Source organism: Macaca nemestrina, chromosome 17 (genome assembly GCF_043159975.1).
Source record: "Macaca nemestrina isolate mMacNem1 chromosome 17, mMacNem.hap1, whole genome shotgun sequence".
Classification (NCBI taxonomy): Eukaryota; Metazoa; Chordata; class Mammalia; order Primates; family Cercopithecidae; genus Macaca; species Macaca nemestrina.
In genome coordinates this window covers 21027161-21097373 of record NC_092141.1, presented here as the reverse complement: position 1 = coordinate 21097373, position 70213 = coordinate 21027161, and the positions used below count along the sequence as shown (strand labels likewise).

The following is a 70213-nucleotide window of genomic DNA, read 5'->3' as shown; positions in this document are numbered from 1 at the left end:
GACCTCGTGATCCACCCGTCTAGGCCTCTCAAAGTGCTGGGATCACAGGCTTGAGCCACCGCGCCCGGCTGGAACACATCTCTTAACGGGATGAATATCCAAGGATTTGTGGCCATGTTTTACAAATGCCATGAAGGATAAACTGTATATTGTGTATAATGCTTACATATGGGGAAGAGTGGAGACAGGGTGGGACAGACAGGGATAGAAGTTAGGCTTCTCTGAATATAATTCATTCCGTAGATTTGATTTTAGAAACACGTAAGTATGTTATATAATTATAAAACTTTTACAAATTCCCTAAACATTGAAAGCAAAAGGAAACAAATGAACCTCTGTATACATGTTTTTTGTTCTGTTTCTTTGTTCGTTTGTTTTCAGATGGAGTCTTGCTCTTTCACCCAGGCTGGCGTGCAGCAGCACCATCTTGGCTCACTGCAACCTCCACCTCCTGGGTTCAAGCAATCCTTCTGCTTGTCTCCCGAGTAGCTGGGACTACAGGTGCGAGCCACCACACTGGGCTAATTTTTGTATTTTTGGGAGAGACGGGGTGTCACCATATTGGCCAAGCTGGTCTCGAACTCTTGACCTCGTGATCCATCTGCCTTGGTCTCCCAAAGTGCTGGGATTACAGGCATGAGCCACTGTGCCCAGCCTGTGTATACATGTTTTACTACCACATTGAGAAGAAGTATTCCAAGGAACTTCAAAATACCATAAATTGACTATACATTTCTAGTGCAATATGCCCTGAAAACAAAAAGAAAAAATCATTTTAAACTGTTTCAATCATTGCATTATGCTGATGATGGTGCTGGTATTATTCTGATATCATTGTGTGTGTACAGTGGCTTCATGCAAATGGTTTTCTTACTCTATTAATGTGTGTCATTGAGAACCAGATTCTTTCCTAGAGAAAATGAATATAAATAAATGATAGAAGTTAAGTGAAAGCCCTGAGGGCCTACATTTGAATTATGAATCATTATGAATTAATGGTGTGGAAATACTGACCACAGGCTGGGCACAGTGGCTTAAGCCTGTAATCCCAACACTTTGAGAGGCCGAGGTGGGCAGATCACATGAGGTCAGGAATTCAAGACCAGCCAGGCCAACATGGTAAAACTCCGTCTCTACTAACAAAACAAAAATTAGCCAGGTGTAGTAGCACACACCCGTAATCCCAGCTACTCAGGAGGTTGAGGCAAGAGAATCATTGGAACCCAGGAGGCGGAGGTCGCGGTAAGTGGAGATAGCGCCACTGCACTCCAGCCTGGACAACAGTGGGAGACTGTCTCAAAAAAAGAAGAGGAAGAGGAAGAAGAGGAAGAAGAGGAAGAGGAGGAGGAGGAGGAAGTATTGACCAGGGCAGCACTGTGCACTCCTGGTACCCAAGTTGTGGGGTTTTAAAATTTTATTTTCCTTTTTTTATGTTTTGTTTTACATGCTATTTTGACAAAGGTTGTGGTTTCTAAACACCATTTCTCACTAAAAGGAACTAGGGCTCCTAGGAGAAATGGCTGACTCCAGGTCTAGAGCAGTGAATGCACACAATAAACTTGCAGCTTCCTGCTAAACCAGAGAGCAAGTACATTCTCAAAGACCACTGGGGTCATGTCCAAAGTACTCAAGAGCCAGCTTGAAAGATGGGACAATTTGAACTTCAATAAGGGCAATTAATGCAATCAATTAAAACACATAAAATGTCTTTGAACTCACCAGTTTGTACTTATTTTTTTATCCCTACTTGATCACCACTGGAAGAACAATTTAATTTAGAAAACTGTTAGAGGAACCAGATCAAGCATATATCAGTTTGTAAACTGTACCACCAGGTAGCCAAATAGCAGAAGTTTGGTAGATGGGAAGTTTCTCTCTATAGAAACATTTCAGCAAATATATGAAGGAATGATAGACTATCACCATTACGCAACCACTAATTAGTTTTAAATGTATTTGCAACCACTAATAAATTAATGAGTCCAGGCACTGAGCATCAGCAGCTGCTAGTACCACAAAGAGAGGATAGAACACTGCCTCCCAACAGAAGAGCACAGAACTCTGCACCAAGTGCTCTTGCCAAAAAAAAAAAAAAAAAAAAAAGTCCAACCTGATCTGGTCAAGTCACTAGACCAGCTATGGATTTACCGGAAATGCAGACTATGGGAAACTCTACAATCTAACAACCCAGTTTCTTCAACAAATAAATTATAGGAAAACAGGGAGGGGCAGCCACTAAATGAAAGACACGGAGGCAAACCATCAGCCAGTCGAGAGGCGGGGTCTTATTCAGATACCAAATGAAACCATTCTTTTGCTAATTCTATTATTTATGAGACAATTGGAAATTTGAACCGAGACTGGATGGTGGCTGATATTAAGGGATGGTTGTTACTTGTGCAAATATGAAAGACTGTTATTGCCATTTTTTAGGATCCTAATCATCCAGAGCTATGCTCTGAAATACTTGTGAATTAAATTATACTGTGTCTGGGATGAATGGAACGAATGTTCAGATAATTTGGGAGGGGAAGTAGCTGAGGGTAGAGATGAGACAGGACTGTGTGCGGGCATCACTGCTGCAGCTGGTGGTGGTTTCCTGAAGGTTCCTTATGTGACTCTTTGTTTCTGTGTATGTTTGAACCTTTCATAATAAAAGGCTTGTGTATGTAAATTTTCACACAATAAAAAATTTATATTTAGGAAAAAGGCTAGAAGGATACAAATCAAAATGCTAGCAGACAGGATTATAGGTAAAATTACTTTTTAAATTGCTTAATATCTTCAACAGTACTTTAAAAATCTGGGAAAGAGATGAAACCAAACTATCCCACCCTTCTGCAAGCAAGGTTTTGCCTGTGCACTGCGGGTGGTCGGATACATTGGCATCACTGGACCAGGCAGACGTTTGGCTGTGCCAACCACGGCCCTTACAGGCAAATGCACTTCTCCTACCCGATTTCGCTTCTGGGAATCATGCCCGAGGAAATCATCTCAAATCTGAAATGCCAACAAAGCTGCCTGCGCAAGCTGTCCAGGTCGGGGCTATTTACTGGAGTGGATGCTGGAGTCAGAGGCCGCGTCCAGGGCAGGGAGTGTCTCGGGGAAGCCACGGAAAACGGTAACCACGGGGCAGAAGGCCGCAGACGACGCTGGGGCGCCAGGGATGCGCATCTGCACATATGACACATTGGTTTTGCAAACACGTGTGGAAAATGGACGGAAGCCAGTTATCAGCCTCCCGGGACACCTCGCTAGTATTTAAAATGGAAACGCCCCTAACCCCTCCTGAGGGAACCTGGCTTTCTCAAACGGCCCCGGAAGTTCCCAGGAGGCCTAGGGTCCCTCACCCCACTGCTGCCATGTTCCGTGTCGTTACACTCGCGACCTAGCTTTGTCGTTTGCAACTTGTCCCTGATCGCCTGGAGGGTTCCGTCTACACTCGCTCCTTTTCCCCACCTCTGACGCCCCTCCCAGGCTGCTGCCTGTGTCCACTTTCCCTGAAGATGGAAGAAGGTCGGGTTTCCCTGGGAGGGTCCTCATAGGACCTGCCTGGCCACTCCTTGCCCCAGGACGCCCTGGGCCGGCCACCTCCAGAAACATCTTCCTGCATCCTCAGCAAGAGCTGCCTTTCCACACCCACAGAATCCTCTGCATATTTTCTTACATGAAGACCATTCTTTCTAAAAGAATCTTGTCCCCGCTTTAAAGTTTGTGCTCCCTCCCTGCGGACGGAATGACAACCCGCACCTCTATTCCCCTCCCGCAGCGGTGGACCCAACTGTTCCGGGGAAGGCTGGCTCCCTTAAAAAAAAAAAAAAAAAAGAGAGAGAGAGAGAGAGAGAGAGAGAGAGAGAGAGAGAGAGAGAGAGAGAGAGAGAGAGAGAGAGAGAGAGACTACATTTCCCAGACTCCTTTGCGGCCACGGTTGGCATGTGACCCAATACTGCCAACGGGGTCAGAGCGGCGCGGGGCGCCTCTCCTGTAGGTGCGCTGGAGGAACTGGACGAACTCACACCCCGAAGGGCAGAAGAGCGATGGAACCCAGCCCGCAGTCCCTCCGTGAACCACTGACTGTTACAGGAGCGAATAATCGTCTTCGAGATGGAGTCTCGCTGTGTCGCCCAGGCTGGAGTGCAGTGGCGCGATCTTGGCTTACTGCAACCTCCCCCTCCGGGTTCAAGCAGTTCTTCCTGCCTCAGCCTCCCGAGTAGCTGGAATTACAGGCGCCTGCCACCACGCCTGGCTAATTTTTATAATTTTTAGTAGAGACGGGGTTTCGTAATGTTAGCCAGGCTGGTCTCGAACTCCTGACCTCAGGCGATCCGCGTGCCTCGGCCTCCCAAAGTGCTAGGATTACAGGCGTGAAACACTGCGCTCGGCTGGTTTCGTTTTTTAATAAGTAACCAAACCTGCATTCTAGCCAATAAACTCATTCTATTAAAACCTACCTATAGTGCCCAGGGGCAGCAGGTTGTCTCGTGTCAGGTTCTCCCAGAAGCTGAGTCTGAGTGGAGGATTCAGGTGCAAATGTTTCCCTAGGGAGTTTCTCCCAGCAGAAACCTGCGAGGGAGCCAGGGGAAAAGAAGGAGAAGACAAGCAAGGGTTTCTTCATTTTCCATCCTTGCCATGGCCGGAGCCCAAGGGAGCTCTGCGGCACAAATTATGCCTCTGAGTTTGTCCTGCCTTAAGGCAAGGGGCTGGGCTTCCCTGCTGCATACTTCTCTGAAGCAGGTTTGAGATGCAAGGGTTAGCAACACAGCACAGAGCAGGCAGGGAGCTGGCTTCTCCCAGTAAGGAGGTCTGCACGCTCCGGTCGAGGCACCAACATTACTCTATGCCCAGGAGTCCCAGACTCTTCGAAGCAGCCTTTCAGGCCCTCTGTGATTTCCACACCTGTCAACCTCCCCCACCCACCTCGGCCCACCTCCTCACACCTTGACCCAACAAAATGAATGACTGACAGCCCCACAAACACTTCCCCAGGACCTTCAACTGGGAGTGCAATACCCCCACCCCACCAGCCTTTGTCCCCAGGACCTCCAGCCAGCACACTAACACCCGGGCCTTCATCCTCTGCCTTCTGGAGATTTCTGGCAGACACCACAAGACCTGGGATAGGACTGCTTAGCAAAGTATGCTGGCATTTGCCCAGAGAGGGTGTCAGGTCCCAGCACACGGGGCTGAGAACGTGGAGAATCAGAGAGGTGCAGTGACTTGCCCAGGGCCACACAGCTAACAGGAGGGAGGAGCTGAGATGATGAGGAAAGGAGAAAGCAGTGCCACAGAGAAGTCTAAAGGTGCGAGAGAAGCTGGGGGAGGTAGACCTCAGACTCTGTGGGGAAGCACCAGCGGTGATGTGGAGGGCATGGTCCAGTGGGGCAGCAAGGGTCCCTGCAACATCAGGCGTCATTTGCTGAGCACTTTGTGGTCAGCTCCTGTACTCCCCACCATGATTCTCAGAGGCGCTGTCTCCTTGGCTTCGCCCAGTACACTCTCAGACACTGAGAAGCTTTGGATTCAAGTAAATCCTAGGAAATACCATAGGGAAGTGGAGAAGTGAGACAGGGAAGAGCCAACTAAGGCTGTTGTCATCTACAGAGCTATTGCTGGGTGCAACTGGAGCTCCATCCCCTGGAGATGGCGCAGGAGATACACTTCCAGGTCTCCTCTCTTGGCTGGACGGATGCTCGTGAGGAACACCAGCCTCAGCTGGCTGGCTTTGCACTCACTCAAGCAGCTTTGACCCCTCAGCTCCACTTCACAGCAACCAAACCGTGAGGGATGTGCTGACTCACTGAAAGTCATCCACAGACAGAAGGGACCAAGTGGGCCCCAAGAGGGGGTCTGGGCACCTGGCCAGGCTCTGCCCTAGCTCCAATCAGGGCTCCAGGACCCCAAGATGGCAGGTCTGTGCCTGCCTGCAAGCACAGCCTGTGAAATGTCACAGTCCCAGGACAGATGCCTCCAGCCTCCTAGCCCAAGGTCTAAGGGCAAGCCCAGCTCTGCCATGGATGTGTGTCCTGAGGGACCCCACGGGGACAGATCGTAGTTGAAGGCGACTGTAGGAAGCAGAATAAACTTGGGTTTGGCCCAAGAGGAGGCAGTGGAGGCAGGGACCAGAGGGACAGCACTATTCATGGAGTGCCTACTGTGCGCCAGCCTGTTCCATGCTGCAGGGTTCTGTTGAAACCACCCACAATCTGGCCGGGTGCCGTGGCTCAAGCCTGTAATCCCAGCACTTTGGGAGGCCGAGACGGGTGGATCACGAGGTCAGGAGATCGAGACCATCCTGGCTAACACAGTGAAACCCCGTCTCTACTAAAAAAAATACAAAAACTAGCCAGGCGAGGTGGCGGGCGCCTGTAGTCCCAGCTACTCGGGAGGCTGAGGAAGGAGAATGGCGTAAACCCAGGAGGCGGAGCTTGCAGTGAGCTGAGATCCGGCCACTGCACTCCAGCCTGGGCGACAGAGCGAGACTCCGTCTCAAGAAAAAAAAAAAAAAAAAAAAAAGAAACCACCCACAATCCTGCAAAGATCCTGCCCCAATCTGCAGATGAGGAAACTGAGTCTCTGAGAGGTGCAGTGACATCTTCAAGGTCATACAACCTGGGGTGAGAGTGTCAAATTCAAGGTTATCTGACCCAAGGGCTGGGGACAGTGGGGGCTGAAGAGGCACGGAGTAGGGCTTTGAGGGCTAACAGGCGTGATCTTGCTGCCGCTGTTGTTCTTAATACAATTAGATGACATCTCTCCCCGGCTCGCAGCCCTCCAGTGACTTTTACCCTCAATATGAAGTTCAGTCTCTCTGCCACGCCCTGCAGGGCCCATGCCATCTGTCCTTCAACCCCTTGGTCTCTTGGGTGGCACGAAATCCCTGGCTGCCCCAGGGACTTTTAAATTCAAATATAAAAACTTTAATTAATTAAGTGTAATCATTTAATGGTAATTAAGCTTAACTAGTTTAAATGACTTTCCTAATTAACTTAGAGTTCACTGCTTCTCCTTAGGGAGTGATCATGGGGTGATGCTGGAAGAATGGGGGGAGCACGGCTTTCCGCGAGGGTGAGTGCCTCCTCCCTGCCTGACGCCCTGGCTGAGCAGGCCCAGGTCTGTCTGAGCCCTGCTACAGCTACGGTTCTAGAACACAACGTGGCACATAGGAGGTGCTCAGATAATGCGTGCCATGGGCCAAGCCCTGTGGACAATAACCCAGAGAAGGCCCTGCTGTCAGGTTCATGCTGTGCCTCCTTTTCCTTGGATGTCGCGGGAATAGGGAGCCATGGAGGGTTTGGGAGGCAGACAAAGAAAGAATTTCCTAGGCTAGTGCCCAGAGCAACTCCCCCATCCCCGACCAGAGCTTGCAGCTGCCGCTGCCTCCCCAGGCCTCCCCAAGTCCCCAATAAGGCTGGCCCAGAACAGGAATAGAGCAGCCCACGGCTTCTGTGAGGACAGAGTGGGTGGCTGCAGCTAAACCTGACTTGGCAGGTGGCTCCCTGGGGCGGGGCAGAGCCTCAGCTTGGGGTAGGGACTAGGGGCAGGACACTTGGGTTTCTGGGCTTCCCTGGCTCTGCCTCACTCTCTGGTGGCCTCAGGAGGGGTCAGAGCCTCACTGAGCCTCTGTAACCTCCAGGAGAAGCTGGCTGCCCTGGGTGTGAAGACACACAAGCTCTGATAAACATAGTACAGCCAATGTATATATAGACCCTCCCACCTGGTTTCCAAAAGGATTTGCAACAGCTTTCACAAAAGGCGAAGAAATGAGCATTGAGAGTGAGCCAGGGTTTACACATGGGCCCCTCACGTCACAGGCCTCGGGAACTAGAACAGGGACAAGAAGATGGAGTCCAGATCCCTCCAGGAATCGTGTCTGTATGTGAGTGAGCTCCCCATCAGGGCGGGTATGCAAGCAGAGGCCGGCAGGCCTTGGTGGGGGTGTGGTCGAGGGGATTGGTGCATCAGGGAGAGGTGCGGTCAGATGTCAAGCCCCTGTTGGAAGATGAGGTGACTGGTCCTGCCTGCCCACCATGGCCCCTGCCCACAAGGAAACCAGGATGAGATAATGCTGGTGTTGGGGGCCTGTATTCATCTGTTTCATTGTTGCTATAACAAAATACCACAAACTGGATGATTTCTTCTTTTTTCTTTTTTTAAATGGAGACAGGGTCTCAATCTGTCAGCCAGGCTGGTGTGCAGTGGCAATCACCGCTCAATGCAGCCTCGATCTCCTGGGCTCAAGCAATCCTTCCACTTCAGCTCCTGCAGTAGCTGGGACTGCAGACAGCCACCACCATACCTGGCTTTTTTGTAAGGATGGGGTGTTGCTATGTTGCCCCAGCTGGTCTTGAGCTCCTGGCCTCAAGCGATCCTCCGGCCTTGGCCTCCCAAAGTGCTGGGATTACAAGTGTGAGCCATGTGCCCAGCCCAGACTGGGTACTTTCTAAACAACAGAAATTTCTCAGGGTTCTGGAGGCTGGGAAGTCAAGATCCAGGCCGGCATCTAACAAGGACTTCCTGCTGTGTCCTCCCATGGCAGAAGGAAGGCGGAAAGGCAAGAGAGTGCTGGAAGGAGCCGGGGAGGGCAAAACGCCCTTTTATTACAACCAACCGCCTGGGTAACTAACCCACTGGGAGATGGCTGGCGGCTTTCATCCATTCAGGAGGGCGGCCCCCCAGGACCTAATCCCGCTGTGAAGCCCCATCTCCTAACACAGCAGCTTGGGGGACACATTCCATCCTGCTGGCCCCTGACCATTCCCTGGGGGAAGAGGGACTTGACCACTGTTTCGGGGCTGCTGGAGCCTGAGCCGCCAGGTGGGCAGCACGGGCCTCCTTGGGCTCCGAGGGAGGGCATGGGAGCGGGAGGGAAGCCCGGACGACGCTAATCCCCGGCATGAGTGCTGCCTGCTGTCTGGCCTGAAGCTCTTGCCTTCCCTTCTGTGAGGTGCAGAGTCCTCAGCCAGCACAAGGCGTGAATCGGCTCGCTTCTAGACAGCCTTCCCGGGGCGGACCCCTGGAATAAACAAAACGGCAACACTGCCCCCAGACCACCTCCCGCCCAGCCCTGCTGCCTGCTGTCTGCGCTGAGCCTTGGGGCAGCCTTCCTGCACCTGCCCTGTCTGCTGTGAGCAAGGCCGGCTCCTCCTGGTCTTGCGGGGGAGGCGGTCAGGGGAGCAAGAATGAAAATAAATAAATGTGAAGAAAGTGCGGCAGGACAAGGGTGGTCAGGGAGGCATCTGAGCAGACCCCTGAGCGGGAGCACATCCGGGGAAGAGCTTTGCGGGCGGAGAACAAGACGGCCCGTGCAGAGGCCTTGCGCCGCCAGGCTCGGGGTGAAGCGCAGGGAGCCAGGCTCAGGGTACCGGGGAGGCGGGGGCAGGCGCCCAGGGTGGGGCACTGTGGACCATGAGGAGGCCCCCACCGAAGACGGGAGCTGCAGCAGGGATCTGGAGGAGAGGCTGCTCGCCCTGGCCTCTAGAAGGGAATTCGCCAAATCCTCCCTCCACAGCCTCGCTGCTCCGGAGCAGGCCTGTCTGCTGCGTTTTCTTTTTCTTTTTTTGTTTTTTGTTTTTGTTTTTTTTTTTGAGGAGTGTCACTCTGCCACCCAGGCTGGAGTGTAGCAGTGCGATCTCAGCTCACTGCAACCTCTGCCTCCCAGGTTCAAGCGATTCTCCTGCCTCAGCCTCCCAAATAGCTTGGATTACAGACGTGCGCCGCCACGCCCGTCTAATTTTTGTATTTTTTTTTTAAGTAGAGACGCAGTTTCACCATCTTGGCCAGGCTGGTCTCGAACTCCCGACCTCAGGTGATCCACCTACCTTGGCCTCCCAAAGTGCTGGATTACAGGCGTGAGCCAACACGCCCGGCCTGTCTGCTGCATTTTTAATGCTGCCTGATGAGGAGGCTCTCACGGCTGTAATTGAACAGAAAGTCCACACGCCTCTGCCATCTCCGGGTCCAGAGACTCATTAATCCCGGGCCTGGAAGAGGCGCCTGCCCGGACCCTGCTGCCTGACAGGAAATGCGGGCGTCCGGCCTCGGGGGAGGGGGGGCCCGGCCGCTCCCCATCCCCATTCCCCTACTTCAGGGCCAGGGAACAGGGGAGAGGGGCCCTGCCGCTTGAGACCTCCACGGAGGCCCTGGGTAGTATAAACTGTCAAGGGCCTGGGCTTCGTAAATGTTAGTGAACTGTACACTGGCTTCCCCACTCTGATGGCTGGACACGCTCTGTAAAAGCCAAAGTGTCCCATAAATGGCAAGGGAACTGGAAACGACTGGGGCTGCAGTCGTGCGTGGAGGCTCCTGCTCTCTATGAAGGACTGAGGCGTCCAGCCAGGCCTGCGAGCCGCGAGCTGCGCGGTGAGCTGCTGGGCGCTGGGTAACCTCAGGGGCGCGCACGGTAAATCGCTAGGCTTTGGGTCTGCTTCTCTCTGCAGGCTGCAGAGTCCCCAGAAGCCCCGAGGGCCGGGCCTGGGGGTGCACACGGGTAGGACAGCCACGGAGGCCGAGAACTGGGCTGACGCGTGGCAAGCCCGCGGCCTCCAGCCGCGCCGAGGACACACGAGGACGCGGACCGGCGCTCGGGGCCGGGCGGGGCTCCAGGGCACGCTGTTGAAGCCGAGCTCTATCGCCCCCTGGCGGCTACAGGAGACGGAACCTGGGGCCGCGCCCCACCGAGGGATTCATTCCCTTCCTCCCCGCTTCCCTCCCTCCCTCATTCATTCTTTCATGTGTTCATTCAGCAGAAGCCCAGCGCTCCCTCGGTGTCGGCAGCATTCTCAGTGCTGACGACACAACAGTGACAAATCAGGTCTCGGCCTGGATAACCCAGGATAATGAGCCAGACTGGCTGGGCCTGGTGGGTGGAGGCTATTTGAGCCAGGGTGGTCCTGGAAGACGTCGCTGAGGAGGTGACATGGGAGACCCGGATGGGATTGTGGGGAGCCAGTCACAGGAAGACGGGGGAGGGGGTGTTCTACGCAGAGTGGACAGTCAGTGCAAAGGTCCTGGGGTGAGAACAAGTCTTCACGATTGAAGGATGGAGGGAGGGAGACAACAGCTCCCAGGAATTATTAGCCCCTGTGCCAGGGAAGGGTTAGAGGGCAGAGACCTGACCCAGACTGGGACTGGAGGACAGGAGGAGTGCGGCAGGACAAGGGTGAGACAGACCCCATGGGGACCCTCCTCCTGGGAACACACCCTAAGCTTCCTCAGAGGACCACAGAGGCCCTGCTCCCGGACCTTGAGCCATAGTGCGCTGAGTCCCTCATGCCTGCCCTGACCTGAGCCGTCACACCCACCCTCCTGGCGTGGGGATGAATCCGACTCCTTCCCAGCTGGTAAGAGCCAGTCCTGGGACTTTGGGGTACCCTGGGCACGGTGTGCTGAGCTCTTGGAGTCCCTGGGTCCTGACTGGTCCCCATGAGGGGGTGAACCTGAGACTGATGAACAGCCAAGGTGGACGCAAATCCTTCAGGGCATCAGCTGAACTTTGACCCCAACGGTACCTGCTTATGTGAGCAAATTCGCTGCTGCCCCGGCCATGCTGCCAGTGTCACAGGGCCAGACTGCAAGGGCACCTTCATCAGGCTGCCCCCACTCCCCTTGGAGCCTTCTGCGGAGCCCACCACCTGTCCCCAAGTCTGTTTTTCTCTTATAAGCTGTGTGGCTTTGGGCAAGTGATGTCAGCTCTCTGGGTCTGTTTTCCCATCTGTAAACTGGAGGTCACGTAACCTCCATGAGGTCACCGTGTCCAGCCCAGGCACAGTGTCCGGGGTGCTCGCCGCTCTGTGCACCTGGCTGTCATCACTACTCCAGGACAGTGGGATGGGTGGCCGCCACCAGCGGGCTGGGCCTGTGTGTTCGCTGCTCTGTCCAGCATCAGTACAGGGCCTGGTGCCTGGATGATCACAGCATGTTACCTCGTCACAGCCCTCTGGGGGCCTCTGTGTCCTCAGATATAGAAGGGCCTGATGGGTCGTCAACCGTCCCTCCCCTAAGCACGACACCCTGGCCCTGGCCCAGAGGCAAGGGTCCCTCGAGGGGCCACAACCTTCCCCAAGTAAGAGGGGGGCTCGCAGGTGTCATACGGAGTCTCACACAACCTTTAATCCTTTTCTTTTTTTTTTTTTAATTAAAACAGCAACCAGGTAACTGCCCCAACCCATCAGGGAAAGGACCCGGGATGGGCAGTCGTTTTTTCAAAAAAATATATTTTCTTTTTTTAAAAACAACACCAAAGCAAACCCATAGCCCCCGCTGAGCCAGTCCTCAGGGAGAGTGGGCGGGAAGGCTCCCCCTGCACTTCTCTGAGCAGAGATCTTGGGCCCCTCCCACTGGACCCCAGCCTGAGCAGAGGGCGAGGCTGATACCCTAGGGGGTGGGGGAGAAGCGATCAGATCCAAACCATGCAAGAAAAACAAGCCAAACCCATAAAGCAAAAGAAAAAATCAACAGAGGATAAATTAAAAAAAAACAAAAAGGTGAATGACACCGATTAGGGTGGCAGGCAGGACTGGGTGACCCAGTGTGCCCCGCAGAGGCCCCATTCGCCAGTGCCAGCGGAAGGCCTTGGGCGGCTCATGGCATCTCCCTCATGGGAGTCTTGGGAGATTCACACAGCTCATCCCCTCTTGTGTACCCCGCACCAAAGCCGGGATAGAGGTGTGGCCACCCTGGGCCAAAGTGTGCAAAGTCCATTCAGTCAAGAGATTAAAAAAATATACAACTTGGCTGGCATCCAGGCTGGGCAAGGCAGTGGCCCATTCACCCAGGCACCAGCGGCCTGCTGTGCAAGGGGCAGCAGCATCCACAGGGGGCATCCAGGCCCCCTCAGTCCAGGATCTCAGCAGCTGGAGACGGGTCCTTGGAGCAGCAGGGAGAGGCACTGGTGGGGCCGACAAGGGCCTGGCTGGCAGCCCTGATGGTCTGCTTCTTTGGCACTTGGGACAAATGGCTCGCTGCAGAGTCAGGTGGGAGCAGGCCCCTTGGTTCCTCCCAGGTGCCCTGGGCCAGGATGGCAGTAGCTTATGGTGTGGGTGAGCACTGCCCCTGCAGATGGGGCTGTGGGGCTCTGGAGGGCCGGAGTGGGGTCCGAGGCCCAGCCCCTATGAGTCTTCGCCCAGGATCTCCTTCACGAAGGCAGCGATGTCTGTCTTCTTGGTTTTGTGCAAGGTGAAGAAGGGGTGCTCCTGGGGGTGACAGAAGGCACAGTCACCATGGAGGGGGTAGCGGGAGGGGGAGGTGGCCACTCCTCCCCAACCAGCTCCAGCCCAAGTGTTCCTCCTGACTGGCAAAATCCTACTCATCCTTCTAGGACCTCCACCCCCAGGAGGCCCTCCATGACAGTCACGATGGCATTTGTGGCTCCTCCTCAGCTCTCTTGTGGTCACTCTCCAGCCACACTGACCTCCCTTTTCCCCGACACGTCAGGCCTCTGCCCATGCTGGACCTTCTGCTTGGGACAGCCTCTCCGTCAGCAGATAACCCTTATTCATCCTTCCAGGCTCAGTTCAAATGGTCCCTCCTCCATGAAGCCTTCCCTGATGCCACCCTTGGCCCCTCTGCCCCATTCTGTCACACACTGCCTGTGTATCCTTCCCAGGGCCTGGCATGCAGGAAGGAGGGAGGAGGGAGCCAGGCATGCAGGAGCAAACAAATGACCGAGCACCTAAAGGAGTGAACACAGGGCCAGCCGGAGGAGCTACCCATCTGTGTACAGGACGTAGCCCTCTGCCCAGAGCCCCGCTCAGCCCCAGCCAGCCCCGAAGAGCAAGGCAGGCACCTCCCGCCCATACTCACCATCAGCTCCAGGTAGCTCATACGCTCTGCGGGGTTCTTCCTCAGGCTAGGAGAGAAGAGTGCAGCTGTGGCCAGGCGGGCAGGGAGGAAGGAAGCCCAGCCCCCGAGGGCCAGCCAAGCCACTCTGGGATCGCCCCAGGCCTGGCAGCAGGGGACACGTGCACCCAGGGAAGAAGGGACGGGAGTGTCCAGGGCTTCTCCCAGGGTGGAGGGGCATTCATAGGGGCAAACTAGAGACTCGCAGCAAGTTTCTCTGGCTCTTGGGGTCCTGGTTTTCTTGTCTCCATAGTGACCTAGGAATTTCCATATCAACACCAAAATGGGACTGCAATGTTCTGCCTAACAAGCATATACTCGGTATCCTCAGTCAGGAGAGAAAACTCCTTATCATGGGTTCTGGGAGAGGTTAGTCCCCAGTTAAAGGGGTCAGACTGCCCAGGGACACTGCTGGGCTCCTCTGTTGCTGATTATGGTCAACAACAAAAGTGCTGGGACCATGGGTGTGAGCCACCGCACCCGGCCGCTTCTTCCTTACCCATTTCTTGCTCTGTTTAATTATGGTCAGAGAAGTTGGTCTGTATGACTTTGCCTTCTTCCTTAGTCCCTCTGTAACCTCAAACATGATTTTTTTTTAAGAGAGAATCTCGCTCTGTCGCCCATGCTGGAGTGCAGTCACATGATCTCGGCTCAGGCTCACTGCAACCTCTGGCTCCTGGGTTCAAGCGATTCTCGTGCTTCAGCCTCCTGAGTAGCTGGGATTACAGGCGTACACCACCATGCCTGGCTAATTTTTCTATTTTTAGTAGAGACAGCGTTTCCCCATGTTGATCAGGCTGGTCTCCAACTCCTGACCTTGTAATCCGCCCGCCTCAGCCTCCCAAAGTGCTGGGATTACAGGCATGAACCACCGCACCCAGCCTCTCAAACATGATTTTTATAAGGCTCCTGTGGGGCATTCTTTAATTTGGTACAAAGTTCTAGATATCAGTAAAAGCAAACTTGTTTTTTGTGTTCAAATCTTCCATACACTTTGTTCTCTTTTCAGTCTGTCTGATTTGTCCACTTCTGGAAGAACTATATTAAAATCTCCCACCAGGACCATCGTTTTGTCAAATGCGCCTCATGCTCCAGCTGTTTCTGCCTTACATATTTCGATGCCATGTCATCTGGGGGGTTATTTGCAAAAACAAAAAGGAACAGGGCCCAGGAAGGTGCAGGGATCTGGCCAGGGAGGGGCAGTGACAGGTGCTCAGCAGCACCCAAGACTCACCACTGAGCAGTGAAGTCCACAAACTCGGGGGAGAAACGGTCGGCTGGGAGCTGGGGGGACGGCTCCTCCACCACCTGCTTCAGCTGCTGGAACGGGGTCCCCCAGGACTCGTAAGGGAACCGCAGGATGGCCATCTCAATCTGCAGTGGTGACATGGGGGGTCAGAGGCCCTGGCCCCAGATACACCCACGCTCTGCACCCAGGAGCCAGGGTTGGGGGCTCCCACCCATCCTGGTCCCGGAGCCAGGCCTCAAAGCTGCACAGCTCATCTCCCTATCACAGCCCAGCAGGACAAAGGCAAGAAAGCTCTCAGCTCCTCCCACCTAGCCAGCAGGACCCAGCTCAGGAAGCAGATCAGGCCGACGCCGGGACTGGTGGGACCATCACTGGGTTTTCAGACAACCTGAATTCTGAAGATTTTACAAAACAATGCAGGTTCCAGCTGCTCTGGAGAAATCTGAGGAGGTGGCAACCTCGGGCCGCAGCCTCGTGAGCCAGGTGGGCAGGTCCCAGGTGGTCACAGCCATTCCCCGCCCTAACATCTGACCATCTCAGACTTCAGCATCTGCTGTCATTTATTTGGGCTGCTGTTTTCACAGAGGAGGCACACGGGAAATGCTACACACACACACACACACACACACACACACACACACACACACACAGCTGTCCCCAAGGCCACAGACTGTGAGACCATAAGGTTGCTTCGCCTCTGCACCCGTGAGCCTGCAGCCTCATCTTCTGCAGGGCCCCGGCAGTTTCCCTCCTAGACAAGTGGCCTGTGTGGCCACATGTGCCCTGCTGGATCCGGATTTCCTGTGGGTGACATCGGGCCGGTGGGTCTCTGTACTCGCTGCAAGCTCCCAGCCCTGTGTCCTCCCTGTGGTTGGCAAGAAGTCATCATGGAAGGGACGGACTAGCTAGGACTAGTCTGGGCTCCAGTCATGACGACTGGATGGAAAAAACAAGTCATGTCAGCCCTGGTTCCAGCCTGGAAGGACAGAGAATTCCGAGGCTCCAGCACAAGGGCCCTCGCTGATGGCCGTCCTCACCATGATGAACGGAAGAGGCATCAGCACAAACGCTTGGCACTGGCAACTGGAGCCTGGACAGGACCCTAAGGACTGTGCTGAGAACGTGCCTCCCATCAAGCTAGAGGCCCTTTCCAGCTCGGACGACAAACATACCCACACAGGCAGGGCCCACTGTGTGTGTGTGCGTGTGTACACGTGTGTTCACAGGACAAAACCGTACCGATTTGGGGGGCTTTTCTCTTAGAATTTTCACTGACTGCAATATGTAAAGCAAGGACCCCACATGAGCTGCAGGAGAAGGGCCAGTGGCCATGAGAGTTATAATTAGAAAACCAGAAGTGTCCAAATCCTCACCCTCGTACTCCTTTATTTTTTCTAAAGAGCTCAAAAATACCTGGGCGCGGTGGCTCACGACTGTAATCCCAGCACTTTGGGAGGCTGAGGCAGGCAAATCACAAGGTCAGGAGTTCAAGACCAGCCTGGCCAACATGGTGAAACCCCGTCTCTACTAAAAATACAAAAAATTAGCCGGGCATAGTGGAGGGCACCTGTAATCTCAGCCACTCTGGAGGCTGAGGCAGGGGAATAGCTTGAACCTGGGATGTGGAGGTTGCAGTGAGCCGAGATTACTCCACTGCACTCCAGCCTGGGCGACAGAACAAGACTCTGTCTCAAAAAAAGCTCAAAAAATGAAAAACAACCAAAATAGCCTCTGGGCACAAAGATGTGCCATATGGTGTTATCTGCCAGGAAATGTTTAGAAGCAGCCTGAATGTCCAGCACCAGGGGCCGGCCCCACTGTGGGGGCGGAGACCCAGCCAGGACCGCAGTCACACCCCTGTGACTCCCCAGCGACAACACTAACAGGCCAGCACCCAGTCAGCACTCGCTCCTGGCCAAGGGCCATCCCTGGCATGACCCCTGTCTGTTCTGGGTGATTCCCACTGGCATCCTGAGGCTTGTGCAGTGAGTGGGAAAAAGCCAATGCCAAGAGAGCGCTGGGGCCCTTGCAGGATGGGGTGAGGCTGAGACCAGGGTCCCACCCAGGGTGACTCTCCCGACTCTGTTTCACCAGTCACTTCCCCAGGATGGCCAAGAATTTCAAATGGAAGGAAAACATCAGGAACAAGGGAAACATCCCACATCAGCAGACAGGGTGAGTGAATGGTGGCAGATGCTTATGGAGTCTTTGGAAGAGATACATACAGGAGTCTATTACAATTTAGAGAAATTGGCCAGGTGCGGTGGCTCACACCTGTAATCCAAGCACTTTGGGAGGCCGAGGCGGGCAGATCACATGAGGTCGGGGGTTCGAGACCAGCCTGACCAACATGGAGAAACCCCACCTCTACTAAAAATACAAAATTAGCCAGATGTGGTGGCGCACGCCTGTAATCCCAGCTACTTGGGAGGCTGAGTGAGGCAGGAGAATCACTTGAACCTGGGAGGCAGAGGTTGTGGTGAGCTGAGATTGCACCATTGCACCCCAGCCTGGGCAACAAGAGCAAAACTACGTCTGAGAAAAAAAAAAAAAAAAAAAAAAAAACAGAGAGAGAGAAAAATATGAACAATATATAATGCTATAAAATAAAAATTAAAAAGGTTTTTAAAAAGAAGCATTACGAGGCTGGGTGCAGTGGCTCACACCTGTAATCCCAGCACTTCAGGAGGCTAAGGTGGGTGGATCAGAGTCAGGAGTTTGAGACCCGCCTGGCCAACATGGTGAAACCCCATCTCTACTAAATATACAAAAATGAGCCGGGCATGGTGGCACACGCCTGTAGTCCCAGCTACTCGGGAGCCTGAGGCAGGAGAATAACTTGAACCCGGGAGGCGGAGGTTGCAGTAAGCCAAGATCACACCACTGCACTCCAGTGTGGGCGACAGAGCGAGACACTGTTTCAACAACAACAACAAAAAGAAGCATTACATATTGTTCATATTTCTCTAAATTATAATAAAATGTATTATAATGCACAATATTGGCACTGAAATGGGGTAAGAGGTGTCTCTAGGTAGCTAACTACAGTCATTTTCCCCTTACTTTGCCTCTGTATTTTTATGTTAGGTTTCCACCACTTTTGTAACTTGTGGGAGAAAAACCTAACCCATGCCCAAAGAGGCCACCTTCACCTCCACCTCCCTGTGTGCGCCTGCCGATCCTCCATCAAGCCGGGAGCATTCCCTGTCCTTGAACCTGAGCTGGCCTGTGACTTGCTGACCAAACAAGGAGGCAGAAGTGATGCTGTGCCAGTTCTAGGCCTAGCACTTCAGAGGACTTCCTTTTGGATGCCAGCCATCATGAAAGAACTCCAACTCTGCTGACACTGCCATGCTCTGAAGCCCAGGGAGCAGGCCAAGGTGAGTAAGTCACATGGAGAGGCCAGGCAGAGGAGGCCCATGTTTGTGAGGTCGTGTTGGGACTTTCAGCCCAGCCCAGCCCAGCCCAGCCATGACCCCAGCCAGTGCCAGGTACAGCAGAAGAGCCATCCAGCTGAGCCCAGCCACAATGGTGGAAACATGAGAAATAAGAAACTGCCATTGGTTTGGGTCAGTAGGTTCTGGGGTGGTTTGCTATGCAATATTTGATAACTGAAATGTACACTTAGCACACACTTGTCCAAGTTCCATCAGCTACATCAGAAGGCCACTAGCCATGGTGGGCCCAATAATGATGATGGACAGATGGAAGGGAGACAGAGAGGTGGGGAAGGGACATAAGGGTGTGTGTATGTGTGAGGTGGTCATGAGCGGGGTCTCTAATATCCAACCAGTTCTGTGCAGTCTAAATACAGCAAGAACTTGTCCTTTGCATCTAACCTAGGACTTGGAAAACTATTATTGCAGATACAGCACCTGCCTTCAGGCTGAACATTCCTCTCCACCTCAAAAAAAAAAAAAGTTTAATTGAAAAATTACATGTCACCAATTAACGAAAATTGAAGGTATGGCCCAGTCCCACCTCTCTGACAAAATTATTTTGACTTTGAGTCTTTCCCAGTCACTTTCTACAGATACACTGTTTATAAAGTTACAGCCACAGGCCAGGCGCAGTGGCTCAAGGCTGGGCATGGTGACTCATGCCTGTAATCCCAACACTTCGGGAGGCCGAAGTGGGTGGATCACCTGAGGTCAGGAGTCGGAGACCAGCCTGGCCAACATGGTGAAACCCTGTCTCTACTAAAAATACAAAAATTAGCTGGGCGTGGTGGCAGGCACCTGTAATCCCAGCTATTCGAAAGGCTGAGGCAAGAGAATTGCTTGAACCTGGGAGGCGGAGGTTGCAGTGAGCTGAGATTGCGCCATTGCACTCTAGCCTGGTCAACAGAGTGAGACTCCCTCAAAAAATAAAAAAATAATAAAAAAAAGGCCAGGCGTAGTGGCTCATGCCTGTAATCCTAACACTTTGGGAGGCAGAGGCAAGCAGATCACCTGAGGTCAGGAGTTTGAGACCAGCCTGGCCCACATGGCGAAACCCCATCTCTTCTAGAAATACAAAATTTTGCCAGGTGTGGTGGCTCACGCCTATAATCCCAGCTACTGGGGAGGCTGAGGCAGGAGAATTGCCTGAACTTGAGAGGTGGAGGTTGCAATGAGCTGAGATCGTGCCATTGCACTCCAGGCTGGGCGACAGAGTGAGACTCTGTCTCAAAAAAAAAAAAAAAAAAAGCAGGGCATGGTGGCACAAGCCTGTAATCCCAGTTACTTGGGAGGCTGAGACAGGAGAATCACTTGAACCTAGGAGGCAGAGGTTGCAGTGAGCCGAGATTGTCCCATTGCACTCCAGCCTGGGCAACAAAATGAGACTCCATCTCAAACAAATAAAAATAAAAAATAAATAAAGTTCCAACCACATGATGATAATAACGATGGTAGCAGCAACACCAATAAAACCCACAACACCCGCGTCAACTCTCTACCCACCAGACACTTCTCTTCCCTCGCTCCCAACCCTCCCTCCCTCTCCTCTGACCTGGGCCACCCAGGCACACAGCAGGCACAGCCCCACCTCAGGGCCTTTGCACCTGTACCCCCTGGTCTACCCTGCCCTCAGGTCAGCAGGGTGCCCTCTTTGCAGAGGCCTCCACATCTGCAACAGTGGCCTTCCACCTGTCCCCAGGGCCACACCCACCTGCCCCACTCTTCTCCACCCCTGTGGCATCAACAGAAATTTATTTGGTCTTTGTTCCTGGCACAGAGCTCCTAAAACCCTTGGAATTTCCTGAGTGACAGGAGCGGCTTTGTTATCCACAAGAAGCTTGAGTTTATGCTAATGAGGTGACTCAGGGTGAGGCCCCTAGACAGTCTCAGGACCCGGCTGCTGCCCAGAAAACCCAGCTGATTATACAGGGTGGGAACTCTCAGCATCACCCGCCAACTGACACTGAGAGGAGGGGGCTGCAGACTGTGCTCTATAAAAACTTTCAGTGGGTGCGGTAGCTTGTGCCTATAATCCCAGCATTTTGGGAGGCCAAGGTGGGCAGATTGCTTGAGCCCAGGATTTCAAGACCAGCCTGGGCAACATAGTGAGACTCCTCTACAAAACATTTAAAAAATTAGCTGGGCGTGGGGGCACACACCTGTAGTTCCAGCTACCTGGGAGACTGAGGTGGGGGGATGGCTTGAGCCTGGGAGTTCAAGGCTGCAGTGAGCTGCGATCGCACCACTGCACTCTAGCCTGAGCAACAGAGTGAGACCCTCTCTCAAAAATAACTTCTCGCCGGGCGCGGTGGCTCACGCCTGTAATCCCAGCACTTTGGGAGGCCGAGGCGGGCGGATCACAAGGTTAGGAGATCGAGACCACGGTGAAACCCCGTCTCTACTAAAAATACAAAAAATTAGCCGGGCGCGGTTGTGGGCGCCTGTAGTCCCAGCTACTCGGGAGGCTGAGGCAGGAGAATGGCGTGAACCCGGGAGGCGGAGCTTGCAGTGAGCCGAGATCGCGCCACTGCACTCCAGCCTGGGCGACAGAGCGAGACTCCGTCTCAAAAAAAAAAAAAATAAAAAATAAAAAAAAAAAAAAAAAAAAAATAACTTCTCCATGTGAGGCCGGGCGCGGTGGCTCATGCCTGTAATCCCGGCACTTTGGGAGGCTGAGGAAGGCAGATCACTTGAGGTCAGGAGTTCAAGACCAGCCTGGCCAACATGGCAAAACCCTACCTTCACTAAAAATTAGCTGGGCATGGTGGTGCCTGTAATCCCAGCGACTCGGGAGGTTGAGGCACAAGAATTGCTTGAACCCAGGAGGCAGAGGTTACAGTGAGCTGAGACTGTGCCACTGCACTCCAGCCTGGGCGACAGAGTGAGACTCTGTGTCAAAAACAACAATAAAACTCCATGAGCTTGAGGAGCCCGTAGGTTGGGCAAGCACAGGGAGGTACCAGGAGGGTGCCAGGCCCTGAGAGGGCATGGCAGCTCTGTACCCCACACTCACACCCCTCCCCCCATGAGTCTCTTCCACCTGGCTGGTCCTGAGTTATATCCTTTCTGATAAACCAGTAAACACAAGTAAAGTGTTTTTGTGAGTTTTGTGAGCCATTATCAAACCTTAGGAGAGGGTCGTGGGAAACCCCAATTTGTAGCGGGTCAGTCCAGTAGTATGGGAGACCCGCTACTTCCAAGTGGTGTGTGATGTTAGGCGCAGTCTGGTGGGAGGGAGCCCTTAACATGTGAGGTCTGTGCGAACTCCAGGTAGCATGAGAACCGAACAGAACTGCAAGACACTGGGCGGGTGTCTGGAGAATCTGAGAATGGGTTGTAGTGTTGGAAAACACCCCACTACTGCTTCTCACCACATCTTACTGATTTCCTCTGATGGCCTCATCCCCAACACCAAATAGTCAAAGGGACTGGGGACAAGCAGGAATGTCCTGGGCCAGGCTTCCCCGGGCAGGGAAGGAGCTGATGCCCAGAAAACTCCATTGGTCCCAAGCCACGCAGCTGGCAAAGGCCACCGGCCTGAGCCCTACCTGCTGATGGCATCGTCCTTCCACGCATCTCCTGCACAACTTCCTAGCCCTGGCTGGGGGACACACCCTGGTGGTCTTCCCATCCTTCCAATCCACTATCTACATGGGAGTCAGAGCAGGCTCACCCACACCTTGACCTGAGCCCCGACACAGAAGGCATGGGGTTTTGCCAGGCAATTCCAGAAGCAATGGCTCTGGGCCCATCCCTACACCTGGACTTCTGCCGCATCTGCTCTCACCCTACCCAAGCCAGGGATGCCTTTGGCCTCCACAGGCCCAGGATTGAGAGTCCACCCACCCTTCCTACCACTCCACAGCAAGGTACCAGCACGCCACTGGCAACAAACCTTCTGCTATGAAATATTTCTGAAAAGATCTTCACCATCTTGCTTTTGCACGATTTACATACCAGGAACTCACATAATTTGGGATTGGCTGTGATTTCTCAGCAAGCACCAAGAACTCCAGAGAAAGCCCTGTGGCCACCACATCACAAAGCGCCCAGGACTTCATGATGAGTGACCCTGACCCTAGGACGTTCCCCTAAATCGATGGTAATTTCTGATGGCATGTTTTCTTCTCAGATTTTGAAGCGAATACTTCTTTCCAGAGCCTAAACTATTTGAGGAGTCCCCCAAAAGCTCAGGGCCCCAGGCACGGCTCCACCCACCCCACCTGACCACCAAGGGCAGGCCCTGGCCCCACACAGTACCATGGTAATGCCCAGGCTCCAGACGTCGGACTTGACATTGTAGCCCTTCTGGTTCAGCTCCGGGTTGATCCTCTCAGGCTGCAGGAGGGAACAGTGAGGCGTGAACACCCGCCCCAGGTAAGCTCCGATGGCTAGGCCTTGCCTCCCAATCCCCAAACTGAGCGCTCAGCTTAGCCCACCTGCCCATGTGACTGGGGAGGAAACTGAGGCTAGGAGGGCCTGGGTCATGCTTAGAAGGCCCAAACCTTGCCTCGGGCTGCCCCTACCTGGGAGCAGACCCCTAAGGCCCTCCTGACAATGAGGGCGGGGCAGGACCGGCACAGCCCACCACGGTCCTCCGGGGAGGTTGTTCACGCAGCTTATCACCCAACTGGGGCGCTGTGGGGGTCAGTTAACAACAGGGTACAGAAGGGCTGCCCCTGGGCAGCCAGACACAGGTGGCCCCACTATGGTAGGAAACGCAGTGTGGGGAGGCTCTGCCCGACGGGTAGAGGGCATGGCCGGGGTGGCTGATTTGGGCAGATCTCTCCCCGCCCCATCCTCTCCTGAGCCTGGGGGGCTTGGGGACCACTCACGGCCATGTAGGGCTTGCAGCCGGCATCCATCGTCTTGGCCACAGAGTCCACCAAGTAACCACTGATGCCGAAGTCACACATCTTCACATGGCCCTCCTTGTTGATAAGGACATTGGAGGGCTTCACATCTGCCAGGAAAGGACATGCCTCAGCCACGTCTGTGGAGCATGACTGGAGGCAGGTGCCATGCTCTGCATAGCTGTGTCCCCCTCCCTCGCCCCAGACCCCTCCTGTGCCCCCTCCCATGCCCCAGTGGGCAGGTTCCACCAGGGTCCCAAGGGTCGGACCAGGGAACTGAGGCTGCAAGAGGTGTCGGGCTAGCTGACGGTCATACTTGGTCCTCAGGGAATAGCCAGGACGTGCCCAGCCCAGCCAAGCCACTGCAAAGAAGGCAGGACTCCAGGTGCTTTGCTGGGGGCGCCGCGCCTGCATCCGCCCTCCAGACGTGAGGTGCAGTGAGAGCCTGGCTTGTGTGGGTGCTCCCAGAGGGCAGCAGGATCAATTAAAGCCTGGGAGGCAGGATCTGTGTGTTTGGACATGGAGTCCCCACAGACCAGCATGGGAGACCAGCCTAGCAGGGATTCTCCATGCAAATGCGCACAGGACACTCGCATCCGCGTGCCCTCCATGGGGATGTGTGTAAAGATGGAAATGCACATAAAAAGGACCAGAAGGTTCCGTGCCAAACGCCAACCACAGTGACCTGGAGGTGGAGGCTGGGATGGGCACCCAGTGGTCAATGGGAACTAAGCCTAATTCATTTTTTGAAAAGCCGTAAATCTGGAAAAATAGACTTGTGCTCAGCAGCAAAAAGGAACAAACCGACACCACACCAGACCCGGGTGGGTCCAGAAACATCAAGCTAGTGAGGCTGATGTTCCAGAAAGGGCGAAACCAACCCACCATGGGAAAACCAGACTTGTGGCTGCCTTAGGCACATGAGGGATGGCAGAGAAGGGGCCCAAGAGAACATTTTGGGCTGGGGTAAGGGAATTATCCTGCATCTTGCAGGGAGGTGGTTGCATGGGTGTGAACGTGATTATACGTACTCTGTGCTGGAATTTCACGATTTGTAAACTATACGTTAGAACAGAACCCGGTCCACCTTTCTCAGGACAAAGGTAAAACTAGTCCTTGCTTCGAACACCAGCAAACATGAGGGGAGGCAGCTGCAGGGCTGCAGGTGGAAAGCGGCTGGGACCCCATTGGGCACGTCACAACTTATCACCTCTCTGAGCCTCAGTTGCTCATAGGGAGACGTCTACCCGCCTTGGCCTGGGATCCCTCCCACTGGCTGCACCGTGCCTGGGTGGCTGCCGGGTACTGACCTCTGTGGATCACCGACAGCTTGCTGTGCAGATGCTCCAGAGCCCGCACGATCTGGCGGTGGGGTGGGGAGGAGGGAAGAGACAGGACTCTGTTATTGCTGGTCATGTCAACAACGACAGCAGTAAGACCCCATCCATGTCCACCTGTCTCCTGCTCCCGCTGCACAGGCTAGGCACCTCCTCACCCCAGCCTCCTGCCCTGTCCTGGCATTTGCCTCAGCATCCTAACAATCCCTGTGCGGACACACTCAGCCTCCTGCCTCCTCTCACCCTCCCAGGCTCACCTCCCAGGGAGCCATCATCATCACTGCCTGCCAGGCTCTTCTTGGGTAAAAGCCAGCTCTTGGCAGCCTTCCTGTCCCATCTTCCCTCCCGTGGCAGAGCCAGTATTCTAGCAGCTTGGAGCCATTTCCCTTGGGAAGGCTGGGTGGGGAGCCTGAGGCAAGCATATATTGTAAATGTTTCCAGATGCAGTGAGGATTGAACCAGTGTCACTAGTTCTATTTTCCTTTTTCCTTTGGCTACTGGGATGCTCAAGCCCAGTGTTGCTGCCCTCCCTCAAGGACTTTTGAGACTCAAAAAGCACACATTTTGGATGCTAACCTTTCCCTCAACTTAGCTTGTACCTCTGTGAGCTGCCCCGGGGCATTTTCAGTATGATGCTGTTGTAAATACTAAATTCCTTTTTTTAAAAAAAATGGTCTGGAACTCAAGAGTTGGAATCAATGGCTCAGACATCTGGATCTGCCAAATCTGTGGGGCTCCAGGAGCCCCAGGAGCTGAGGTCTCCTAAGCGTGAAGGCTCTGGTGTGGGGTGGAGGAGAAGGGCCTATGCAGGGCAGCTGCCCAGGCTCAGGGGGCACACTGATGCCCAGCTCTGCCCAAGACACCAGTATCTGGCAGGCTCCATGCCTGCTGGAAGGGCTGGGCCTCTGCCTATGCACCTGGGACCCCCAGCGCACCCAGGCCACTCACAGACACAGCAATCTCCCCGAGGATGTCCTCTGGAATTGTCATGTTTTTATCCAGCACCTTCCGGTAGAACTTGTCCAGGGATGTGTCCATGAGCTCCATGCAGATCCACACGTCTCCCTGTGGGTGACACCCAGAGCTCAGCCAGGCTGCCGGGCTGCCTGTGTCGGCACCACCTACACTGCCTGCCCCAGCACCAGCCCCAGCCCCCTCCTCAATGTGTGCCCACCCACTCAGCCACAGTTCACCGGGCTCCCACCCACCCCCCACTTGCCCGCTTCTCCCCACCCTCCACTTGCCCACGTCTCCCCACCCTCCAGCTCTGCCTGCACTGCCAGGTTCGGGTGCCAGCCTCCTCCATCTAATCCCTAATTCCAGGTGTCTCCAGGGAGGAGGGGGATTAGCACAGAGCCTCACTGGGTCCCTCCACCAGAGCCTCAGGATGCACCCGCACCAGCTCCACGGCAACAGCCGGCCCTGTGGACCGACAGACACCTTCATGCCTGCTGACCCTGGCAGATGGCTTCCTGCCTGCAAGGACCAGCTCCCTCTTCCCCAGTGAACTCCTGAGGACCCTCCTGACAGGAAAGTTAGGAAATGCGCAGGGGGCACCCACAGGCTGTAGGGGCCCCATTGGCTAGGAGCTGGCACAGGGGATGCTGAGCTCTTCATGAGTGAAGAGTGAGGCCAGGTGAGGCAGCCCTGACCTTGCCCGATTGCTGGACTCAGATGCCCTGACCTTGCCACAGCTCCTTGAGGGGCAAGCGACCAGTATGAGCCCAGCATCGCCCAGGCTCCCAGCCTCCCTGCTCACCCACACCCACCCGGCTTGGCGGAAGGCAGCTCCACCCTTCCAGCTCAGTCACTCCCTCAGCACACACCCCATGCTGCCCACAAACCTAGAACCCAGATCTCATATCTCCATGGCCACTGCCTGCTCAGGCACCCCACGCCCCGTATGCCATGGGGATGCGAATGGTCACACAGGCAGAACTGAGTGCAGCCGAATGCCAGGCTCCAGGCCATGCCATTTAACTTCCGTGTCAACTTTAGGAGGCACCCACAACCACTAGCCTCATTTGACAGATAAGGAAACCGAGGCACCAAGCAGGACAGTAACAGCCAGGAGGTGGGGGAGCCCGGTGGTCTGGCAGGGCTGGTGCCTCTGGGAGCCGTGCTGGCCCCGGGTGGCTCCCCGTGTCCCCAGCACCTGGCACACTGGAGGGACTGAGTGACAGTGGGTTGCAGGCGACTGATGGGTGGGAGGTGGAGCTCCCCAGCTGTACCACGCGAGGACACACCTCTCTGAACAGTGCCCCGTAGAAGGTGACAGTGTAGAAGCAGTCGACCGTGCGCATGTTGATGTCCAGGTCCATGAGCAGCCGCTTCTGCTCCTGTGAGTTCACAGTGGCCCGGATCCGCTGCAGGGAAGGACTGCCGTTCAGAGGTTGCTGTGGCAGAGGCCAACACCCCCACTCATGACAGGAGGGCCAGGAGCTCAGAGGGCCACTGCCTAGTGTGCCCCAAAAAGCCTGGGCTCGGTACTGGTCACTGAGAGGGACAGGCAGGGCCCCATGGCAGGGCTCAGCTCGCCTCCTCCAGGGAGCCCTCCCAGGTGCCTCCAGGCCCTGCTCACCTTCACGGCCATGATGGTGCCGCTCTGGGCGTGCCGCACCTTCTCCACCACCCCATAGGCTCCACGGCCCAGTTCCGAGATGGTCACCAAGTCATCAGCCTCCACCTCAAAGTTCTTGAGGGATGGAAAAGAGAGAGAGTCAGTGGCCACCAAGCTGGAAGCCAGTCCTCACCTCTCACCCAGTGGAGATAGCTAGGCAGCATGAAGAGGACCAGCTGGTTAGATCTGGGCTCAAACCTCATACCCACCACTCCCTGCTGTGTGACCCTCAGCAAGTCACTTAACCTCTCTGAGCCTCACGTTGCCCTCTATAAAATAGGCACAGTGCCAACACCCCAAGGCGGCTCTGGAGTGTGACTAAGACACCCATGAAATGCCCCGCCAGCAGGCAGAGCTCTGAGAAAGAGGGGCCCTGTCCCTCTTTCCCCAACCCCACTCAGCTGATTGGAATGAGTCAGTCATTCAAAAACTGTTTACCAAGCACCCACAATGTGTTTTAGGCACTGGGGACACAGTGACAACAAAACAAGTCTTGCCTTCACAGATGTGTCCCTCTCTTGGGAGGGACACAAAAAGGAACAAGCAAGTAGATGAACAGGACAGCAGGTGGGGAGTGTCGGGGGTGCGACAGCCTGGAGGGGGCATCGTCAAGGACAGGCCTAGGAAGTGGGGTTTCTTTTATTTGTTTTCGACAGAGTGTCACTCTTGTCACCCAGGCTGGAGTACAATGGGGTGATCTCGGCTCATTGCAACCTCCACCTCCTGGGTTCAAGCGATTCTGTCTCAGCCTCCTGAATAGCTGGGATTACAGGCGCCTGCCACCACACTGGGGTAATTTTTGTATTTTAGTAGAGACAGGGTTTCACCATGTTAGCTAGGCTGGTCTTGAACTCCTGACCTCAGGTGATCTGCCCGCCTCAGCCTCCCAAAGTGCTTGGATTACAGGTGTGAGCCACCGCGCCCAGCTCTTTTTTTTTTTTTTTTTTGAAACGGGGTCTCACTCTGTCACCCAGGCTGAAGGGTAGTGGCATGATCATGGCTCACTGCAACCTCCACCTCCTGGGCTCAAGCGATCCTCCCACCTCAGCCTCTCAAGTAGCCAGGACCACAGGCATGCACCACCACACTGACCAGTTTTTTGTATTTTTGTACAGACAGGGTTTCGACATGTTGCCCAGGCCTGGTCCCGAGTTCCTGAGCTCAAGTGATCCTCCTCCTGCCTCAGCCTCCCAAAGTGCTGGGATTATAGGTGTCAGTCACTGCACCTGGCCTGGGAGTAGGGTTTCTGTTGGGAGGACCTGGCCATAACACGGTCCCTGAGACAGGATTCTCAATGGCTAGTGCCCTTCCGAGGCTTCTGGAAGCAGAAAGTGCAGGTTTCCTAGGTGCTGGCCTGAGGGAATGATCCAGCAGGTCCAGGGAGGCCTAGGAGCCTGCACGTTCAGTACTCTCCGCTAGGGCTAGGATGAGGTGCAGGGCTGTGCTCTCAGCTCAGAAACCTTCCTACCAGCTCTGAGCTCACCAAGCTCCAGACAGGCAGCCAATGGTCCTCATTCCCTCCAGCAGGGTCAAAGAGTGGGTGGCCCAGGGCCACACAGCCAGCAGCGCAGGACAACACTCTTCTCCACAGCCTGACCCTCTCTGACCCCTCAGTCACCTCCCCGCATAGTGACCCTGCAGGGTCAGCTCTACCCACTCGTCAGGTGAAGTGAGAGGCCCTGCAGGGGTGGCGGCTGGCACCTACTCTGTCTCCAATGGTGATGAAGGTCCGGGAGTCCAGGTTCCGGGGGGGTCTGTGGAGAAAGAAGGCTCCATGAGCTTCAGAGAGAACCACACCCTTCCTCCAAGAGCAGCAGCAGATGGGCCAGTGTGGGGCCTGGCGTGGGAACCAGGTATATCCTGCCCCGGAGGCACCGCCTCGGACCACCTCCTCTCATTGGCCGCTGAGCATCTACATGAGCTGGGCACGGCCTCATCGAGCCTCCAAGACGGGGTGAGAAGTGAGCAGAGCAGAGCAGATGGTGCTGCATGAACCCCAGCAGCCGTCACCTAGCTGGACCCACAGCAGGTGCTGCTCAGGACAGGACGAGGCAAAGCAGAGCTGGCCCCACCTGCCTCTCACTCCTTCCACTGAGCCCTGTTCGGGAAGCCTCTCCAGGGTGAGCCAGGGAGAAACTGAGGCAGACTCACGTGGGGTTAGGCGCGGGTGGCTTGGACATGCAGGATATCCGTAGATCCTTCTTCCTCTTGGATTTTCCTAGAATGGAGAGAAGGTGAGGCTTCTGGCCTATCCCTCAGTCATCAATGTCCCCTGCACTCCCCTTGGGCTGGGCAAAGATGGAGACAGGGATGACTCAGGCCCTGGCCCACAAGGATGCCAGCCTCTGCGATCACCCTTGCCGGGAGCCCCCTCTCTCCAAGCCAGACCGTGAGGCGTTCAAAGGGAGGAAGGAGGCCCACCAGCCCTGCAGGGGAACAGAGCAGGACAGACCCAGGCCTAGAGGCTGGAGCCCAGGGCCTTATCTCAGCCCTGCCCACTGGGCACATCTTGAGTACCTCCCTGGGCCTCAGTTTCCCCATCTGTGAGGTGTCCTCACTGCCCTGCCTGACTAGCCAACGGGACGTGGGGTGAGAGGGGCCCAGCAGGGGTCCAGCCAGCACCCGCAGCAGCCACTGTGCAGGGGCCTCGTGGCCGCAGGTAGCAGGATGAGGCTCACACTACCTCCAAGATGAGGAAGGCCAGGACCCCAGAGAGGGCAACAGGCGGTGGAGCAAGCGGGGACTCCAGCCCAGGCTGCCCTGCAGGCTAGCTCTGCCGGGCCCTGCTCACCCTGGAGGCCAACACCTGATGCCCGTTTCTCTCCCTCCCCTGAAAAGTGCTGGCTCTCTCCCCTCCCCTGCACTGGGCAGGCCACAGTCCTGGGGCAGTACCTTCCTCACTCCACCCCTGGGGGCAGGTGAGAGGCCCCAGTGTCCACACCTCTCAGGCTGGCTGCAGGAGCATGGCCAGGTGCACAGCACTCAGCTGGTACTAACGGAGGGTCAGCATTTCTGGGGCTCCAGGCACAGTGGGGCTGGCATGCAGAGGGAGCTCCCTGTAGTCAGGGCTGCCCTTTGAAGAAGGCATAGCCGCCATTCCACAGGCAGGAGAAGCAAGGATCAGAGATGGCAGGGTCACCGGGCGCTCTGGCACCATCAGGCAGCAGGGCTGGGAGTGACACAGCTCCCCGAGACCACCCAGTACAGACATGCTGGCCACATTCCTGCCCTTGCGGGAGCTTCTGCCCCATTTCCCAAGCATGGTCCTGCCACACCTTGGCCCTCACCCACCACCTCCCACTCACTGCTGCTGGCTCAGCCTGGCTGCTGGCACTGGGGCCTGGAAACTGCCCATGGCCCTGCTGCCACCTGCCAAGAAGACTCCAGTCTCTGAAGCCGCCTCCAAGTCAGGTCCAGATCCAGCCTTGGCCACAGTGCAGCGCAGACTTGTGGCCCCATCTGAGAGCCACGCACTGGGGCCCAGTAGCCAACCCGGCCCGGACGGAGGGCAAAGGGTGGTTACCGCCACTAGGAAGACAAGGCCAGATCAACAGGAAACAGAATAGCCTTGGCGGGGACAGGGGTCCCAGGGTCCATCCTGGGGCAGGTGGGCAGAGTGCAGGGGCCAGGCAAGCAGATACCTGCAGCCTTTCCACCAAAGCCGCCCCGGGGACCCTGCTGCCAGGCCCCAGAGGCTTCAGGAAACAAAGGCATCCACACAGACAGAGGCAGCAGCGGCAGCTGCCGCCACATGCACTGGGCGCCTGCCTGCTAACCGCTCACCCGGTGAATCAACTGCCTAGTCACTACTCCTGCCGGGAGTGAGGCTTTTTAACTCATTTTAAGATGCAGCAACACCCTGGCTGTCCGGGACTGCACGGGTCTCACGGCGAGTCTGTCAGAGCCACAGCACTGGCCACAGGCAGGGCCCTTCTCATCTGTGACTCCAGATGCTCCCACAGCCCCACAGGGAGGGGCTCTCAACCTCACTTTACCTGGCGAACAGGCTCAGAGAGGTGAAGCCACTTGCCCCAGGCTGTGCAGCAAGTCAGGGTTCTGGCTACAGTCCCTCCTGAGTTTGTTGACTTGGAGACCCCCACAGGCCAGGCCACGGCTCACAGCACCCCTGCCCCAGGGAGCCCTCCCTGAGGCTGAAGGACAGGTCCAAGTCTCATGCTCAACAAGAAACGGCAACAGAGTCTGGAGACGCAGAGGCTCAGCACACTCTCACAGGAGAAACCATGGCACACAGGGCCAGCAGCTCCCGAGACCACTTCTATCCTGCCTCTGGGCCAAAGGCTCTGAACTTCAGGGGGCTCTGGGCTTGGCATAGGGCAGCCATAGTAAACCCCAGCTCTGCGATCCTGGCGTGGTGCCCTCCTCTGCACCTTGGGTTCCTCATGTACAAAACAGCTCGAGGCAGAAATGCCACCCACCTGCCCCGCACGGTGCTGCAGGACGAAGCAAAACCACGTCTGCAAGGTGCTCAGCACAGGGTTCACTGCGCAGATGGGGACCTGTTGTGGCCCATAAATGGTCACCATGGATATGACCAGCCTCTCTGCAGAGGTGAAAAAAAAAAAAAAAAAAAACTGCCCTAGGTAATGAGAATTACAGATAGCTTTTATTCCTGATGTCAGGTTTTTTGTGATCAGAATATAAAATATTTTCTGTTAAAAATGAAAGCTCTGAACAGAGGCCCTGGGCCTTGACCTTGCCCCAGCCCCTTGCAGTCCCATCCTTTTCCTGTGGGGTCCACGCCACACCCTCCCTGCACTTTCTCTGCTCTTGGTCCCTCTGGCCCAGCCTGCCACCCACCTCACGCCCTGGGATTTGGGGATGTTGTATCATGTGCCCCCCTTTCACCAAGCCTCAGTTTCCCCACCTGTCAAGGGCACTTGCACATATGGGCTGGATGGGTGGGGACCACGCTCCTCACAGGCCTGGGGGGTATATGGCCTGGCCTCTGCATCCACCTGCCTGTTGGGGACACCGGACTTGCATCAGGAGGGCCGCAGGCTCCACAGGGAAGCCACCCAGCTGTCAGACGGAGTGGGTGAGGCCGTCATGGAGACAGCCCAGAAACAGGCCTCAGGCTGCCACAGACGTCAGAGCTGGGCCCAGATGGCCAGGCAGCCCAGGGCTGCCCAGGTGCAGCCGTTGTGGCGACCGTCACCACAACAAACAGAGGCTCTCGGCGGCCACTGGCAACCCATGACAAGCCCGCCTGTCCCGGTTCCCAGCACGGGGTGTCCTGGGGTGTCCTCCACATACTCTAGCCTCAAAGCAGCCCCCAGGCAGGGATGAGGAAACGGAAACTGACCAGAATTCAGCCACTGACCTGAGGCTACACCACAGGTAAAGAGAGGTGCCCCCAGACTAGGACACAACTCTCACTGGCCGCGGCAGCTCTGCCCTATCTCCTCCCACTCACCCCCCACTAGAGACCCGACCCTTGAGTGAGCCCTTCTCTGAATGAGACACCTGCTTTCCCATCGCAGGGCCTTCGCGCATGCCCTTCCCTCTGCCTGAAATGCTCTTCCCTGCGACCGTCCCAGCTGCCACATGGTCTTGCCTTTCACCAGTTCGGAGAGGCTGCCTGACCGCTCAGGCCCCAGTGACCAGCTCTCCCTGTGGCCTGCTGGTTTCTCTGCTGTGGAGTCCCGTAGGTGGCCGTTCTGTGTTACCATCTCAGCCAGCCAGTCTGCAGATCACCTGCGAACAAACGCTCTGGAGCCAAGGCCTGGGCTCAACTGCAACCCTGCCCCTTCCCTGCTGTGTGCCCTCAGGCAAGTGGCTTCACCTCTCTGGACATATGTGAAGAGGAGACTACAGACCAACCTCCCGGGGTTATCAGCGCCATGCCGTAGCAATGCCTGGCGCGTGGAGATTAGATGGGGCCATCTGGGAGTGCACAGCTCCAGAGATAACACCACCCTCAGCCCCAGACCATCCCTGTCCACCTTCTCAGTGACTCCACGAGGGAGCAGGGGAGGTTCACGTATCTGTTGTACCAAGCATGCGGGAGAAGAGGCGACTCAGAGAGGCCACACGGTGGGCATCTGGTGAGGAGTGGCCGTAAAGGCAGGTCTGCCCGGCTCCAACATCCAAACAGCAACAGCCTGAGGGCAGGGCCCCCACTTCGGCTGCTCCTTCCATCCTGGGCCTGGGGAGACTGAGCTGTGTGGCCCTCTAACGGTCACCCACAGGGGCAAGGTGACAACCCCTCCTCACAGCCTCTGCTCTGCCTCCACTCATAAAGACAGCCCCCACGCCGTGCCACACCACGCCACGCCACACCATGCCACGCCACACCACGCCACGCCACGCCACACCACGCCGCGCCACACCACGCCACACCACGCCGCACCACGCCGCGCCGCGCCACGCCACACCACGCCACGCCACGCTGCGCCACGCCACGCCACGCCGCGCCACGCCGCGCCACACCGCGCCACGTGAAGGAGCATCACCAGGTTTCCGACGACAGAAGTAACCCCTGCTCCTAGTTCACTGCCCTCGCCTGACTTCTGGATGTTCCAGGAGGTCCCTGTTCCACTGTAGAAGTGCTGGGCCCGCCACAGAAGGAGCCACAGGGGCTGGGAGATGTGAACAGCAAGAGGCGCCGCCCTGCCCCAGGCCACCTCTATTCCGCAGGGTCCCTCAGAGGGACAGCAACGAAGCCAGCCCACTCCACGGCACGGGGAAACTGAGGCCCTGAGAAGTGGGCGCAGGCTTTTGCGTGGGCAGATGTACCTCGACAGTGAATGCGTTTGGCTGCGATCTGCCAGACGCTGGCCCCTGTCCCCAGGACAGGTGCCATCAGAGGTCCTGAGGCGCTGCATGCGCCACTGCCAAGCACCTGCAGGCAGTAGGGGGTGGCCATGCACCTTCAGGCAGGGCCCCTTGCCCTGAGGTCCTGGGGCCCCTGTCTCAGGCTCTGGAGAGGATGCAGGACAAGGAGAAGGTCCTCCCATCTACCCAAGCGCCTGCTCCATGCCAGGCCCAGGCTGTCCCATCCGGCCTCACATATGGCCACTGCAGGCCCTACCTTCTCTATCCTCACCTCGTAGGAGTGCAGCAGGCTAGGGTGAGGAGGAGTGACCAAGGCTCTGCCTTCCAAAGCCCTGCCCTGCCTCTGCCCGGCTGTGCGAGGCCACCTGGTCAGGGCCTGGCCTCTAGGGCCTCACACCCTCCCCACCTCTCCACCCTACAGGGACTTCTTCACCTGCAGAGCACTGGAGACCCCCAGCCTACCTACCTGGCAGTGCCCCCTCCCCAGTGATGCTCCGGACCGGTATGGCTCGGGAGCACCCCTAACGTCCAGTGGGAGGCCAGGTGCTAAGCTGCACAGGGGCACCCATGGCTGCCAGAGGGTCCTCCCGCCCGATGCCCACAGCCCAGCAGAGACAACCATGGCCCGCCTGCAACATGGAACCACTTGTGATTTGGAGGGAAGGACATAGGGAAGGGCCAGAGGCGTGGGCTTCGCTGAGGAGAGAAGGCGGCAACACGGGAGGACCCTGGGCAGAGTGGCCTGGGCACAAGGCGTGTGAAAGACGGGGGCCCACAGCAGGTGGCTGCGGGCATCATGGTACGGCCTGGCCTCCCATGGCCAGACCTCACCGGTCTGGGTCCTCCATGCCCCATGACCATCAAAATGTCCATTCTTCTGCACCCAGAAATTCCACACTGAGCGGCTCACCCCCACACTATAACACCCACTAACATTTAGTGAGCACCTACTATGCTCCTGGCCTATGCAAATTACTTTCATTACATCTCATTTGATCCTCTCAGCAACCCCTTGAGGCAGGGACTAATGTGATCTCCATGCTGCAGATGGGGAAACTGAGGCCCAGGGTTTATAGAATCAAAAGGCTGGCACATGCAATTGGTGAGGATCCTGCAGGTCCTCAGCAGGATGTGAGGAGCGGCCTCCCAGGGACAGGAAGAGCCAAGAGCAGCAGGAGGACAGCAGTGTGAGAAAGAAAATGCTGGTCAGACCAGGCGAGGTGGCTCACGCCTGTAATCCCAGCACTTTGGGAGGCCAAGGCAGGAGGATCACTTGAGGTCAGGAGTTTGAGACCAGCCTGGCCAACATGGTGAAACCCTGTCTCGACTAAAAATACAAAAATTAGCCAGGCGTGATAGCGCAGCACATGCCTGTAATCCCAGCACTTTGGGAGGCCGGAGTAGGTGGATTACTTGAGCTCAGGAGTTCAATACTAGCTTGGGCAACATGACAAAAATCCCGTCTCTACAAAAAATAAAACAAAACAAAAATGTAGTGGGTGTGGCGGTGCGTGCCTGCAGTCCCAGTTACCTGGGAGGCTGAGGTGAGAGGATCGTCTGAGCTGCAGTGAGCCATGACTGTGCCACTGGGCAACAGAGTGAGACCCTGTCTCAAAAAAAAAAAAGGAAAGAAAATGCTGGTCTCTGCACAGAGTATTCCGAGGAGAAACAAGAGACTGTCTTTTTGCCCCTTTGAGATTCCTGCCCTGTGCGATAAAGGTTACTCAAGTGCAGGCAATTTAAAGAAAAGAAGAAACAAAGAGACCTGCTTTAAGCCAACTCCAGTGCCCTGCTCCGTCTGAAGGGGCAGCCAGGCTCACTGAGCACAGTAGAGCCCCAGCAGCAGGCTGCTCGGGCCGGACGGTGCCTCAGAGACTGTCCAGTGCAGACGCTGACTCCAGGGGCCCCGGGACACGCCTGAGGTGAAGCACCAGTGCAGCAGCAGAGAGGTCCCCAGCCTGGGCCCCAGCTCCTGCCTTCCCCACACCTCAGCTAAGCAACCATCACAGCGCCGGCCCGTGCCGGCCTCGGAGCGAGCCGCTCTCCCTCTCTGTGCACACCTCGGTTTCCTCCCTTGATGTTCCACGAACCAGTGAAGGGGCCATGACCTCTGGGAAAGGATGAGCAAGGGTCAGGAGTTGTAAAGACAAAGCCATGCTCCCAGGACAGTCCTTCATGACCTTGAGCAGGTGACTGTCCCACCAGGCCTCGGTTTACTCACTCCTAAGATGGGGTGATGATAACACACCCAGGTTGCTGGGTAGCCACGAAGACTAAACAAGTCCATGGAACGGGCACGGTGGCTTACGCCTGTAATCCCAGCACTTTGGGAGGCCAAGACAGGCGGATCACAAGGTCAGGAGATCGAGACCGTCCTGGTTAACATGGTGAAACCCCGTCTCTACTAAAAATACAAAAAAATTAGCTGGGCGTAGTGGCGGGCGCCTGTAGTCCCAAGTACTCAGGAGGCTGAGATGGGAGAATGGCATGAACCCGGGAGGCGGAGCTTGCAGTGAGCCGAGATCGCGCCACTGCACTCCAGCCTGGGCAACAGCGTGAGACTCTGTCTCAAAAAAAAAACAAAAACAACAACAACAAGTCCACGCACACAAAATCCCTGGCACAAAATGGGTCAGATGGGTGGGACTCTGGCCCCAGGCTCCCACACTGTGGAGTAGACCCCATGCTCAGGCTTTAAGAGGCCATGACAGGGGAGGGGGACCCACAAGAGATGCTCAGCCCTCCCAGGGCATCAGAAGAATGGGACATTCCTTGCACTAGGATTGTGGGCTGTGCTCCAAAGGTCCCCACGTGGTCCCAGCACAAGGTCAGCAAGGCCATCCCGGCCACCTGCACTGTCGACAGGCCAGTGCTGCTGCTACTGCAGAACGGAAAACAAACCTTCTGAACAAACACCATCTGTGCTTCATTGTTATCACTACTTCTATTTTTTTTTTTTTTTTTTTTTTTCAGACGGAGTCTCCCTCTGTCGCCCAGGCTGGAGTGCAGTGGGGTGATCTCAGCTTACTGCAAGTTCCACCTCCCGTTTCACGCCATTCTCCTGCCTCAGCCTCCCGAGTAGATGGGACTACAGGCACCGGCCACCATGTCCAGCTAATTTTTTGTGTGTTTTTAGTAGAGACGGGGTTTTACCATGTTAGCCAGGATGTTCTCAATCTCCTGACCTCGTGATCTGCCCACCTCGGCCTCCCAAAGTGCTGGGATTACAGGCGTGAGCCACCACGCCCGGCCTACTTCTATTTTTTTTTTTTTTTAGTTTTGGTTGTGTTTTTTTTTTGAGACAGAGTCTTGCTCTGTTGCCCAGGCTGGAGTGCAGTGGCCAGATCTCAGCTCACTGCAAGCTCCAACTCCTGGGTTCACACCATTCTCCTCCCTCAGCCTCCCGAGTAGCTGGGACTACAGGCGCCCGCCACCACGCCCGGCTAATATTTTGTATTTTTTAGTAGAGATGGGGTTTCACCGTGTTAGCCAGGATGGTCTTGATCTCCTGACCTCGTGATCCGCCCATCTCGGCCTCCCAAAGTGCTGGGATTACAGGCTTGAGCCACTGCGCCCGGCCTTTTTTTTTTTTTTTTTTTTTTTTAAAGAGACCGGGTCTCACTCTGTCACCCAGGCTGGAGTGCAGTGGCGCTCACTGCAGCCTTAACCTCCCAGGCACAAACGATCCTCCCACCTCTGCCTCCTGAGTAGCTGGGACTACAGACATGTGCCACCATGCCCAGCCAATTTTTTATGTTTTTTGTAGAGATGAGCTCTCCCTGTGTTGCCCAGGCTGGTTGTGAACTCCTGCCCTCAAATGATCCTCCTGCCTTGGCCTCCCAAAGGCTGGGATTTATCATTTCTAACAAAATCTTACAAAGCATGGGGTTGATGATGAGAGATATCAAAAACGGGGATCTTGGTGATGGAAATGCTAGCACAGACATCAGCTTCAAATTCAGCGCTGATTAGCACCTAGGGGCTCCCGGGACTTGCCAGGTCTCACTCACCCTCGACAGCAGCCCTGAGAGGTAGGTGTGATTCACTCCTGTCTTCAGCAGACACTAAGGCTGGGGAAGGTCACAACAGGGGTCAGGGCAGAGCTGGCCTAGAACCAGCCCTGCCACCTGGAAGTCCCTGCAGACTTGCCCAACGAGTGTCTGCCCACACCACCCTGGGGACTGCCCCAGCCATCCGGGATGCAGTGTGCCATGCCAACGGCAGGAGGCTGTGGGGTTGACCAGAAGGCTAAGCCAGGTGAGAGCAGAATGGCAAGAGGATGGGAGCTGTCTCCATCCCCATACCCAGAGCCGTCCTGGGCAGGCCTCCCATGTGTGCCTCAGCTGCCAATTGACACCACCAAAGCAACCCTCCCAGGCAGCAGTGCTCCCCACCCCCCACACACCTCCTGATTAGGTCTGAATGCACCGCTGGCATCCACAGCCCTTCGCAGCCCTGCCCCAGTGAGGCAGGCCCCTGGCCTGTCATCGCATCACTGCACACACTGGCACATGCAAACCTTGGGACAGGCCTTGGAAGCCCCTGGGGGCATCAGCACAGTGATGCAGGCGAGGACAGTCAGGGCACTCCATACAGCCACCAGGAGGCGTCAGCAGAGCCAGGTGCAATCCCGGCCATGGGCCGCATGGCAGAAGGTGGTGCCGGCCACCCTGGGCAGGGGACCAGCTGGGAGAGGGTCAGCTGGACATGGCCTCCCCAGAGAAACCAGGGAGGGTGGCCCTGGAATGCAGGGCAGGGAGGTGACAGGGACATGCGCCCAGGACTGGGGTCAGGGGAAGAACGCCTGGGGCCCTCTCTGGAGCTGCTGCAGTCAGGTTTGGTATCTGGAAGCTGCAAGGGGCCCAGCAAGCTGCTTCTGCCTCCCCCGGCCCTGTATGGCCTTCATGCCCTTGACATGAGGCTGTCTGAGGTTTCCAGGGCCACTGCTTTGGGGAGGCATCTGCAGAAGCCACTGGGCAGACAGGCCTGACGGAGGTGGGCAGCGCCAGGAGGCACGGCCAAGGGCAGGCATGGGCGGCATGTGGGCATCAGTCGTGGGGCCCTGCCACGATGCGGTGTCCTCCACGCTGCGGCCCGGCAGCCCTCCTCTGGGACCCCTCCTAAGACACCGGCATCATGACCCTGTGCCCAGTTGCTCCCTTCAGCTCGGCCCACCAGCCACCAACACCCCTGACTCGGGACCGAGCCCCCAGAACCACAATCCCAGGCCCTCCTGCTTCCCAGGCTGGCCCAGGGGCCTGCGTCCTGATTCCAGGCCCCACCCCACCTTCCCTGCATCCATCCTGTTCATGCTGCATGCCAAAGCCTGGGGCAGGGCAGCTCTCTGTTCCCCACTTGCCCTCCCCAGGAAGGCCCAGGAGGCCAGTGGCAGTCCTCAGCCCCCACCTTGGGGACCAGTGGGTTAAAAGGCCCTAAAGCCTGGTAAACTCTGGCCTGCATGAAAGGACCCTGCTGCCAAGAGGCCTCGCGTCACAGCACCTACGAGCCCATCGCCACGAAGCCCTGTTACTGTTTATCCACCTACCAACGAACTACGCTCACAAAAGTAACAATAATAAAATAATAACAGATGCCATTCACTTGCCAAATGCTATCTTCAAGCTCGACCACTACCCTGCAAGGAAGGGTGTTTACTCCCACTTCACAGAAGAGGAGACTGAGGGCTAGAGAGGGCACAAGACTTACCCAAGTAAGGAAGTAGTGGAGCCAGGATTCGAACCCAGGCCCCTCCCAGCAGAGCCCAGGCCCCCAGGCTTCCTGCCTGGCAGAGGCGTGCCTCGGCTGGGTTCTCTGTGGGCAGAGGGCAGTCTCACTATGACTCGTGCCTGACACTTAGCAAATGTGGAATGGAACTGTCTACATCCAGACAGGCAGGGTCCCCGTTCCCAGTCTGCGGATGACGAAATGGAGGCTTCTCCTCTGAGAGCTGGGCCATGCCCAGGGGACAGAAATCTTTTACGGAGTGCAGAGAGTGGACCGGATGCAACTTGTGCCACGTCACATCGCAAAAGGGACAGAGCTGGGGTATGAACCCAGGCAGTCAGGCTCTGGAAACTGAGGTCTCAGCCTCTCCACATCACCATCTTCCAGGAGCTCAGGTCGGGTCCCACCCCAGCCGACCCTGCACAACCTCTGCTCCTCGCCCTCCCTGAGTCCCAGATGCACAGCTGAACCTGAGGTGTCCCCTGGACCAAGGGTAGTAAACAGTCACCGCCACCTGCTCCTGCTCTGTGAGCAAGAGGAAGCAGAGCCCCTTGCCTAACAAAGGAAGTTCCTGGGTGGGGCACAGAGGGCCTGCCCAGGGGTTCCCAGCCTAGTCCGAGGCGCAGGAAGGGGCCACCTCCAGTGCTCCAGCTCAGGGCTAGGTGCCACCTGCAGGACACGTAACCCCCTCCCCACCCACCAGGCCAGCAGGCATCGCCCCTTTAAGCTGTAGGCAGCCGGCTGGCATGCCCAGCAGGTGAGTCAGCACTCAGTGCCCGCTGACTCACCGCCGGAAGCCTCCGCTGCCCCGGCCTTCTCCTCACACAGGCCAACTGAGAACTTTGCTCCCTTTGGGCCCTGGGCCATGGGTTGGCTGACAGAGAGTTTCCTGTGCGTCACAAGAGGGGTGGGGGAAGTCCCCGAGGTGCCACCTCCAGTCTTTCCGACAGCCGGCGGATGGGGGATGGCCACAATAGGCAGGGCTAGGATACAACAGTGCTCCATGAAACCTCAGTGACCCCATTGGGCAGTCAGGAGTCCTACAGCCACAGTCCAAGCTGTGTGAAGATTAGCCATGAAGTGCCCCCACAGGTGGCACTCTTAGGGCAGAAGGGGCAGAACCCACGTTCTGAATGACAACAGGACACACATGGTACCCTCCAAGGACAAATGTGGCTTGCACACATGCCCCCACCCACTGGCCCCAGCGCCGGCCACTTGGCCTCTGATCCCAGCCAGAGATGGCCATGTGGGCAAGAAGGCCAGGGGAAAACCAACAGAGCTGTGGGCCTGAGGGCCTCACACGCTCACGGAAAACTCCCCAGGCCCATGGCAGGAAGGATAGGGCAGGGTACCTGCTGCAAGGCAGGAAGCTCAAAGGTAAAGCTCCAGTAAGGTCAAGCGCCAGCCACTCCCTGCTTTGTTCAAATTCCTTTGAGAAGGTGGAGAAGGGCTCAGTGCTGGGAGGCCCAGTGCCCAGGATGGGGCAGGCACGGGGTGAGGATCTCCACCTGTGGGAGCAGTCCGGCTACTCCATCCAAGCTCAGTTCTGCATCTGTCAAATTAGTGGGATTTTGCAGCGAGTATGCAACAGGCCCAGTGTAAAGCACTGTGCACAAGAGCAGCAGCACCTCTGCCTCAGTCTGTCCTCTAGGTCTGACATGGCCATGAGGACAGGCCCACTGCACATGCTCTGAGCAAGGCCAGGGGTGGGGGCACCCCACCAGCTCAGCTCAGGCATCCAGCATGGGAGGGGCACATAAGGGAGCACGGGGAAGGCCACTGTGGGGATGCAGTCCTAGGGGGAACCCTAGCTCCGCCTGTCACAGCTGCGTGGCCTCAGGCAAGGCACTTAACGCCTCAGTTTCCTTATCTATAAATGGGGCTATGAGGAATAAATGAGAAAATGCATGGCACATGGAAAAAAAGAAGCTCATAGGGTTTTTGGTGAAGGGCATTGCAGCTCTGTCACCACATCCTTCCCCAGATCCCAAAGAGACTACAGGGTCGCTGGGCCTGAGGGAGGTCCCTGACCCTCCATCCAGCTCCCTCAATTTCATCTGCGACCTGGGTCCCTATCTAGAAGTTCATCTTGGCCCTCTCACAGCGTTCTCACCACATCTATGACCCCTCTCCCTTCACAACTCTGCAACTGGAACTTTTATTTTGATCAGGCATTCTCTGCCTGGAGAGCTAAAAAGCCTCCAAAACAAACAGGGCTTCCTACCCTTCCCCAGGCTCTCCAGAGTGGAGAAGTGTCTGATTTCCTGGTTCCCAAGCTCCACGAGGTCTGGGCAGTGCAAGTCCCTCCCCAGACACCTCCCCCCTCAAGTGCCTCCTGAGTTACTCACAGTGGTTGGGCAATGGTCAGGGATCCGGCCTCCCACTTATGTAAGGCATAATTATCCTGCCCACCCGGCTCCAGCCACCACAGCAGCCAGCAGCAGGGGCCAGGAAGAGCCCGTGCCCTCCCCAAGCCCCCACAGGGCTCCCACTGGCGTGCGCCCTCCAGAGCAGAAGAGCGGCTGATCCCCGATGAGGGGCCCACTAGGTGCCCGCTGCTAGATGCTTCCTCCTGCTCACTCTGCGGCTGCAGTTCCAGCAGTGGAGGCCTTTCCAGCAAGAAGAATGGAAACAATAGCGAGATGTGTGCAGCCAGTGTCCCCTGGTGAGCACCGGCTCTCCGCCAGGCGCTATGCTGAGTGAACACCTCAGAGCTCTTTTGTATTCACCACCCCACGCCACACTCCCGCGTCCACAGAAGCAGGTGTGATTACTTCCAATTTACAGAAAAGGAAACTGAGGCCCAGAGACACCAGGGAGCTTGCTGGGGTGAAGCAGCTGCAGGTTCAGCTAGGCAGGAGGCAGCCCATTCATTACGGCTACGTCCGGTTTGGAAATCTCTCACACAACCCAGCCTACTGAAACTCCGACGCACCAAAAACATCCTTTCCTCTTCCTGAAAAAAAAATTCCCCTTTTGCCCTCCGAGTCTCATCCTTCCCCCTCCGCATGACAAATCCTGCTGCTGCTGCCACCTCACAAAAATTTCCAGGAAGGCCAGCTACTTGGAGAAGAGCAAATCCCTTGCACAGCCAGCACCCTGGCCTGGCGGTTGGCCCAGATCCCAGGCAGCCAGGGGAGGAATAAGATGGGGTGAGAACCCCAAGTGCAGGGAGAAGCTTGCAACTCAAGACAGAGAGAAGCCAGTAGAGAGGGGGCTGTACCTTAGGGAGGGGTGGGAGGACAAGGGAGGTTCCTGGGAGCACAGGGCTGCAGGACAGGGTGCAGGCCAGCCAGGGAAGGGGCAACATAGGGCCTATAAGGATAAGAAGAGCTGGAGGAGAGAAGGACGGGGAGTTCCGAGCTGGGGTGTAGCCAGAGCACCCGCATAGCGGGTACAGTGAGGTCCGAAACAACAGAAGCACTCTGGGGCCCAGATGGAGACTTAAGTTAAATCCCAGCCTGGATACAGCCCTGGGACCCCAAGTTGGAAATGGGAGTGGGTGCTGCCCAAGGACGCAGATGGAGGCCAGTGTGAATCTCACCTGGGTCCCTCTGAGGGAGAAGACTGAGAGAGTTCCTGTCCAGGCTACAGCCATAAGGCCCAAATGAGGTCAGAGTGAGGCTCCTGACTTGGATGGGGTGAGCAGAACAAAGTCCTAGTCTGGGTCCAGCCTGGGTGATCTCGGGCCTGAATGCAGTCCCAAGGCCTAACCTGGGGGTCCAGGTGAGGACCCAGGCTGCGGCCGGTCCCGGGGCCCCGAACAGGAAGGGGTTCCGGGACCGGACGCCGCTGCCAGGTCGAGAACAGGATGGGATGGGACCAAAGAAATTCGGTCGGGGTCTGCAGCCCGGCCCCAGATTGGGCGCGGGGTCAGGCCGAGGTTCCGGCCGGGATCGCCTACCTTTGGACTGGGGCATGCTGGCGGGCTGGCTTGAGGCGGGCGACTCCATGCTGCAAGCGGGTCCTGGACGGCGGTGGGGACTAATCTAGAGGACTGCGGGCTCCACCGGGGCCGAGCACGCTCATGGCTGCGGGCAGACGGCCCGGGCCAGGCGGAGGAGCAGAGGCGGCGGCGGCGACTACTGCAAGGACGAGTCCGCGACGGGCGGCGCCGGAGCCAGACTGGGCAGCGCCGGGGGGACCCCGGCCGAACGGCGCTGACTCAGGCCCCGCCCCTGCGTGTCCGATTGGCCCTTTCGTTTCCAAGGCCCGTCCCCTGCCTATCAGACGCCGGTCTGTCCCTGCCTGTCAATTACACGCCCCACCCTCCGTGGGCCCAGGATCCGGGCCCCTCCCGCTCTCTGTCAAGTCTGCCAGCCGCCCGAAAAACCCAAGTCCGGTCAGGCTCCGCCCACCTGGACTAAAGCCGCGCCCCTCGCGCTGCCCGTCAACACGCAAGCCCCACCCACTCCCGGGACCCACTGAGCCCGCTGCTCCTTGCAAGCGCCAGGCTCCGCCCAGCACCCCCAGACGCGCAGCCCCGGCGGGTGCGATGAGTGGGCGCGTTCTCCCGGGTGAGTCGTCTGGAAAAAACCCGAGATCCCTAAAGGTGGCACGGCTGGGCCTGGCGAGGCGGGCGGGGGTTAAAAGTGCGCTGCTGGGCTGCCTCCTGGCTCTCTGAACCTGCAGCTGCCTCACCCCAGCAAGCTCCCTGGTGTCTCTGGGCTTCAGTTTCCTTTTCTGTAAATTTGACCCGGGTTCAGATCCGAGTCGGCAACTTTGTAGCGGAACTAGCCTTGGTCAGGTCGTGACACCTGAGCCTCAGTCTACGCATCTGTGAGCGGGCGGCGGTGACAGCCGTCTGACGGCGCTGCTCGCTGACACGCACTGAGGGCCCGGCGCCAGCAAACGTCCGCCCGCGCCCGCGCTCCAGGCGCCCGGCCAGGGCGCGGGGTTGGTGGTGAGCTCAGCGATGCCCGGTGACGAGGCAGCACGAGGAGTTGTCGTGGCTGGTTGTTGCTGCCCCTGTTCTACACCGGGGGAAACTGTCTCAGAGGGAGTGAGGCAGCATGCGGTGCATTTTATCCCACGAGCCCGGAGGCCCCATCCTGGCTCTCTCCTGGACCTTGGTTCTCTCCTCTCCTCCTAAGATCTCAGTCTGCCCATCTGTATAATGGCTGGATGGACCAGTCCTCTCTTTGCTCCCACACGGAACCTTGGGGGATTTCAGGAACCGCTGACCAATCTGGCGCTGGGATCAGATGACTCTGGATGTAAAGTCAGGGCTAGTGAAGGCAGAAGGTACCAGGCAAAGGTCAAGGGGTCAGCCCCTGGCCTCCAGGCAGACATGATTGTGTACCCTGTCAGGGACCTCACGTGAGGGAAGCAGATTCCACCACCTGCTAGAAACGCTTGAGGCCGGGCCTGACCTCTGCTTGCCCAGGTGTAAAGTGGGGGTGATGCAGGGCCCCATGCACACAGAGTGGGGAGGGCCACATGAGATAGGAGGGAAGCCTTGCAGCCATCACCATTCTCTTCCGGCGTCTCCTGTTCACAGGCAGTGGGATGGAAAATCATGAGTCTGGGGCTCAGACAGGTGTGAGTTCCAATACCAATTCCTCCACTTACTAGCTGGATGTCCTTAAAGAAGTCACTGAGCAGCTCTGTGCCTCAGTTTACCTATCCCATGGGGACAAGAAGGTCTCTGAAAGCATTTCATGAGTTCAGGAGTGGGAACACCTGGCCTAGGGCCTGGCCCTCACTAAGCGCCTGGGAAATGTGAGTTCAAAAACACTGTTGGCTGCCTCCATCCTGGCCGTATCATCCCTGGTGACCTGCGCTTATCCATCCATAAAATGGGCATCCAGTAGCAGTTTCCTTTCTACCAGAACTGAAAGGCTGGTCCAGCAAGTTTTCTGGATTCAGGCACCGGCCAACAGCCTTGACTTCTGCTCCCCGACACTCTGCCTTGTGCACTCTGCTCCTTGGGATGTTCAAGAGTCTTAGTGTTGCCCCTCAAATGTGCCAGTGATGGTCCTGCTGCAGGAGCTTCACCCTTGCTGCTTCCACCCAGAACATTCCTCCACTCAAGCCTCCTGGGGCTGGTTCCCTCTCATCCCTCAGACTGCCTCCTAAATGAACATGCCTAAGAAGCCTTCCCATCAGTTTGGGGACCTTCCCTTCCCAGGTCCCCAAACTGAGGCACAACACTCGTGCTGCTGATGCCTTTGTCACTGACTCAGTTTTTAACACAGCTCTCCCTCCAGACCATCTGCGCCTCATTCCCTGCTGTGTTCCCAATGCACAGCCCAGAACCAGGTACATAGTAGGTGCCTGATAAATATTTGAGGAATGAAAAAAGGAAGGAGGAAAGCATCCACAGACCAGGGTGAAGCGACTCCAGTCCCGTGCCAACCTCCTTGGCAGCCAGATGACTCAGACGGGCCCTTGCAAACAAGCAGTTTGTAGATTAGTCAGGAGCCCGATAAACAGCCCAGGAATCACAAAACTCCATGTGAGTGCTATAAATAGATGCATGAGCAAAAGTCCCAGTAGGGTGCCTGGGTGATGCAGGCATCTCCATCTGGGTGCGGTCAGGGAAGGCCTCTCAGAGGAGGTGATTTTGAGACTGGAACTTTAAGGACCAGTAGGAGCTTGCCAGGCAGAGAGGCAAGAAGAGCATCGCTGGAAAGGAACAGCAGAGGCAATGGGTTGGAGATGTAAAAAGGGCCACACATGAGGACAGGGTGAGGGGCCAGACTGGGATGCACAGCTGCATTGCTGCAGCTCAAGAAGTACGATCAAGGACCATCAGAGACAAAGGTCTCTTGCCGGCTTGCTATAGTGACATCTCTTGATTTCTTTCTGTCTGTAAGTGGCACAGTAAGGCTGGGGAACTCCATGACCATGCAGAAATCAGAAGAAATGTTTGACATGGGTCACAAGAGGCTGCCTCTTACCTTGACTCCTAGGAGAAAAGTCCCAAACCCGCTGTCTGCGGATGCAGGAAACTCAGTCTCTGGATGGGAAGGATTGTGGCCAAAGTCAGGATGCAAGCATGATCTGAGGTGGACAGGACCTGGGGTGACAGAAGGCTGTAGAAAGAGGCTGACTCAATAGCATTAACTGTAAGTTTTGTGCTTCCAAATCACTTTTGGGTTTTTAAGAATTTCTTGATACTCTTAGAGCCTGCTTTCGATTTTGATCCTTTAGTCTTTCTATTTGTCAGGTGCACGAGATTACCTTCCTTTTTTAGCCTTTTGTCTTGTCACCAACCATTCGTACTTGGTGGCCACATACTTGGAAAAAGGCCGCATGATCTTTTTGGCTCCACTCAATGTCTACGACACCCTGCTTCCTTTGCTTGCACCCCACAGACTATTTCCCTCATCCTATTTACTGCAGCAAATCTCTCCTTAGTTGATGACATTGTGTTTATCTCCCTTTAAAACCCTACCTATCCTGAATGGTCTGTCATTGTCTGCCTTTAAAATCCTTCCTCTTTCTTCTTCCTCTATTCTCTAAATAATGATGGGGCTAAGTTATACCCAAAGCTCACTTTACAAAATATTTCCTTGGTGCTTTGCAGAAAATACCAAACAAAAATGCCGTTTTAAAAGAGCTGTATTTTTTCTTTTAGAATGTAAGCTCCTCAAGAGCAGGGACAACGTTTTCTGTATGTTCTATTTTGCCTAGTACACTGTAAATGCTCAATAAATATTGTTGATGGGAAAAAAAGAGAGAAAGAGAGAGAGGCTGACCCAAGCCCAGGATGTGGGCAGCTCCTTCATTCATTCAACAGGTATTCGTTGAGCACTTACTTGTGTGACCGGCACTGAGAACACAACATTGAACAAGATGGGCACAGCTCCCTGGGGAGGTATGCCCTGGTGTGTGAGCCAGACAAGCAAAATGCCTAAGTCAAATTATGACAGGCCAGGCGTGGTGGCCCACACCTATAGTCCCAGCACTTTAGGAGGCCAAGGCAGGTGGATCGTTTGAGCCCAGTAGTTTGAGACCAGCCTGGGCAACATTGCAAAACCTCGTCTCTACAAAAAGAAAAAAAAAGTTGGCTGGGCATAGTGGTATGCACCAGTTACTCAGGAGGCTGAGGTGGGAGGATCACTTGAACCCAGAAGGTTAAGGCTGCAGTGAGCCAAGGATATGCCACTGCACTCCAGCCTGGCAGACCGCAAGACCCTGTCTCAAAAAAAAAAAAAAAAATGCTATGGGGAAAAGTAGGGTAGGGGACAGGGTGTGTGTCTGGACATGGGGGCTATAATTTTAAGGAGGGAGGTCAGGAAAAGCCTCCCTGGAAGGTGCCATATAAGCAGAGACCAAAGGACGTAAGGGAAGGGCCCACAAGGATATGTGGGGGAGAAGCATTCCAGGCAGAGGGAACAGCTGTGCAAGTGCCCTGAGGTGGATGGCTTGTAGGTGAGTAACAAGGAGACCGATGTGGCTGGGTGGTGGGAGCTGAGGGGCCCCTGTTCTCACCTATATACACCCCTTGGACGTGCTCACTCCCACGTGCCCCTTCATACCTGTGCTAGTCCACACATCCCAAATACACACGCACACACACATGAACACAAGGGGGTGCACAAGTGTGTATGTGCATGTGGAGGCACCACATGGGCACGTCCACAGACACAACCCACAGGCACAGCGGTGCACATAGTATATGCATGGCCTTGCCACCAGCTGGGGCCTCCACTGCTTGCTGCCCCACAGCGCCCTCTGGTGACCAGGGCATGGCAGTGCTCTAGAGTGCCCAGGAGCTCAGAATCCACTGCCCTCACTGCTTTGACCGCCATCCAGCCTCCTCTTCTCTGTGCTTCCTGCCCCTAGGCCTTCCACACTGCAGCCACAGCCTTCCCAAACACGGCTGGCCAAGTTCTAAATTCTGCCCTGGCTCCGTAGATGGGGACCTTCCAACACTCCAACCCCTGGTGACTTCTCCAGACATCCCTCAGTCCAGTCACTCCCAATTCAAGCTTTCCTCCTTGAACCCTTCTTTGCAAAGGCTGTTCCCTCGGCCAGGAATGCCCTTCCCTGCCTTCCCACCTGACACATTCCCTCCACTCCTTCGAGGCCCAATTCTGAAGACGGGACAGGAGGCCCTGCCTGACACTGCTCTGCCCAGGGCCCCTGCCCCAGCCCCTCTCACTATGGCTCACCTGCCCTGTCAGTAGCTGCGCCCCTGTCTGCCTCTCCCATCGGACTCCTGCTGCTTGAAAACAGGGCCTGCGACTGGTTCTCCCCAGAACAGCATCGGGCCATGCTGGAGGTGGTGGAAAAGTGAAAACGTGAGAAGCCTGGAGGCAGCAATATGTGGTTCCTGAGCATCTTTTACTCAGGGGCCGGTTCTGAAGTTGAAATATAGAGAAGGAAACCTCAACAGACGCTCACCTGCTTTATTTAAATCATCATCACTCTCAAATATCAAAAGATGAATTCACACAAGTGACTGGCTCCACTAGCAAAACAGCAAGTCCCATTTTTACAGCTCCTACTCTGTGCTAGTCCCTCCAAGCACAGCATCTTGTGGACTCACTGTGATGCAAGCTGCATGGGGGCAGTGCCTTTGCTTTGGTCACTGCAGTGTCCCTGGCACACAGTAGGTGCTCAGTGAATACTTGTAGAGTGGAGGAAAGTTTTCAATGTCCCAAGAAGGTGTCTACAATTATCATCATCTCCACTAAATGGATGAGAAAATGGAGGCTCAGAGAGGTGCCCAGAAGCATCCAAGACAGCTGGTCATGGCAGAGCTATTGTTTGAAATCTGTTCTGTCAGATGGAGACAGTTTTCCCTGCCTTTTCCTGCCCACACTTCCATTAAAATGTTTTGCAACACCCTGCTTCTGAGCAACACAAACTCCCCTTGAGCTCCCGTCACTGCTTTCTGGAAAGCCGCCAACTCTGCTTGTAACAGAGCAGTTGAGTCTGGCCTGCCCGGTTCCCTGCAGGGTTGCACGGACCACCCCGTGACTGCCTCCAACACCAATCCGGGGGTCCAAGGAGCCTCAACATGGTGCCTCCCTGCCCAGGGTTCTCAAACATAGCACTTCCTGCCCAGCAGGCAGGGGGCAGTCAAGGGGACAACATTTGGTGGCACCTGTTGCATGCCAGGCCTCGTGACTTGACACACACTCCAGGGAAGTGGGTGTGGTTAGACCTTCATCTTACAGATGAAGAAACAGAGGCCCAAGGCTTCAAGCAGCTTGCCCAGGTCCCACCACCAGGAAGGATGACACCAGATTTGTAACCCAGACCATCACCATAACAGCCTACTGTGTGTCGGGCTTTTTAGTTCAAGCCTGTGCTTCATATCTAGATGCCAAGACCACAGGGCTGTTCTTATTGCCCCGTGACGGGTGAGAAGTACTGTAGACACGGAGATGAAGCAACTTGCCCACAAGATCACACAACCAGGGAGCAGAGAGGTAGAAGCGTCCCAATGGGGCTGACTCCACCACACAGGTGCGTCCAGCATATCTGCCTTCAAAGGGCTGTGCTCTAATCTAAGCCAGGAAGTAGCCAAGTAACCTTGAGCCAATGATTTGTCTCAGCTGGGCCTTGGAGGTCCCCCTGTCCGTTCCCATCAATGCCTCTGTCCCTTTTCGGCCATCCGAGCCTGGGCTTATGTCCCTCCCACGATGAGTGTCTCACCCTTTCATGGCAGGGTCTTTCATTCCCCGTAAGCTTGGACCCTTATTAGCTTTTTCTTAAGCAGTCCTGAAGTGGTGTCACGCTCAAACCCATCCGTCCATTCCCTGTGCTTCCTCAGCATCCGGTTTTGCCTGACACTACGGGAAGCACTGAGGATACAGTGAAAAGCAAGACAGACAGGTCCCTGCCTTCACGGGGCAGTGAAAACCTCCTGCCTTTATAAGGCAAGCCTTCTGGAGGAGCTTGAGAAACAAGGTAAATTCAGCACGCATGCACGTAATCTATAATTTCAAATAGCAGTAAGGGTAGGAACCAAAGTCGAGCTGAGTGAGGTTGCAGAGAAGCACTGGGTAGTCAGAGAGACCTTCCTGGAGGAGCTGTCTTCTCTGCTCAGGCCTGGGTGGCAGAAAGAGCTAAGTGAAACTGGGGATGAGGGCTGGCTTAAAATAGGCTGTGGCGCACAGCAGGTGCTCAGAGAGTGAGAGGGACTTCTAGCTAACATGGAACAAATAAGGATATGTTTCTCCTTTCCCTCTCCAAATCCCACTAAGATGACAATATAAGGAAAAATGTTTAAGTCGCAAACTTATAAAGAAAGTCAGTGATAAGGACAAAAAGTTGACAGAACTTTTTTTTTTTTTTTTTTTTTTTGAGACAGGGTCTCTCGCTGGCACCCAGATTGGATTGCAGTGGCGTAATCGCCTCCTGGACTCAAGTGATCCTCCCGCTTCAAGCTCCAGAGTAGCTGGGCCCACAAGCGTGCACCACCACGTGCCACTAATTTTAAACTTTTTTGTAGAGACAGGGTCTTGCCACGTTGCCCAGGCTGGTCTTGAATTCCTGGACTCGAGTGATATTCCTGACTCAGCCTCCCAAAGTACTAGGATTACAGACGCGAACCACCACGTCCAGCCTACAGAATTTTCGAAGCTGGAAAATTAATAGTAATCACCTAGGCAGAGTGGGGGAAGCTGCAACCAAATTCTGCATGTCGAGGGGGCCATTCAAGGCCAGAGGCCCCCCAGAAACACAGCCTGGGAGTCACAAGGTCCCTCTGGAAGTGGAGGGGCAGGTGGGGACGGAAACAAGATGAGTTGAGAGCTTGTAAAAACAGCACTTGTGCCTTCCAGCTTCCCAGAACCGAAGGTCATGTCTCCAGATTTGAAAGGATCCACCACTGAGTGTCCAGCTTGATGCAAGAAGAAAACAGGCTATTATGAATTCCCAGGAAAACAAACAACACAAAATAGAAAATGTTGTCACAATGTACTGCACAGCTCAGCTGGGAACAATATTTACATAACCATAATAGTGTAAACACCAAATACTGATGCATTGCAAAACTGATGAAATGAGACTTGGAGCTCACAGGAGGCGAAGCACAGCGTTCATACCTAAGAGAACCAAATCCTCACTGAGTGTCCATGGTAGAGAGCCGGCGGATACTGTCTAAAATCGCAAAGAAATAAAAGAATCTCAGTGTAGAATGCAACTGAGAAATAAGGAGGGAAGAGCTCAAAGGGCCGAAGAGGTGCAGCTGCCATGTCGCGGCGGAACTGGGTCTGTTCGGGGGGTCAGGACCCGGGCTGCACCGGCGATGCGCATCCTGCGGGTAGGGGTGGCGGGTGGGGCAGGCCGCTTCGCGGTCGCCGCCTTGCGCCCTGCAGCCGCGGGCTCCCACCGCTCCCTGCGCCACTGCCTTCCTACAGACCAAAGGCGGCTGCGGGGAACTGGAAAGGCCCACGTGTCCCCAGCATACAAGACCGAAGGAGCAGAGAAGCAGAGGAGAGCAGGGCCACAGAGTGAGCAGGCCAGCCCAGGTCGTCGAAGTTCAAAAATGGAGTATTTTTAGAGAATGTTAAGTCACTCGGGGACTCGCCGGCCGGCCACAACCCCCTACACAGACGCGGGAGCAAAGGCGGCAGCGCAGAGAGGCCGCGGGTACCTCCCGGCCACGCCCTCCAGCCACGCTCCAGCCACGCCCCCAGCCACGCCCCCCAGTCCGGGACGGAGTCCAGGGCGAGCCTCTGATTGGCTGCGCTGGCTCACATGGCCGCGCGGGTCGCAGGGCAAGCCGCAAGGGCGAGTGTGCTGCCGCCTCCAGGTTCTCAGCCGCTAGCTGGGTGGTGTGGGGCCCCGGGGTCTGCGCAGGGCCGGCGGAGGGAGCGCACGTGCCCCGGGCAGAGCCCTCCGGCCTTGGCTGGGAGTGTGGCCTCCTGTCCCAGGTCAGAGCTCAGCCCCCAGGGCCGGGCCTCCAGAGGGCCGCGGACCGTAGGGACGTTGGGCGGGCGTGGAGCCGGACCCGAGGCCAAGCCTCAGATCTGTGCGGGGAGCTGCGTGGCCGACGCTGTTAAACCGGTGCTGTAAAGGCCTCGTTTTCTCTCCCTGAGCGGCTCGCCACATCCCCATGCAGAGAAGAGGCCGCTTCTCCTCTCCCATCAGCTGTGCCCCCGGGTGCAGCAGCTAATGGGTTCAGCCCTTTAAAGGTTCAAGACGGTCACACACCCCATACTTTCCCAGCAAGGAACAGGTCTTGCTTGTATGAGGGTAGAGAGGGCATTCAAGTGGTTGGTCTTGGAAAACTGCCATCCGAAGGCTTGCAAACATTCTTGGGTGGAGAGAATAATTTGTCCCCGGTGGAGGAGGGCTGCTGGGTGCTCTTGAGGCCGCTGATGAAGGGAATTCATTTCCTCTCCCGGGTGCCCAGGATTCAGACTGATCCAGACATCTGTTGGGCCGGCCGCCAGGATGCCCCCCGGCGTGCTTAGAGAAGTGGCTTTCTTTGCCCTCCTGAGAATAGATTTACACTGTCCTGAGTCTGCAGGTTATTGTTTGTGCTTGGAGACTTGAGAGCCAAGAATAATCTGCAGCAGGAAGGATGCACCATCTTCAAGGATGCCCCTATACAACAGATCTAGTCGGCCGGGCACAGTGGCTCATACCTGTAATCCCAGGACTTTGGGAGGCCGAGGCAGGCGGATCACCTGAGGTCAGGAGTTCGAGACCAGCCTGACCAACATGGCAAAAACCCATGGATTTTTTAGTCTGTACTAAAAATACAAAAAAATTAGCCGGGCATAGTGGCGCGGGTCTGTACTCCCAGCTACTCGGGAGGCTGAGGCAGGAGAAAAGCTTGAATCCGGGAGGTCGAGGTTGAGGTTGCAGAGTCCACCTTACCCAAGGTGATTCTGACATGAATGGCTTGAGGCAGGAGGAACGGTTGTGAGAGCCTCTGCGGCAGTCGGTGCAGGGCAGAGAAGGAGCAGCCTTGGCCTGGGGACCCTGAGTAGTTCTGTCTGGGCACGGAGGGCACTGAGCTGACACCCTCCTTGAAGGCCACATGGCCCAAACATGGGCACTTCTGCTGGTGACGGGATCTCTCCCTTCTGCCAGCTGGTCTCTGCCCTGCTTGAGCTGGGAAAGTTTGCTAAAGGCTGCAGCCTGGTCTGAGTTGGATGGTAGAAATGTAGGAAATACACCAACACATCAACCATGATGATTTCTGGGCACTGAAATTACAAAGATTGTTTTGTTTTTTTCTTTATACTTTTTCTGTCAAACATTTCTGCAAAAAGTATTATCTTCTGGATATATTAAATTTATAGTATTTTAATGTTAATACAATCAATATAATTGTTAATATAGCATTTTAACATAAATAAACAAAATATCACAATTATTTCAACTCTGCCTGTTCTTTACAGCTCAAATCCTGCCTCTTCCATGCAGCCTTCCAGGATTACCCAAATTGAGGTCCTCATGGGAAGCCAGAGCCAGGAGGAACATGTCACCATCTAGTGACCTGAGATCCCAGACTCAAATGTTGTCAGGGGCTAGGGTGTGTGCAGTGGCTTAGGGGTAGTGCAGGGGGTCCTGTCAAATGTGCCCTGATTCTAATCCTGCCCCCACTGTTTTACAGGGACAGGGAAAACAGTGGATCTAGGATTTGACCTTGAGCTGCCTATACAACCCCTATCCCGTCATGGGTTCCAGCGGATACGTGTTGAGAAAGGAATGATGACCAGGGTTGGGGGAAGTCACAAAATTGCCTCTTTGCTTATCTCCTGCTGTGTCACAAACCACCCTAAACTCAGGGGTATGAAACAGCTGGCACAGTAGGGATGGCCTGTCCCTGTGCTATAAGGTCCCAGCCTCGGCGGGATTCATGTGCAGGTTCCTTCACCTGCATATTACGTCCTTCTCACCCGGGCCAGGAGGACTCTGGGCCTGCCTGACTGCGGACAGAAGCACCTCCACCCAGCCTCTGCCTATGACTTCCTCATAGCATGGCAACAGGCATGGAGCACGAGTGTCCCAAGAGAACCAGACGAAGCTGCGTGGCCTGATGTAGCATAGACAGCCTCCCAGCATCACTTCTGCCTCACTCTGTGGGTTGAAGTAGCCCATTTAGATATAAGGGAGGAGACGTAGACCCTGCCTCTCAATGGAGGAATGACAGAGAATTTGCAGCCATTCTCTAAAACCTCCCCACTCCTGGAATCTATCGTGAACCGTGACCATTCACAGGGCCATCTGCCACACTTCACAGTCTCTCAGCATGTTTCCTAGGGCAGGGCCCCTGGCGGAGGCTTCCTCCTCCAGTGGGGAGGGGACGGGACCTGGGAAAGATTCTGAGGTTGTGGTGGCAGGTGGGCAGTAGAAGGGAGGCTGAGGGAGGAGGCCAGGGTGATGGGGAGGCTTGGAGCCTCTTCCAGATTAGGGTTGGGGAGCCTGCCAATCACAAAGTTAAAACAAGGCAGGGCAGCGGGTGTGGGAAAGGGAGATAGAGTTTGGTGGAGAAATGTGGAGTCGATAGGTTGATGACCACGTCATCTTTCTAGGCCATGTGCCAGCACCACCTCCCCTGAGCAGCTTTCCCTGATGCTCCAGGTGGGATTACCACTGGCTCCTCTGGGTTCCTGCAAACCCTGTACTGACCTCGAGCCTGCAGATGCAGGCCAGATGTATCTTTGGGTTCCTAGTGTCATCCAGAGCAAGAAAAAGGTACCTGCAGGCCTCCAGGCCTCCCGCAGTTGGAAGGGCCGGGCCGCCTTGGCCAGTCTCCCTTAAGGGCTGCTGCGAGCCTCCAGATAGAGCTCTGGTTCTTAGTAGCTGCTTGGGTGGGGACGCTGGTGCAGGAAGCAGCCCTGCATGGAACAAGGTTCAGAGATGGGGCCACATGAGCTTAAGTGGGGAAGGAAAGGGGATTCCAAGGGTGAATGGGAATGGCAGGGCCTCCTGGAGGACCTTTGTGATGGCTGGTGAGAGCACACGCACAGTTTGTGTGCTCCCAGAACTGTGGGCCAGATTGGGGCCCATCCCACTGAAGGGATACAGCCCATGGATTCAGTTGGGCCCAGCAGTCAGCCACTCTGGCTGAGGAAACAGTGTGCCTAGGTTCAAATCCTGCTCTGCCACTAATTTATTGAGTGAGTCACTAGGTCTCTTTAAGCCTCAGTTTCCTGGTCTGTAAAACCGGACAATAACACAATAACAGCCACTTCACTGGAGCGAGATCATTTATGCAGTCTGATGGTGCTTCATACCTGCTGGGTGCCCAACAGTCGCTGCCTGCCTCTAGCTGCTCTCCCACTTGGGCGGGCAGCAGGAGAGGTGGATGAGGGTTTGCGGAGTGAGAATGTGAGCAAGTGATGACGTGAGAGCCAGAGACCCTGCAATCGTATCTCAGTGCCAACCTTCTGGGCCGTGGGACTCTCGGCAACCACGTGGCCTCTTTGAGACTCTGTTGTCTCATCTGGCAAATGGGAATCAGAACCTAGACCCAGGTGCTATGGTGTGGCTCTAATGAATGGGAGATGTCTGCAGACACCCAGCACACTGGGCTGTGGGTACAGGCCAGGTGATGGGGAGGGCTATGATGTCTCTCCCACAGGTCCGGGAGGGCGAGGCCGGGCGAGGCCACCTCCCAGGCCTCTCCTCCCATGAGCGGTGCAGCTGAACAGCCTAAGTCAGCTGGCTGGTTTTGATAAGTGAGTATTATAAACAACACACGGCCGGGCGCAGTGGCTCAAGCCTGTAATCCCAGCACTTTGGGAGGCCGAGACGGGCGGATCACGAGGCCAGGAGATCGAGACCATCCTGGCTAACACCGTGAAACCCCATCTCTACTAAAAAATACAAAAAACTAGCCGGGCGAGGTGGCGGGCGCCTGTAGTCCCAGCTACTCGGGAGGCTGAGGCAGGAGAATGGCATGAACCCGGGAGGCGGAGCTTGCAGTGAGCAGAGATCCGGGCACAGCACTCCAGCCTGGGCAACAGAGCGAGACTCCGTCTCAAAATAAATAAATAAATAAAAAATAAACAACACACAGAGCACATCCCAGGGCTCTGGTGGAAACTGGGGCTCCTTCGGGGGGGCCTGCTGGAGGGGACCCGACTGGTAGGTATGGGGCACCGAAGAAGCTCCATGGGCAGGTGCTCCCAGCAGTTCTGGGCTGGGAGACACATCATCGTATCCACAATGACAAAATGAAGTGATAAATAATAGTAATAATCATAATAATAATAAGAGCACCCACTACTGGGTGTTGATGATGTCATTTAATGCTCAAAACAACCTTGAGAGAAGATCTTGGCAGAATACTTCCTAGATGCAAGGCTTGCACCCAGAGCATGCAAACAATTCCTACAACTCAATAGTAAGAGAACACCACAACAAAAAATGTGCTATGGGCCAGGTGTGGTGGCTCACTCCTGTAATCCAAGCACTTTGGGAGGCTGAGGCAGGCGGATCACGAGGTCAGGAGATCGAGACCATCCTGGCTAGCACGGTGAAACCCTGTCTCTAATAAAAAATACAAAAAATTAGCCGAGTGTGGTGGTGGGCACCTGTAGTCCCAGCTGCTCAGGAGGCTGAGGCAAGAGAATGGTGTGAACCCGGGAGGCGGAGCTTGCAGTGAGCCGAGATCGCATCACTGCACTCCAGCCTGGGCAACAGAATGAGATTCTGTCTCAAAAAATAAAAAAAGAAAGAAAGAAAGAAAGAAAAAGAAAAAAGTGCTATGGTTGGGCGTGGTGGCTCACGCCTGTAATCCCAGCACTTTGGGCGGCCAAGGCAGGTGGATCATGAGGTCAGGAGTTCAAGACCAGCCTGGCCAACATGGTGAAATCCTGTCTCCACTAAAAATACAAAAATTAGCCAGGCATGGTAGTGTGCACCTGTAGTCTCAGCTACTCAGGAGGCTGAGGCAGGAGAATCGCTTGAACCCAGGAGGCAGAGGTTGCAGTGAGCCGAGATCACGCCACTACATTCCAGCCTGGGCGACAGAGCAAAACTCCATCTCAAAAAAAAAAAAGAGAGAGAAAAAGAAAAAAGAAAAACGTGCTAAAGATCTGAACAGACACCTCCCCATGGAAGACATGTGGATGGCAGATAAGCACATGGAAAGAGACTCAACCTGGGAGTCATCCACAGAGTGCAGTTAAAACCAAAATGAAACCACTGCACACCTATTACAAAGGTGAAAATTAAATGACTGAAAAACGTGCTAAAGATCTGAACAGACACTTCCCCAAGGAAGACATATGGATGGGGAGTCTCTTTTCCATGCACTGATTTGGAAAGAGACTCAACCCTGGGAGTCATCAGTGGAATGCAGTTAAAACCACAAAGAAACCACTACACACCTATTAGGTGAAAATTAAAATGACTGACACAGCCTGAGCAACATAGCAAGACCCAATCTCTACAAAAATAAAAAACTCACTGGGTGTAAAGGCCGGGCGCGGTGGCTCATGCCTGTAATCCCAGCACTTTGGGAGGCCGAGGTGGGCGGATCACCTGAGGTCAGGAGTTTGAGACTAGCCTGGCCAACATGGTGAAACCCCATCTCTACTGAAAAATACAAAAATTAGCAGGGCATGATGGCAGGTGCCTGTAATCCCAGCTACTCAGAGGCTGAGGCAGGAGAATCACTTGAACCCGGGAGGCAGAGGTTGCAATTAGCCAAGATCGCACCATTGTACTCCAGCCTGGGTGACAGGGCAAGATTTCATCTCCAAAAAAAAAAAAAAAAAGAAAGAAAGAAAAAACAAATTAGCTGGGTGTGGTGGCACCCACCTGTGGTCCCAGCTATTCGGGATGCTGAGGCAGGAGGATCACTTGAGCCTGGGAGTTTGAGGCTGCAGTGAGCCATGATTGTGCCACTACCCTCCAGCCTGAGTGACAGAGCAAGACCCTCTCTCAAAAATAAATAAAGTGTAAAAAAATAATAATAATAAAAGGATAATTCCAGGCTGGGCGTGGTGGCTCACGCCTGTAATCCCAGCATTTTGGGAGGCTGAGGTGGGTGGATCACAAGATCAGGAGATCGAGACCAGCCTGACCAACATGGTGAAACCCCATCTCTACTAAAAATGCAAAAATTAGCCGGGCGTGGGGGTGCACCTGTAATCCCAGCTACTCAGGAGGCTGAGGCAGGAGAATCACTTGAACCCAGGAGGCAGAGGTTGCAGTGAGCCGAGATCGCGCCATTGCACTCCAGCCTGGGTGACAGAGTGAGACTCCGTCTCAAAAAAAAAAAAAAGAAAGAAAGAAAGATAATTCCAAGTATTGGTGAAGATGTACAGAAACCAGAACTCTCATACATTGCTGTGGGAATGTGAAATGGTAGGATCACTTTGGAAAACAGTTTGACAGTTTCTTAGAAAGTGAAATATACCTACTTAGGACTCAGCTATTTCACTCCCAAGAGAAATAACTGTTTACACACACACAAACCTGAACACAAATGTCAGTAACAGCTTTTTCCACTATAGATAAAACCTAGGAAGAACTCAGCTGTCTATGAACTTGGAAAGGGATAAACAAAACATGGTATATATCCATCAATGCAATACTACTCAGTGACAGGAAAAGAATACACTCCCAAAACATGCCACAGCGCAGATGGAGCTCAGATGCATTCCGCTGAAAGAAAAGCCAGATTCAAAAGGCTGCCTACAATATGATTCCATTCACAGCACATTCTGGAAAAAGCAAAACCACAGTGGCTCAGAGCCGTCAGTAGTGGCAAGGGACTGGGGTGGGGAGGGGACCAACTGCAAAGGGGCCCCAGGGAAATGTGGGAATAAACGAAATGTTGTGTATGATGGTTGCAGTGGCGATTACACAACTGTATACATTTGTCAAACATCATCAAACCATGCACTTAAATGGCTGCATTTTATTATATGTAAATTATCCTTCATTAAAGCTGAGGGAGGAACAGAGAAGCCCTTTCAATGAAGGGAAGAAACGGTGAGCATTTGGGGCCATTACTGCCATGTTACACATAAGGAAACTGAGGCTCGGGGGTGACATGATGGGCCCAAAGTCAAGCAGAGAGAGAGTCTGTGGTGAGACCGGGATTTGCCCGCATTCTCACCCCCAGGACTCTGCCCTGCATTTGCTGTATGACTACAGGCTGGTCTCAGTTTCTCATTCTTTAAAATGGGTAGGGGGACGAGCAAAACCCAGGCCCTCTCAGGCGACAGAGCAGGAAAACCCACACCCACATAATGGTGACACTCAGAGGGACTGCAGGAGCCACCGGCTAGTGCCTGACCCGACCTGGGCTGAGGATGGGGAAAAGCTTCTCAAAGTGAGGATATTTAACCTGGGCTTCAGAGGATGAATAGGAGTTTGCCAAAAGGAGTGTGAGAAAAAGGACATTCCAGATAAGGGGTGAGAATGTCCCATAATCTCCCCAGTCGCTCTGCCTCTTGCTGCCTGAAATTCCACTAGTTCATGCCATTCCTCAGGACCAAAGCCCGGCTAGTGGCAAACCCCGACAGGAGGAGACACGCAAAACCTATAAGCAGGCTACAGGGAAATAGCAGCAAGGCGGGGCGGGGCCATGGCAATCCCTGGAGATTCTGAGGTTCCAGGGACTGCAGGGACAGAGGAACATGTGACACAACTGACCGTGTGCAGGGCAGCAAGGTAGGAGCCTTCTCATGGGTCTCCTCATTAACTCCTCACCCCTGGAGCAGCACAGAGAGGTCAGACGAATCCCCCAAGGTCACACAGCAAAACTGGGCGCCGGGCCGGGCCTGCTAATCCAAAGCCATTGCCCTTGATCTAGGGATCAGAGGAAGGTGGAGGCCTGGGGACCAGCTTCCCACCCCAACTCAATGTGTGGCTCAGGCAAGTAACTTCTGTTCTCAGGCCCTCAGCTTCCACCTCTGTGAAATGGGCTGCAACAGAACCACCCTCACAGAGCTCTGGCAGGAAGACAAAAGACCAAGGGACAGGAAGTGCCAACTCAGCCTCTCCTGCCCAAACACCTGCTTGCACGCGGCATGAGGAAAACAGAATTAGGGAGGGAAGTCAGCTCTGAGAAAAGACCCTCCCTCTGCTTCTCTGGGCCTCAGTTTTCCCGTCCTGCATTGGGGGACGATTGGGCTGAATGACATGTCACAAACCAGGGACCATTTCTAGCACCCATATGTTTTGTTTCACCCCTGTGGTCACTTTTTCCACCTTTTCCTCTGAATTTTTATTTATGTAAAATTTAAGCACACAGTAAGTCAAGAGCAGAATCCACAGCCACCATCTGGTGCGACCTGTCCGGGGCTGACACTCTGCCCACGTGCACACTCCCCTCTCTACACACAGCTATGTGCTGTTTTCTGAATCTTTTTTTTTTTTTTGAGACAGAGTCTTGCGCTATCGCCCAGGCTGGAGTGCAGTGGCAGGATATTGGCTCACTGCAAGCTCCACCTCCCACGCCATTCTCCTGCTTCAGCCTCCCGAGTAGCTGGGACTACAGGCGTCCGCCACCACGCTTGGCTAATTTTTTGTATTTTTAGTAAAGACGGGGTTTCACCACGTTAGCCAGGATGGTCTCGATCTCCTGACCTCGTGATCCACAAACCTCCCAAAGTGCTGGAATTACAGGTGTGAGCCACCACACCCAGCCCTGAATCATTTGAAAGTAAGTTACTGGCCAGAAGCAGTGGTTCATGCCTATAATCCTAACGCTTTAGGAGGCCAAGGCAGGAGGATCACTTGAGGCCAGAAGTTCAAAACCAGCATGGGCAACATAACTAGGCCTCCCTGACTCCCCGATCTTTATCTAAAAACCATTTAAAAGAAAAAAAAAGAAAGTAAGTTGTTGACTTTGTGACCTTTTGCTCCTAGTCTGTCAGTATGCACCCCCTGAGAAGAAGGCCATTCTACAAGACCATGATATGCTTACCTCACTGCAAAAACTGCTGTAATTCCACAGACATCTAATACACAGTCCACATTCAAACTACCTAGTTGTCCCCAAAATGTCTTTTATGGCTGGACTTTTTGTTTCAAACTAGGAGCTAACCAAAATTCAGATGTTACATTTAGTTTTATCTCTTTTGGAGTGAGCAATTTTTTTTTTTTTTTTTTTTTTTTTGAGACGGAGTCTCACTCTGTCACCCAGACTGGAGTGCAGTGGTGCGATCTTGGCTCACTGAAACCTTCTCCTCCCAGGTTCAAGCAATTCTCCTGCCTCAGCCTCCTGAGTAGCAGGGACTACAGGCGACTGCCACTACGCCCAGCTAATTTTTGCATTTTTAGTAGAGACGAAGTTTCACCATATTGGCCAAGCTGGTCTCGAACTCCTGACCTTGTGATCCACCCTCCTCAGCCTCCCAAAGTGCTGGGATTACAGGCATGAGCCACCGCGCCCGGCCTCTGTCACCCAGGCTAGAGTGGAGTGGTGCCATCTCTGCTCAGTGCAACCCACGCCTCCCGGGTTTAAGCCATTCTTGTGCTCAGCCTTCTGAATAGCTGGGACTACAGGCATGTGCCATCACGCCCAGCTATTTTTTGTACTTTTAGTAGAGACGGGGTTTTGCCATGGTTTGGCCAGGTTGGTCTCAAACTCCCGGCCTCAAGTGATCCCCTCCACCTCAGGCTCCCAAAGTGCTAGGATTATAGGTGTGAGCCACCTCGCCCAGCCTGTTTATTTTTGAGACAGTGTCTCACTCTGTTGCCCAGGCTGGAATGCAAAGACTCAATCTGCTCACTGCATTCTCAGTCACCCGAGCTCAAATGATCTTCTCGCCTTGGCTTCCCATCCCAGCTATTTTTTGTAATTTTTGTATAGGCGGGGCCTCACTCTGTTGCCCAGACTGGTCTCGAACTCCTGAGCTCAAGAGATCCACCCACCTTGCCCTCCCAAAGTGCCGGGATTAAGGGCATGAGCCATCACACTCAGCCAAAATGAATTGCCATTTAAACATCAAGAAGTCTCACATTCTTATTTAATTTCCAGCTCCTACTGAAAACCAGAAGACTTAGCCCAGGGATCCCTTGTGGAACAACTTGCTGGAAGGAGCAGAAGCTGCCCCCGGGACAGACCAGGTGGTCCCACTTTGCCACACTCCACACTGCTCTCTCCTGTCTGACACCCAGCCATCTCTTGCAATCCTGTCACCTGCCTGGGTCCTACACCATGGAATTTTTTACCCTCAATTAATTCCACATAATGTTTTTTTTTTTTTTTTTTTTTGAGACAGAGTCTCGCTTAGTCGCCCAGGCTGGAGTGCAGTGGCGCGATCTCGGCTCACTGCAAGCTCTGCCTCCCGGGTTCACGCCATTCTCCTGCCTCAGCCTCCCGAGTAGCTGGGACTACAGGCGCCCGCCGCCTCGCCCGGCTAATTTTTTGCATTTTTAGTAGAGACGGGGTTTCACAGTGTTAGCCAGGATGGTCTCGATCTCCTGACCTTGTGATCCGCCCGCCTCGGCCTCCCAAAGTGCTGGGATTACAGGCGTGAGCCACCGCGCCCGGCTCCACATAATGTTTTTTATTTTATTTATGTATTTATTTTTGAGACGGAGTTTCGCTCTTTTTGCCCAGGCCGGAGTGCAATGGCGCATCTCGGCTCACTGCAACCTCCGCGATTCTCCTGCCTCAGCCTCCCTAGCAGCTGACATTACAGGCACGCACCACCACGCCCGGCTAATTTTGTATTTTTTAGTAGAGACGCGGTTTCACGATGTTGGCCAGGCTGGTCTTGAACTCCTGACCTCAGGGGATCCGCCCACCTCGGCCTCCCAAAGTGCTGAGATTATAGGCATGAACCACTGCACCCGGCCAATTCCAGATAATCTTTAAGGGCCTCAGGTCTCTTGAGGGTGGGGGACCACCTCATCCTGGGTAGGCAACTGCCCGTCAGTGCCAGTGGCTTCACAATGCACTGACTTTGTAGCCACTTATTCTCTGCTCAGGAGATCAACCTCCAGACTTACCCTCACTGGGGTTCAGATCCAAATTCCATGAGCTACCACCAAGGATACTTTTGGAAAGTTCTAAGGCTCCTCAGAGCCCAGTCCCTTCATGAGTGCGACTCCTGCTTCCCAGGGTGGGTGTGAGGACTGGATGAGAGAATGCTAAGGAAGCACTTAGCATAGCACCTGGCCTGGGAGGAGCCCTGGGGTGTCATTTTCCTGAGAAGACAATCAGGTGGGTGGGCGGAAACCAGTACTAACACACTCATCCATCGCAATGCAGTGAAACACTGGAAATGACCTAAATCCCAAAAAGAGGGAGCTGGATAGATCATGATCATATCCCCTAGATGAAAGAATCAACAAATGAGACAAAGAGGACGTATTTTGAAATGACCCAGATAGCCATCGATAAAGGACTGCTGTATCCAGGAGAATGGTCAGGCTCTTCCAGCTGTGAGCGCCATGTCCCTCCACTCCGTGGACCGCTGTGCTATAGGGAGAGACAGACGCGTCTCCAGGAGAGACTGCTAAGTGACATGCCAACGTGTGGGTTAAAAGTAGGGGGAAAGAATATATATTTGTATTTACTTGTATTTATGTGTGGAAAACACTGAAGAATTCATGAGAAACAAGTAAAAATGCTTCCCTGTGTGAAGTGGAGGCGCTCTGGGCAGAAGGCAGATGGCAGAAAAAGGCGGTGGTACCCACTTTCTCAGTACCCACTTTCTCAGTACCCACATACACTTCATTTTAGTTTCTGAAACATGAATATATTACCTAATCAAAATTGTCTTTTAATATATTCTCTTTTTTTTAATTTTTAAAGAGATGTTTCCCAGGCTGGTCTCAAACTCCTGGCCTCAAGCGATCCTCCTGCCATGGCAGGAAATGCTGGGATTACAGGTGTGAGCCAGCCCACTCAGCCTAAAAAATATTCTTACAGAATAATTCTGTGGTTTCCTATATATTAACAAAGGAAAATGATCACAGCATATTGTTAAATTGAAAAAAAAAAAAAAGCTATAAAACAGAGAATCTGATTTGATTACAGTTTTGTTGGAAAACTTTTTTTTTTTTTTCTTTGAGATAAGGTCTCGCTCTGTTCCCCCAGGCTGGAGTACAGTGGTGCGATCTGGGCTCACTGCAACCCCTGCCTCCGGGGCTAAATCGATCTTCCCACCTCAGCCTCCCAAGAAGCTGGTGCACGCCACCACGCTTGGCTAATTTTTGTATTTTTGGTAGAGACAAGATTTCACCATGTTGCCCAGGCTGGTCTTGAACTCCTGGACTCAAGCGATCCACCTACCTTGGCCCCCCAAAGTGCTGGGATTTCAGGCGTGAGCCACTGCATCCAGCCTTGTTGGAAAACGTTCTATTTGCATATAAACAGCTCCATGTGAGCAGGGCTTTGTCTGTTCACTGCTGTGTTCCCAGAATCCAGAACATACCTTAATTGCTCAATAAGAACAGTGTGAGTGAGCAAGTGAATGAATGAGTGAATGAGTACATGAATGGATGGTTACAGCATCAGGAAGATGTCTGAGGGCATGTGGCCAAACTGAACAGTGGTGAATTTATGACTTTTACCTTCTTGATATTTTTCTGTGTGTTCCAAAAATTGTAAATGAGCACTCCTCATGCCTCTAATCAGGAAAGAAAAACCGTAAAGGCAGGCCAGGCATGATGGCTCACGCCTGTAATCCCAGCACTTTGTGAGGCTGGCAGGTGGATCACTTGAGGTCAGGAGTTTGAGACCAGCCTGGCCAACATGGTGAAACCCCGTCTCTACTAAAAATACAAAAATTAGCTAGGTGTGGTGGTGCGTGCCTGTAATCCCAGCTACTCAGGAAGCTGAGGCAGGAGAATCGTTTGAACCTGGGAGGCGGAGGTTGCAGTGAGCTGAGATCGTGCCACTGTACTCCATCCTGGGCGACAAGAGCAAGACTCTGTCTAAAAAAGAAAGAGAAGAGAAGAGAAGAGAAGAGAAGAGAAGAGAAGAGAAGAGAAGAGAAGAGAAGAGAAGAGAAGAGAAGAGAAGACAGAAGGAGGGAAGGAAGGAAGGAAGGAAGGAAGGAAGGAAGGAAGGAAGGAAGGAAGGAAGGAAGGAAGGAAGGAGAGAAAGAGACAGAAAGAAAGAAAGATAGAGAGAGAAAGAAAGAAAGAAAGAAAAAGAAAGAAAGAAAGAAAGGAAAAGAAAAAAGAAAGGAAAAGAAAAAAGAAAAACAGTAAAGGTATGAAAAAAATGCAAATGCTCTGTCTGCAGGTGTCAGGACACTGGGGTCTGGGCAAGGGAAGGAGGTAGACTCACTGGGAAGAAGCTTGGGCTGGTGACCAGCACGTGTCCCACATGTCTTGCCCACACTATTCTGCCCTAGCAGCAGAGCCAGGCTTCCCGGGGCGGGCAGCTCAGGAGCACAGAGAATCAGGGCTGCAGGAGCCCTGTGGAAGGCCTGTGACTGGCATCAGGCCACACAGCAGGGCCAGGATGGAACCAGGCCTGCTCAGGTGTCAGCCTCCAACACCAAGACACTTTGATACTGGATGAAGTAATTCACACTTCTTACCTCTGGTTCACAGATGGGGAGTAGAGCTAGATAGAGGCTCTGAAGACAGATTCAGCGTCTCATCCCAGACCTATCTGTCACTAAACTTTTGTTGGTGCTCCTCCCTCTTCTGCAAGCGGGCAGTAGGATCTGGGCCAAGCCCAGGAGCTGCCTGCACATGCGGAGGTCCTCAGGCTGCTGTTGGCTGTTAGGATTCTGAAGCTGCCTCCCTGGAGTCGGTTCCCTGGCCCCACAGTGGAGATCAGAAAATCTACAAATGTCCAGGGAGCCCCTGGGGAGCCCCGAAGAGACTGCGCACTCCTGGAGACAGAACACAGAGCGGCTGGGTTTGAATCTGACTTTGCCACTTGCCAGCATGTAACCCAAGGAAGTTACCTCCCCTCTCTGCAAAGCGAGGCTGAACTGAGCACAGTACCTTTTGCACAACACTGCCGTGAGAGGCTCAGGGCCACAGGCTCTGCCACTGCTGTCATTATGTGTAGGGAGAGGACAGCGGTCCCCTGCTCTTCCCCTTCCCCTCCAGGGTTCATCCCCCACACCAAGGGCAGAGCGGTCTTCAAAACCAAGGCCAGTTCATCATTCCCTGGAATCCCACACAGCTGTGAAGGGACAGACTGCTGAGCCGTGTAGCACCCAGGTGGCCATTCTTTTTTTTTTTTTTTAATTATTATTATTATTGTTTATTATACTTTAAGTTCCAGGGTACATGTGCACAACGTGCTGGTTTGTTACATAGGTATACATGTGCCATGTTGGTTTGCTGCACCCATTAACTCGTCATTCTTTTTTCTTTTTTGAGACAGGGTCTCACTCTGTCACCTAGGCTGGAGTTAGGTGGTGCAATCACTGCTCACTGTAGCCTTGACCTCCTGAGCTCAAGCAATCCTCCCACCTCAGCCTCCCAAGTTGCTGGGGCTATAGGCATGTGCCATTACACTTGGCTAATTTTTTTATTTTCATAGAGACAGTGTCTCACTAGGTTGCCCAGGCTGCTCTCAAACTCCTGGGCTCAAGCAATCTTCCTACCTCAGGCTCCCAAAGGGCTGGGACGGTAAACTGTTTTATAAGTTGGTAGTGGTCATGCTTAAATGATTACATATGTTTGTCAAAACTTGCAGAGCATGCTGAAAGAAATCATTTTTACTGTATATAAACAGTACATTAAATCTTTCTTCTCTCCTTCCTTCCTTCCCTCCCTCCCTCCCTCCCTCCTTTCTCTCTCTCTCGCTTGCTCTCCTTCTTTCTTTCTTTTTCTTTCTTTCTTTCCTTCTTTCCTTCTTTCTTTTCTTTCTTTCTCAGTCTCACTCTGTCACCCAGGCTGCAGTGCAGTGGTACCATCTTAGCTCCCTGCAGCCTTCACCTCCTGGGTTCAGGCAATTCTCCTACCTCACCCTCCCAATTAGCTGGGACCACAGGTGCACGCCACCACACCCAGCTAATTTTTGTAATTTTAGTAGAGACAGGGTTTTGCCATGTTGGCCAGGCCGGTCTTGAATTCCTGGCCTCAGGTGATTGGCCCATCTCAGCCTCCCAAAGTGCTGGGATTATAGGCATAAGTTACCATGCCCGGCCATAAACAGTACATTTAATTTTTTTTAATGAAAAGAAAACCAAACTCCTCAGCCACAATACAGGTACACGAGCTTCATTTTACTATTGTATATATTTACATATATCTTTGAAGTTTTCTAAAATTGGGGGGGGGGGAAACACTAAGATTGCTACCGGAAATGGGTCCAAAAGAGAGGGCTCTTGGATCTCACCCAAGAAAGAATTCAGGGCAAGTCCATAGAGTAAAGTGAAAGCAAGTTTATTAAGAAAGTAACGGAATAGGCCGGGTGCGGTGGCTCATGCCTGTAATCCCAGCACTTTGGAAGGCCGAGGCAGGCAGATCACAAGGTCAAGAGTTTGAGACCAGCCTAGCCAACATGGTGAAACCCTGTATCTACTAAGAATACAAAAATTAGATGTGATCAGCTTCCCAGGCAGGGCGGAAGGCCCAGGCATTCCCCGAGCCTGGGGAAGCTGGCTGTCCCAGACTGACCTGCCCCAGGAGAGCCAGCAAAGGACACATTTGGCCTGGCCCAAGCCCTGATGATTTCAGTGTTATTTTCTGCATGCACAAAACATCTTAGGGGGGATGGCAGTGGCAGTGGCATCTGAGCCTTGCAAATTCCTGAGGTCTGGCAATCCGCCGGCCTCGGCCTCCCAAAGTGCTGAGATTACAGGCGTGAGCCACCGCACCCGGCGCAGCTTAACCTTTCTTTTCAGACCCCTTTGTTGATGCAAGTAAGGCTGATGACCTGTTTCTTGCTGGTACTGAGGATTATATCCGTATAAGAATTCAACAGAGAGACCGGGTGTGGTGGCTCACGCCTGTTATCCCAGCACTTTGGGAGGCTGAGGCGGGCAGATCACAAGGTCAGGAGTTTGAGACCAGCCTGGCCAATATGCTGAAACCCTATCTCTGCTAAAAATACAAAAAATTAGCTGGGCGTAGTGGTGGGCGCCTGTAATCCCAGCTACTTGGGAGGCTGAGGCAGGGGAATCGCTTGAACCCGGGAAGCGGAGGTTGCAGTGAGCCGAGATTATGCCGCTGCACTCCAGCCTGGTCGACAGAGGTAGATTCTTCTCAAAAATAAAAAATAAAAGAGAAGTTTGCCTGCAATGGTACTGTAATTGAGCATTCAGAATATGGAGAAGTACTTCAGCTATAGGGCGACCAACACAAGAACATATGCCAGTTCCTCATAGAGACTGGACTGGCTGAGGACGATCAGCCGAAGGTTCATAGGTTTTAAGTGCTTGTGGCTCAGTGAAGCTTAAGTGAGGATTTCTTTGCAATGAGTAAAATTTCCCTTCTGTCCCTTGTCACAAGTTTAAAAACCTCACAGCTTATATAATGTAACCATTTGGGGTCTGATCCCTTTTTAACTCGGACTAGTGTAACTCCTTCATGCAATCTACTGAAAAGAGACATAAAAAAATACAAAAATTAGCTGGGCTTGGTGGCACGTGCCTGTAATCCCAGCTACTCAGGAGGCTGAGGCAGGAGAATCGCTTGAACCTGGGAGGCAAAAGTTGCAGTGAGCCGAGATCATCCACTGCACTCCAGGCTGGGTGACAGAGTGAGACTCTGTCTCAAGGAAAAAAAAAGAAAGTAAAGGAATAAAAGAAGGGCTATTCCACAGGTACAGCAGTAGCTTGGCCTGCTGGACTAAGGATAGCTATAGTTATTTTTTGATTTTATATTAAACAAGAGGTGGATTATCCATGAGTTTTTCAGGAAAGGGGTGAGCAATTCCTAGAGTTAAACCCCTTTTTAGACCACATAGGGTAACTTCCAGAAGTTGCCATTGCATCTGTAAACTGTCATGGCCCTGGTGGGAGTGTCTTTTCGCATGCTAATATATTCTAATGAGTGCATAATGAGCAATGAGGACGTCCAGAGGTCACTCTCATCGCCATCGTGGTTTTGGTGGGTTTTGGCTGGCTTCTTTACTGCAATCCGTTTTTTTTTTTCTTTCTTTTTTCTTTTTTTTTTTTTTTTTTTTGAGACGGAGTCTTGTTCTGTCGCCCAGGCTGGCATGCAGTGGCGTGATCTTGGCTCACTGTAAGCTCCGCCTCCCGGGTTCACACCATTCTCCTGCCTCAGCCTCCCAAGTAGCTGGGACTACAGGTGCCTGCCACAACGCCTGGCTAATTTTTTTTGCATTTTTAGTAGAGACAGGGTTTCACCGTGTTAGCCAGGATGGTCTTGATCTCCTGACCTTGTGATCTGCCTGCCTCAGCCTCCTAAAGTGCTGGGATTACAGGCGTGAGCCACTGCACCTGGCCTACTGCAACCTGTGCTATCAGCAAGGTCTTTATGACCTGTATCTTGTGCCGACCTCCTATCTCATCCTGTGACTTAAAATGCCTAATTTACTAAGAATGCAGCCCAGCAAGTCTCAGCCTTATTTT

At 54.3% G+C, this 70213-nt stretch overlaps 1 protein-coding gene across 3 annotated transcripts; it reads right to left on the bottom strand.

Moving 5' to 3' along the window:
* Positions 1–12104: 12104 nt before the first annotated feature.
* Positions 12105–43977, bottom strand: LOC105493311 (mitogen-activated protein kinase kinase 3). 3 transcript variants are annotated; one of them, XM_011760862.3, is made up of 12 exons: positions 43762–43977; positions 29487–29553; positions 29041–29089; positions 27297–27410; positions 26962–27081; positions 25664–25780; positions 24689–24740; positions 23361–23488; positions 22786–22863; positions 15071–15210; positions 13801–13846; positions 12105–13190 (listed from the first exon to the last, which is right to left on the bottom strand). In XM_011760862.3, exons 1-12 carry the CDS (start codon positions 43808–43810, stop codon positions 13107–13109), a joined length of 1044 nt encoding a protein of 347 aa, XP_011759164.1. In that variant the 5' UTR covers positions 43811–43977; the 3' UTR covers positions 12105–13106. The 3 variants fall into 3 exon arrangements, with proteins under 3 accessions (XP_011759164.1, XP_011759165.1, XP_011759168.1); XM_011760863.3 differs by lacking the exon at positions 43762–43977 and adding an exon at positions 31772–31796; XM_011760866.3 differs by lacking the exon at positions 43762–43977 and adding an exon at positions 30277–30299.
* Between the last annotated feature and the right edge of the window lie 26236 nt (positions 43978–70213).

Coding starts and splice junctions, on each gene's coding strand:
- LOC105493311 (XM_011760862.3), bottom strand. CDS start 43,810: ATGGAGTCGCCCGCCTCAAGCCAGCCCGCCAGCATGCCCCAGTCCAAA. Junction 27,082..27,296: donor GCACCATCATGGCCGTGAAG/GTGAGCAGGGCC, acceptor CCTTCCCTGCAG/CGGATCCGGGCCACTGTGAA. Junction 15,211..22,785: donor GGAGCCTGGGCATTACCATG/GTACTGTGTGGG, acceptor TCACCACTGCAG/ATTGAGATGGCCATCCTGCG.